Source organism: Denticeps clupeoides, chromosome 10 (genome assembly GCF_900700375.1).
Source record: "Denticeps clupeoides chromosome 10, fDenClu1.1, whole genome shotgun sequence".
NCBI lineage: Eukaryota > Metazoa > Chordata > Actinopteri > Clupeiformes > Denticipitidae > Denticeps > Denticeps clupeoides.
Window position 1 is genome coordinate 248,813 of NC_041716.1, and position 68,146 is coordinate 316,958.

The 68,146-nt window shown below is 47.4% G+C and overlaps 4 protein-coding genes across 10 annotated transcripts; 2 read left to right on the plus strand and 2 right to left on the minus strand.

The window, feature by feature from the left end:
• Positions 1-7,445: 7,445 nt before the first annotated feature.
• On the minus strand, positions 7,446-18,198 carry znf217 (zinc finger protein 217). Of its 2 annotated transcripts, XM_028993723.1 has the most exons (6): positions 18,073-18,198; positions 12,447-13,820; positions 11,779-11,904; positions 9,972-11,036; positions 8,934-9,060; positions 7,446-8,809 (listed from the first exon to the last, which is right to left on the minus strand). In XM_028993723.1, exons 2-5 carry the CDS (start codon positions 13,711-13,713, stop codon positions 8,945-8,947), a joined length of 2,574 nt encoding a protein of 857 aa, XP_028849556.1. In that variant the 5' UTR covers positions 13,714-13,820; positions 18,073-18,198; the 3' UTR covers positions 7,446-8,809; positions 8,934-8,944. The 2 variants fall into 2 exon arrangements, with proteins under 2 accessions (XP_028849556.1, XP_028849557.1); XM_028993724.1 differs by lacking the exon at positions 18,073-18,198 and having other exon boundaries at positions 12,447-15,011.
• Positions 18,199-24,159: 5,961 nt separating this feature from the next.
• On the minus strand, positions 24,160-40,909 carry bcas1 (brain enriched myelin associated protein 1). Of its 6 annotated transcripts, none has more exons than XM_028994101.1 (19): positions 40,229-40,909; positions 40,086-40,144; positions 39,750-39,864; positions 38,908-39,152; positions 38,475-38,720; positions 38,144-38,383; positions 37,910-38,071; positions 37,548-37,718; positions 35,728-35,973; positions 35,403-35,636; positions 33,839-33,973; positions 33,006-33,065; positions 32,600-32,635; positions 32,301-32,474; positions 32,140-32,220; positions 29,133-29,264; positions 28,966-29,049; positions 27,815-28,027; positions 24,160-24,843 (listed from the first exon to the last, which is right to left on the minus strand). In XM_028994101.1, the coding sequence occupies exons 2-19, from the start codon at positions 40,125-40,127 to the stop codon at positions 24,766-24,768; spliced, it is 2,694 nt and encodes an 897-aa protein (XP_028849934.1). In that variant the 5' UTR covers positions 40,128-40,144; positions 40,229-40,909; the 3' UTR covers positions 24,160-24,765. The 6 variants fall into 6 exon arrangements, with proteins under 6 accessions (XP_028849934.1, XP_028849936.1, XP_028849935.1 ...); XM_028994103.1 differs by lacking the exon at positions 32,140-32,220 and adding an exon at positions 31,426-31,461 and having other exon boundaries at positions 32,301-32,480; positions 40,229-40,908; XM_028994102.1 differs by lacking the exon at positions 32,140-32,220 and adding an exon at positions 31,426-31,464 and having other exon boundaries at positions 32,301-32,480; positions 40,229-40,908.
• Positions 40,910-44,646: 3,737 nt separating this feature from the next.
• On the plus strand, positions 44,647-46,312 carry pfdn4 (prefoldin subunit 4). Its single transcript, XM_028994369.1, has 4 exons — positions 44,647-44,683; positions 45,569-45,676; positions 45,801-45,941; positions 46,030-46,312. Exons 1-4 carry the CDS (start codon positions 44,657-44,659, stop codon positions 46,159-46,161), a joined length of 408 nt encoding a protein of 135 aa, XP_028850202.1. The 5' UTR covers positions 44,647-44,656; the 3' UTR covers positions 46,162-46,312.
• Positions 46,313-62,776: 16,464 nt separating this feature from the next.
• Positions 62,777-64,193, plus strand: LOC114797985 (N-acetylaspartate synthetase). Its single transcript, XM_074933645.1, is given in 3 exon segments — positions 62,777-62,789; positions 63,169-63,293; positions 63,295-64,193. Coding segments are annotated over 3 exon segments (756 nt in total). The 3' UTR covers positions 63,913-64,193.
• Positions 64,194-68,146: the final 3,953 nt, after the last annotated feature.

Below are 68,146 nucleotides of genomic sequence, written 5' to 3' on the forward strand. Positions count from 1 at the left end.
TGAAGCTCGTTAACCACATGCCCCGCCTCCGAGTCCGGCTGACGCCATTCCTTGACAAGGACGCAGCTGGGTCAAAACATATAAAAACGTCATAATAGTCACGGTTTTTATTACTCGGTTTTATGGTATTATTAACTGATTATTAATTACTGTTACAAGGAGAGGATGGTGGCGGGTTTTATTAAACTCGTTATTACGGTATTATTAACTGATTAGTAAACAACATTACAGCGAGAGGATGGGGTGGGTTTTATTAAACTCGTTATTACGGTATTATTAACTGATTATTAAATAATGTTACAGCGAGAGGATGGGGCGGGTTTTATTAAACTCGTTATTACGCTATTATTAACTGATTAGTAAACAACATTACAGCGAGAGGATGGGGTGGGTTTTATTAAACTCGTTATTACGGTATTATTAACTGATTATTAAATAACATAACAGCAAGAGGATAGGGCGGCTTTTATTAAACTCGTTATTACGCTATTATTAACTGATTATTAAATAACGTTACAGCAAGAGGATGGGGCGGGTTTTATTAAACTCGTTATTACGCTATTATTAACTGATTAGTAAACAACATTACAGCGAGAGGATGGGGTGGGTTTTATTAAACTCGTTATTACGGTATTATTAACTGATTATTAAATAACGTTAGAGCGAGAGGATGGGCCGGGTTTTATTAAACTCGTTATTACGCTATTATTAACTGATTAGTAAACAACATTACAGCGAGAGGATGGGGTGGGTTTTATTAAGCTCGTTATTACGGTATTATTAACTGATTAGTAAATGACGTTACAGCGAGAGGATGGGCCGGGTTTTATTAAACTCGTTATTATGGTATTATTAAATGATTAGTAAATAATTCTACAGCTAGAGGATGGGCCGGGTTTTATTAAACTCGTTATTACGGTGTTATTACCGTATTATTCAATATTTACATTTACAGCATTTATCAGACGCCCTGATCCAGAGCGACTTACAATCAGTAGTTACAGGGACAGTCTCCCTGGAGCAACTTAGGGTTAAGTGTCTTGCTCAGGGACACAATGGTAGTAAGTGGGATTTGAACCCGGGTCTTCTGGTTCATAGGCGAGTGTGTTACCCACTAGGCTACTACCACGCTAAATAATGTTACATCGAGAGGATGGTGGCGGGTTTTGTTACACTCATTATTACAGTATTATTAACTGATTATTAAATAACGTTACAGAAAGAGGATGGTGGCGGGTTTTGTTACACTCGTTATTATAGTATTATTAACTGATTATGAATTAATGTTACAGTAAGATAAGACGCCGCAGGGCCATGGCGTTTCTGTGCTTTTGTTTTGCACGAAGGTTCGACACCTCCGTTTTACATGTCTTTGTCAGACGGCATTGCAACATTTGGTGGCCCTCCCCCGAGCCAAAGGTGTGAGGCGCTGGCCGTCGGGACCGCCTGCTCTCTTTGTCTTCCCCAGACTGAAGACACCGGGGGCGTGACGTCAGAAACAACAGGTTCTGATTGGTCTGTGACAGCTTCCTGTAGGTCAGGTGAATAAAGGATTGTTCACATGTGGTAGCGGGTCACATATTTTTTTCTCAGCTGCTTTTCCATCGGAACCAAGTCTTCCGCTTCTCGAGTCTTCTCTCTCCTCCCATTTTTCTCCTGGATCAGGTGATGTCTCTGAAGCTTGGTTCAGGCTGTGCTTTTTTCTATCTTTTCCTCCTGTCTTTCAATTTGGTTTTCTCCATAACTTTGGTACCTTTTTTACATAAAATATTCACATGTAACAGTAATAATAATCTACGTAATAAATTAATAAATTAGAAACGGTTCATCCTTTTAACCTCTATTGTGCCTTCATGCCTTTTTCTGCCAGGTAACACCAAGTTGGTTTGAATACAGTACTTCTGTATCTAGAGAGAGAGTTTACAGATGTTACAGCGTGAGCATGGAGGCAGGTTTTGTTACACTCGTCATCATGGTATTATTAACTGATTATTAATTATTGTTACATTTTTACAATTATTGTTAGCATATTTTTTAGATTCATTATTACAGTATAAATCAGTATTATCCACCTTTTTTTATACCTGCTGCATAAGGCATCTTCTCACCTGCACAAGACGAAACATGATGCTCTTTTTATCACTTCTCCAGTACTTTTAACACCTCACCACTTGGATTAGTTTAGAGGGTCGGTGGACAGTGAAAGTGACGTGATTGTCATTGTGAGACACTGCAGCACACGGTGACACAGTGAAACGTGTCCTCTGTATTTAACCGTCACCGTTGTTGATAGTGGGCACCATAACAGGCGCCCGGGGAGCAGCGTGTGGGGACGGGACCTTCATCAAGGGGACCTCAGTGGCACCTTGGTGGATCGGGATTCGAACCGGCAACCAACCTTCTGATTATGGGGTCGCTTCCTTAATGACTCCCTTAAAGTCATTTTGGTGACTTTACAACCAGAAGACCAAAATGTCCCAGGTTGAAACCCCACATACTACCATCATGTCCAACAGTCTTACTTTCAGTTGATCTTACTTCACCCACCACATCCTGTTACCAACAAAGTTGTGAAAGTGAAAGTTTGTGAAAGCCTGTTTTTACATCTGTACATTTTTAAAAAAAATCCCACCGATGTTCCTCTACTTTCTGGACTTTATGTTGGTTGCAACTACAGCTTTTTGGCTTCTGCTCTGTTTCTATATTGTTGCACTGGGCATATAGATGGCAAAATAATTTCTCTGGGAAATAATGGTTTATTTGTAATATTATGACAGTATCATTAATTGATTATTAGTTAACCAGCCACTAGGGACGTGCGTTTCTTGGTGACGGGCCCCATTCCCTGGTAAATGGACAAGGAAATCTTTCTGATCCTCAATACATTTATATGAATGAACATTACAGTGATAAGGCAATGGCATATAACACAATATACAGATTATTAGAGTATTATTAGTATTATTAAGTCATTATTAATTAACATACAGTAAGAGAACACAGGAAATGGCCGCCAGGTTGCCGGTTGGCGTCTGTCCCTCCTCAGGCACAGTGGCGTGTCGGATCTATCACTGGATCATTATTTTGCAGAATGCATTTTTTGGGGTCAAATGTCACTACTCCCATCATGTCATGATTACGAGTAAAGTCCATTATTTGAATCTGTTGCGGGACGCCGTGACACCGCGTCCGAGTTTCGGGGGCTGTTAGCGAGTGTCGCGCGAACAGACGGGCGCCATTTCAGAGGAGGTGCCATGTCCTACCCATCATGCTCCCCGTGTGTGAGGTAGGATGGCACCTGAGGGGGCGTCTCATGGCTGCAATCCCAGAAAGCTGCGGCTCCGACTGCAGTCGGCCATCTGCTCCCCATATGAGCGGAAAATGAGCGATTGTCTCCAGAAAAACGCCATCACACGTTCAGAAACAACAGACCGGGGTTAGTTCCGCCGCGGAACATGCCGGCATATCGAATTGTTCCTAAACTTGCCGCGCCAGATACACACTTCCCGTAAATAACCTCAATGCACCTTTTGTTTCATGGTCGCAGGAAAATGACAGGAAATAGCGTTTTTTACGACGCGGAGATGAAATGAGGCGTCGGGGGAGGAGAAGGTCCTTGAGGGAAAGCAGCGTAAATGAACTTCCAGGAATGACACGGGCGGGCAATGAGGCGTGGATAGCCGATGTGTGCCGCACATCATGGCACAGCGATGGCGGCGGAGATGGCTTCATTGAAGTGTCACCACTCATCCATCAATCAATCACCCGCGAGAAACAATAACGCGCCGCCGGCGCCCGCGCTTTTACCGGGCTTACTCAGGGGCATCGGATGCAGCACTTAAGAGTAGTTGTGAGGCGTGTGTGCAGGTGGGAGACGGAAGACAGTAATGCAGGATAAAACTGGAGCGAGGGAGGGCGGGCGGGCGGGTGGAGGAGGAGCCACTTAGCAGCCATGTGCTCCGTGCCCCGGGCTAAAACAATAAAATGGCCTCCCTGCTTCACCCACATCATCCGTCCGCCTCCCACTGCCCCCGTCAGACGTAAAAAAAGAAAAAGTGCACAAAAACGGACCAATCACAGACCAAAAGCAAAAAAAAGACAAAGAAGAAAGAAGAAGAAGAACGATCCGGAATGTCCTAGCATTGGTGGACGTGAGTCCGTCTCACACGCTCCCTGCACGTTAGCTGCTGTAATAAAACGTTTTATAGTAAAATGCTGTCACTTCTTCAAGTTTATCATCTAACTCCTTGGTTCTCAAACTGTGGTATCCAGGCTCCCTCTAGTGGTACGTGCAGTTCACGTCCTCAGCTGCTGAGAGTCTGAACAGTCAATATTGAACAATATTCACATTGCTGTGTATAATCTGTTTAATGGTGGTACGTTATAAAGTGTTAATAACGCAGTATAAATCTCTCTGTATCTGTGCAGCGCTTGACAGTTGGTACTAATCCCACGATGGCTGGTTTTTTGGAGGTAATGGGCTCAGAACGGGCGGAGAAACAGAGGAACGCCGCGGCAGGCTGCTGGTAACGTCGTTTGATTTCCTTCAGTCGGGTCTCCTGACGACTTCTCTGCAACATGAAACATGACACATCATCCATTATTCTCCAAGCGGCGCCGCTCTTCCTCATCCTGCTCCATATGGTCCAGCCCGTCTCCTGTGGCCGGGGATCTGCAGCCCGTCCTCAGAGGGGTTTGGTGATGTGACGAGGCGCAGGGCGACCCCGACAGGCGGAGGAAGAGGAACACGCCACCGTTCCGAGCTCGTGAGCATTCACGTACGTTCCACTTGGCCCCATTGCTAATTCATGCAGAGCCGGCGATCCGGAGGCGACAATAACGAAGCTCGGCGCAGGGGGACAGGGACAGAGGATCAGCGTGGACCTCGCTGAAGCTCCGCTCTCGTGAATGCGGTGGACTGAGGCTCTGAAGCTGTGGCTGAAGATGAGAGCGCTGCGGGGAACGTCTGGAGAAACTCATGAACGTGGGCAGCAAGCGACTGTCCAGCGTCCCAGACACTCAGACATACGTAGAGAGGTCAGGGGTCATGCGGGGTGGACAACTACAGCAGTTGCTGCCTGTTTAATGCAGAAATGCCAACAAATTCCAGTTTTAATATGTTATAGAAAGAAAAAATGATCCCGGCTGAGAATAAAACATGTATGTGAATGTACAAATATGTCTCGTATGTATATGAAAGATGACACAGAATGATTTCCTTTAAAAATATCACATTTCTCATGGTGTTGATGCAGAAGCATTTTATAGATGTGTTTACCACCCTGTTATTCTGCCCCGACCCTGAGAGAGCCATTTTTTGTTTAGTGCGTTAATAAGTTCATTTCACATCTCTGCTCGGATTGGATCAGATTCAATGGGACTTAACGTGGATCTATAAAGTCTCCAAGAAACCAGACTAGTTAGCCAACACTTTTCTGATCAAATAAAATCTTACATTTACATTTAAACTGCAGTTTTATATGACATATCAAATCATTATTTTGAATTGGACGGTTGGGAAATTAAATGAATTTCTAGCTACTCTGAACCTGCTGAGCCAACTCTTTCACTTCAAGCTGATCAAATAAATCAAGTTACCGGTGGTGGTCGAGATGTTCATCAAGTTGAAGCTGGTCCACAATGTCCAGGATGGAGATTGCTGATTAATCAAAAGTGGGCGGGGTTTACACATGGTTTGGAGGCGTGGTCAAAAGTGTTCTTTAAAAAAACAACTCCAACATTTCCCACACACACACACACAGCATCACACCACATCAAGCATTAGGTTGGGATTAGTTATTATTTATTTATGAGAAAAATAATTCTGTTGAGATGATCACAAAGTCGATTTTAATGAGGTGGAGGGGAACCCGATCCGGTAGCATGAAGAACGAGCCTAAAAGGAAACAACTGAAGATGTTAAACCAAATCAATTAGAGAAACAGGACAGAAGTGCGTTTTTCAATTATCTTCCGCTTTCACACGTCACTCACCAGTCCCGACTGTATCGAATGGATTTAAAGCGCCTCAAATGAGACGTCTGGGTTGTCTTTTTAACCACAAGTGACAGCCATGTGACCGATTCGTCTCTCGTGCCAAATTCATCCGAAACGGCACGCATATTAATCTGCAAATTTGTTTAGTTTGCGGCGTCCATGTGAAGGCGTGGGGAAGACCTGCAGACAATCGCGGCCATTTCCAGAAGCTCCAAGGCCAGACCGAGGCTCGTTACGCTCAGAACTTCTGACAGAGGAGCCGTGAGCGGGTTCCTGAAGGCGGAAAATGTTCCAGGGGCGTCGTCCCGAGCCGCTCCGTGCCCGCCTGTGAGGGTGATGCTAAGTGAAATGCTCGTTTTGTGTTTCGTGATTATCAAGGCCCATGGGCAATATGCACTAATGTGAGCTAATGCAATAGATTACACTGTAAAGGCCCTGGGGAGAAGACAGAAAACAGATGTGCTGCTGAGAGAGGAGGGAGGAGGAGGAGACTGAAGAAGGAGGAAGGAAGTGTTTCATGTGGGGACGCTGCTGCTGCTGCTGCTGCTGCAGTTGACAGGAAGCTGGGTGACCGTGACCACGCCCACATGCCAATGAAAGGGCACAAACCAGCAGAGATGCATCTTCCATCTCATTAATTAAAGATGATTTACATCAATAAAGAGGCTTCGAACGTCTGGAGACCCTCGGCTGAAATAAACGGAAAAAAAAAACGGGCGGTGATCCTCTTCCAGGACAGGTTTACATGGGGCTCCTGGTTCAGATGGTCTAAAAGAGGACGAACAGCGCCCTCCACTGGACGCTGGGGCACACAGGCTTCCACAGGATCGAAGGGAGCGTAGGATGATTTTTATTGTATGTTATTTCCATTTACCAGACGCCCTTATCCAAAGGGACTTACAATCAGTAGTTCCAGGGACAGTCCCCCCCTGGAGACACTCAAGGTTAAGTGTCCTGCTCAGGGACACGATGGTAGTAAGTGGGGTTTGAACCTGGGTCTTCTGGTTCATAGACGAGTGTGTTACCCACTAGGCTACTACCACCACATATGTAATATATTACTGCAATTAATTTTTAAAAAAGGAAGCGTAGTAAAACAAGGTTTGATTTGCCCTGTTGTTCATAATCATTTAAACATAAACAATGTATTTGTATAATATTCAGGTAGTTATGAATTTATGCTGAAGTTGCTGTTAGTTCATTCAGTTTTCAAATCACTGTTGAGTAAAATTATTCCTGACGAACATTTGATCATAATAATACATTAGAAATGCAAATAGAGCCTTTTTAGCCTGTTTATTACAGAGTGGTGATGACGTTATTTTATATAAATCTATAAACTGCCCATTTTTATTTAAAATATATTCCACTTTATGACTGTGCCATGTGAGCTTGAAGCGGATCTCTGGGAACCAGTGAAACCCACCCAAGAACCACACGAGACCAGGCTGCAAAACTGTACTTTATATTTACACAAGAATACAGTGACATTTTCAAGAACAGCAGTTGAAACGCACGAGTGTCCATTCACCAAAAACATCTCATGCTGGAGTGATAAATAAGGAACAGTCATGTCGTGTACCCTGACAACCAAGAAACTGCAGACACGAAAGAAATTCTCTCCTTTCTCCACGCAAAACAACTTTATTTCTGTGGGGGAAGGAACACGGGGGACAGGGACAACGTCAGCGTGGAACTCTTCAGCGAACTTTCACCTCAAATGCAGGGGAGAAAAAAAAAAAAAAAAAAAAAACCTCAAAGTGCAGAAGTACACAAATAAAGAGGATGTGAAGCAGGGGGCTCAGGTCCAGGTCAGTAGGCGAAGGGGGGCGTGCACCTCTCATTAATACAGTTATATAGAGCAAAAAGGAAGTAACCTGATGAGGTCTCACACACACACACACACACACACACACACTTACACACACCGATTCAGAAAAATCTCATTGGAAAAAGTACACAAATCACAGATATAAAAAATAAAATAAATAGTGACATACTTTGACCTTTGCAAAAATGACAATAATAAAAAAAAAACATTGGAAACAGTAGAGCGGAGCAGTAAACAAAGTTGTAAATACTACAGTGTTGAAAGTGCTGATCCAGAATCAGCCCCTTGGCCGATTTTCAGAAGATCAGGACCTGAGAAACACACACCGGCCCAGAAGAGGGCGCCACAGACTCCCATCATGCAAACGTAAAGTACCACACACTTCACAAGTAGGTCCCACCGTACCTGAGGGTCTTCGTACTTCGTACACACACACACACACACACACACACACACACACACACGCACACACGCCTTGTGTCTCCACGACTCGTATAAACGCGGATTGGTCCAAATGAAGGAGGAGGGGGGCGAAGGTGCGGAGAGGCACGTCCAGTGTTGGTTTTATGAGGATGTGTCAGCATTCACAAGCTGAAAATATCCCTAATTAACGTTGGTCCGCAGTTAATACACACACAAAAAAATGAAAAAATAAAAATAAAATAATAATAATAATAATAATTCACAAAAATGGAGGCAAATAAACGTTGCTCATTAAGAGCAGAAATCTCCAAAAATGAAGACAAGACGCTGCAACATCTTTCAGCAGCAGAAACCAAAAATTCCAGGAAAACTGACTAATAACCAGGCTTGGCATTCAAACACACACTCTCTCACACACACACACACACTCATTAAACAGCAATTACTACTTCTCAAGTAGTGTTTCACACACACACACACACACACACACACACACACACACGTCACAGCTTGTACTGGATGCTTTCTTCCAGGTGAGGTTATCAGCAGATGTTGCCACCTGGAGGGAGAAGAGGACATGGACACTAGGGCTTTATAACAAGATGGAAGTTTAGCATGAAAATGAAGAAGGTCCTGCTGGACGAATGTGGGCGTGGGTGAGTTTTGATTGGTTGCATACGGACCGCGTGAAGCATTAGGAGCTTTTCTCGGACGCGCTGCAGCGGTTGGACTCGGGCTTGAGGGGGCGTGGCTGCTCCGCCCGGTGCAGCAGGCCACTGGAGTACTGGGGATACAGCAGGTGTCTGTTCACTGTGGAGGGAGAGAGAAGTTCAGGGTTCTACCCGTGGCGGGGTGGCGCCCTCTACCTGCAGAGTGGGACATTTTAAATGCTGAATGTGTTGAGATCAGAGTACAACTCAAAACAGGATGTGGTGTTAGTAGCCTAGCGGGTAACACACTCGCCTATGAACCAGAAGACCCGGGTTCGAACCCCACTTACTACAGTGGTGGCCTAGCGGTGGGCAGTGGTGGCCTAGCGGTTAAGGAAGCGGCCCCGTAATCAGAAGGTTGCTGGTTCGAATCCCGATCCGCCAAGGTGCCACTGAGGTGTTACTGAGCAAAGCACCGTCCCCACACACTGCTCCCCGGGCACCTCTCATGGCTGCCCACTGCTCACTCAGGGTGATGGTTAAATGTAGAGGACAAATTTCACTGTGTGCACCGTGTGCTGTGTTGCTGTGTATCACATGTGACAATCACTTCACTTTTCCTTATTATCGTGTCCCTGAGCAAGACACTTAACCCCGAGTGTCTCCAGGGTGGGACTGTCCCTGTAACTACTGATTGTAAGTCGCTCTAGATAAGGGCGTCTGGTAAATGCTGTAATGTAGGAAGTGAAGTAAAAATGAAAACCAGCGAGAAGGTGAGGAGCTACCAGCTCATTTCCAGAGAGAACATGGCTGCTGAGAACACCATTGGAGTTTTACCCGAAGCCCCAGTGTCTGTGTAAACATCTCTGGTGTATTAACGGTTCCTTTTACTCTGAAATTGCTGCGAAATTAGTTAGAGATCAGATGAAAATGTGCTTTAAAACACGCAGTACCAGCTGTCCCCCCACGGAGGCCACGTGACTTCATTTGTAAAGGTGTTTAACGCTGTCTGGTGGCTAAAGGCAGAGCGAAACGGGAAATGTGAGACGTGTCGCTGTACACGTGTAGTACCTGCGGAGTGGGCGGAGCCAGAAGCCTGCCCCGCCCCGGAGGACGTGCTGTGGCAGAGGGACGCCAGGTCGCTGGGCTGGTAGGACCTCAGCAGGTTGATGACGCTCCAGTCGGGCTCCAGACTGCTGACGGTCACGGACGGGGTCACCGACGGGGTCACAGGGGCCGGCAGGAGCGGTCTGACGCCACCGCGCCCGGATAGCAGCAGACGGGTGTAGTCCTCGGACCGCCTGGAAGGGGGCGGGTCCACAACTTCATGTTTCGGACGCTTGTTTGAAGGCTCAGAAAAGCCCCTCTGCACCAGTCCAGCAAAGCGGTTGGACAGGCGGAGCCTTGCGGCATCGGACGACCACACCCCTCCATTCTCAGCGACGCCCCTCGAAGGCGCGGCACCGTCGCGGCTGGCCACCGTCCCCGGCTTGCGGTGTGGATCGGGAGTGACCGCGGTGACCCCGGCTCCGGGTTTCGGGGGCTGCGTTGGAGCTGGAGGGGGTGATCTGGTCCTCCGCGGCAGCTTGCGGTTCGGGTTGGGCAGGGGAGCCACGTCTTTCCCGTCCAGCGCCGGGGGACAGCCGGTGTGCCGCCTGTTCTTCAGGAGCCGCGGGGCCCGTCTGGGCGGCTCCAGCTTCTCCCGGTGGACCAGGCGCTGGTGGATGAGCAGCACCTCTGGGTAGAGCGTGCAGAAGGAGCAGGAGGAGCAGGAGCTGACCGGCAGCTCGGAGGAGGCGGGCAGAGACACGGACACCTTCACCGAGAGGTCCAGAGGCCCCTCCCACACCTCCTCCTGCAGGCTGACGGGCAGGGGACGTACCAGGCAGGCGCCGGCCGCCGCCGACTTCACCAGTACCAGCGGGCTGGCAGGTTCTGGAGCGGTCGAGGTTAAGGCAGCAGGGCTCGGGGGACGGTCCTGCTCCTTCAGGCTGAAAGGAGACGGAGCAGAGGACACGGGGATGCTGGGAATCTCGGTGTAGGGCTTGTCTTTGTGGCGGCGGTCCAGGTGATAGCGAAGAGACGTCTTCTGGGCAGCAGCGTAGTCACAGTATTCACATTTATATGGCTTCTCACCTGCAGAACAAAGCCGGCAGCATTACTACACGTTCCTCGAAGACGGAACCAGGCAAATCCGCATCATTCTGCAGGTTCAGCGAGCCGGGGAGGCGGAGTTATACCCTTAAATAAATCAATGGAAGATCACGGCAAGCACAGGAATCTTTTGAAAAATGTGACTTTGTGAGATGATTTAACATTAATACGAGTTCCCCAGCCTGTCTGTGAAATGGCGGTCGGTGTAAAGAGTGTTTTGGTCGTTCTGCTTCACCGTTCAGAGAGCGGCAGCTCAGACCTGGAATTTGTCCCCTTATGACGTCATTAGGGGAAAGGTCACCTCCCGTTTCTCATGCTTGTTCCACCCAGAGAATTTCCCGCCCCGCCCCTGAAACATGATCTCCACCGACCGTCATGGCGTCATCATAGTCGCTCGGTTATTGGATGTAAAAATGAGCACAATTTTATTTTTTGTCCCTTTGTTGTGTAATTCTGCAGAATTTTGGAAATGGACTTCAGATACAGTATTAGGGCACCAACAAGACCGAAATAAAAGTTAAAAATGAATAATAAGCAGCTGGGTCAAAGTTGAGGTCCACAGGGTCCCATAAAAACACTTGCGTTGCCAGATTTTGCTGTTTGGCATTCGTAAGCGGACGTTAAAATCTGGGTGGATTTGGACTTCAACACTCTGGTCTGTGATTCTCTGAGGACCTGATGATGTTCCATTTAAAAGCTGGACCTGGTGAAACCAGCAGCTCACCTGTGTGCGTCCTGAGGTGGATGTTGAGGTAGTAGTTGGAGCGGAAGGTCTTGCCGCAGTAGGTGCACTGTCGCGACGGAGCCAGGGTCTTCAGCTTGGCCTTGCCGTAGGCGTCCTCGCTTTTATCTTTGTGGAGAAAAGGGCAGAGAGCGGGGAACAGATTACGCCGGGCGGCTCACTATCAGCGCTGCTCAGGAGAAACGGCCCTCAGATAACCTGCATCAGGACAGTCCAACATGGGACACGTCCTACACAAATCTAGTCATTAGAAAGCACATATTTAAGGGTGTAAATGCTAAACATGCTAAAATAAAACGTCTGGCCGGACGTTCAACTTCACGTATTTCTAAATCACACTTGACGCGGTTGTAAAAGAAGTGATTGTCACATGTGATACACAGCAGCACAGCACACGGTGCACACAGTGAAATGTGTCCTCTGTATTTACCCTTGGTGAGCAGTGGGCACCATGACAGGCGCCCGGCGAGCAGTGTGTGGGGACGGTGCTTTGCTCAGTGGTATCTCGGCGGATCGAGATTCGAACCGGCAACCTTCCGATTACGGGGCCGCTTCTTTAACCGCTAGGCCACCGCTGCCCCGCCACCTCGGGTACTAATAACGAGTGAGGAGAACCGCGGAGTAATATGGACGATTGAAGAGCACGGTACCTGACGTAAACGCCTCATTCACGGCCCCTTCTTCTGAGCCCTCCTCTGATAGGTCGTCTGCCTTGTCCAGCGCCGGGTTGGGGGCCTTCCCGTCCACAGAGGGGGTGGGGCTTTCGTCTCCGGCGCGGTCCCGCTTGTGGACGCGCGAGTGCAGCACCAGCTGGTGGTAGGTCCGGAAGGTCTTGCCACAGTCGAAGCAGTGTGTGGGCTTGTCCTTCCTCAGGAGACTCTTCTGGTTGGGCTCCGGGGACGGCGTCTCGGCCTCGGCGGCTTTGGGCTTGGGCTCGCCGTCTTTCCCGGACTTGTCGACGCCCCAGATCCCGCCCAGCTCCTCCTTGTCCGAGCAGAAGTCCTCGTTGTCGGACGTGGAGTCCAGGCTGAGCTCCTTGGCCACGTTGGGACCGGCGGCGATCTTGCCCTTGGTGGCCAGCTGCCAGGCCTGGTACGTGTTGAAGGGGTCCAGCTGGCGGATGCCGCGGCCAGGACCCCGCCCCACGGCGCCACCTTCAGCCGACGCGGGGCGCAGACGGAACAGCCGCAGGAACGAGTCCTGGGAGGGCGGAGTCTCTGCCGCGTGGGCCGCGGGACGCCCCTCCGGTTCCTCTGGGGGTTCCGGATCTCGGCAGTGGACCTTGCCGTGCTCCAGCAGAGCCTGCACGTCTCTGAAGAAGAAGCCGCAGACCATGCAGATCCTGTAGGCCGTGGACACGGGCGTGGCGGGGCCGTCCTGCGCCACCTCGTTGATGGTGGCGGGGCTGTCCGTGTCCTGCTGCGCTCGAACCCGGGCCTTCCCCCCGTGCGTTCTCATGTGGTTCTTGAGGAACCAGGGTTCTTTGAAGCGGCGGCCGCACAGCGAGCAGCTGTAGATGAAACAGTCTTTGTGGCGCTTGACGTGGATCTCCATCTCGGCCGCGTCCGCCACCACCTGTCCACACGCCACGCAGCTGGGCGTCCCGTCCGGGCCGGGCGGGGCGCAGGGCTTGGGGCGCGCCCGCTCGCCGGCGGGACGGAACTCCGCCTCCACGCGCAGCACCGCCGGCTCGAACAGGGTGGTGGGGTGCTGGGACAGGACGTGCGGCCCCAGGTCCTCCTGGTGCTGGAAGGTCTGCTCGCAGAACATGCAGTCCACCGGCGGGGCGGGGCCGGCCTTCTGTCCCAGGCTGGAGCCGGAGCCGGCGCCGGGCATGTTGGCGCCGCTGCTGCTGACCAGGTCCTGGCCCAGCCCATCGGGGCTCTCCACGAACGGGATGAGGGGGTGGGTGGGCATTTCTCCACAAACTTTAAAAAAAACACTCGCGCCCTAAATCACCATGGAAACCATGGAAGGCGGTGGACGGGCGGGGCTCTGATCCGGGGAGTCTCGACACGCACAACCTGTAGCGACACACACGCACAAAAACACACAATGAGAAGGCGAGGTGTGACGAGAATGATGGAATGTGAAAGTGTTCCAACCACCGAGGAACCACCAGGAGGTGACGGAGTCAGGGGGTTCCTTCTGGATTTCTCGCGTAAAGAACCGACAAAACGACACACAAATTAGAACCAAGACGGAAATTCCATCCGCAATAAGAATATAAATTACTATTAAAATACGGGCTGGGCTGGACCGGCCACATTCTTCACCGAAGACCGGTAGCCTTCATCATCAATTCATTAGCACGTACAAACCAGCGCTTTTCATATTCCAGACAGGACTACTACTCAGCCATCAGAACAACTCCGGGTTCCGTGTCTTCCTCGGGGGATTAGAACCTGGGAGAGTTCTGGTTCTTTCACGGTGTAATAAAGTTCCGCTCGGTAACGAGTAGCAGCTCAGAACTAAAAACACTTCCTTCAATTTCCTGCCAATAACCACAGTTTAATTTCGGACACAATTTACTGGCTTTTATCAGTTTCCTGTCTTTCCAGATGAAATATTGGATCTGTGATCCAGCAACATTCACAACATTAAATCTACGTCTGTTAAAACCACCACTACTACAGGAGTAAAACCAGTAGTGCTGGTTCTACTAGTACAACGTTCATCACTTCTTTTATCTACACCCGAGCGGCCCGATTTAATACCGGTACACGGCCGAAATTTACACCACATTTACCCACAGCCTGTTTTAATACTGATACACGATCAAAAATGATACCACATTTACTCACACGTGTCCGAGCGGCCTGCTTTAATACAGGTACATGATCAAAAATTTACACCACATTTACTCAAAGCCTGTTTTAATACTGATACACGGGCAAAAAATAGACCACATTTAATCAAAAGCGCCCAAGCACCCTGTTTTAATATAGATACACGATCAAAAACTACACCACATTTACTCACAGCCTGTTTTAATACTGATACACGATCAAAAATTACACCACATTTACTCACACGCGTCCGAGCGACGTGTTTTAATACTGATACGCAGGCAAAATTTACACTACATTTACCCACAGCCTGTTTTAATACAGATACACGGGCGAAATTTACACCATATTTAATCAAACCCGCCTGAGCGACCTGTTTTAATACTGATACACGATCAAAAATTACACCACATTTACTCACACGCACTCGAGCGGCCTGTTTTAATTAGGGCTGCACAATTCGGGGAAAAAGACATATTGCAATTATTGAGATCAATATTGCGATATGCGATTGCGATATGATAAAGGGCACTTGCTTGTATATCCATGAAAAGTCGCATACAAATTACTAATAGTGAAATGTTTAATTTCAAAGTGAAACATACAAACTACTTATAACAACTTGAAATGCCCAGTGCTTTCAAAATACAATATTCTACAAAATTAAATAATCACAAAAACGCTTTACATTACTGTCGAACGAGAAGCCCTGGTAAGGCTAAACATTTGTTTTGATTATATTTGGCTAGTGCTGCACGATTAATCTAATCGCAATCGTAATCGCGATGTCAGTCTGTGCGATTACATGAACGCAAAAAGCTGCGATTTAAATGATTAGTACATGCCAACATATCCGATCCATTCTCTCATCCTCAAAGTTTGCGAGCTGACTGAAGTCTCACTTCAGTCGGATGTGACGTGTTTGGTCACATGACTTTCGATTTGGAGACATATGGGTAGACGCCGCATGATGCGCTGCATCGTACGTCAACGTCGCCACCATATTGCGATAGGCTCTGTTGTGGCGTGAAGCATGTACATGTCGATGGAGAGAAGTGTATAAAAATGCCTCACTCTTGTGCTGCTTGGGGCTGTACAGACCGCTGTACGCTCCAAACCAGATCCCGGGGGATTACATTTCATAGGTAAGGCTGGACAATTGTTTTGAATATATTTGGCCATTATAAAATCCCATTTTATAAGTCTTAACCTTAGCTAAGCTAGGCTAAGATAACGAAGCTATGCATTCCTGTGTTCAAGTCAGCCTCCAAACAACGTTTTGGCTAAACGTAGGCATTAACTATTTAGACTGTTCTTAGCTGTTTAGTTAACTTTTCTCAAACTTTGAAGGTTTCCTAAAGAAATTCACCTCAGCTTACAAATCTTAACCTTAGCTAAGCTAGCAAAGCTATGCATCCCTGTGTTAAAGTCAGCCTCCAAACAACATTTTGGTTAAACGTAAGAACTAAAATTCCGGATTTTATAATGGCCAAATATAATCAAAACAGTTGTTTAGCCTTACCAGGGTTTGTGATTTATTTAATTTTGTAGAATATTGCATTTTGAAAGCACTGGGCATTTCAGGTTGTTATAAGTAGTTTGTATGTTTCACTCTGAAAATAAACATTTCACTATTAGTATGCGACTTTTCATTGATATACAAGCAAGTGTCCTTTATCATATCGCAATCGCATATCGCAATATTGATCTCAATAATCGCAATATGTCTTTTTCCCCCAAATCGTGCAGCCCTTTATTTGGCCATTATAAAATCCCGTATTATAGTTCTTACGTTTAACCAAAACGTTGTTTGGAGGCTGACTTGAACACAGGAATGCATAGCTTCGCTAGCTTAGCCTAGCTTAGCTAAGGTTAAGACTTAAAACGGGATTTTATAATGGCCAAATATATTCAAAACAATTGTCCAGCCTTACCTATGAAATGTAATCCCCCGGGATCTGGTTTGGAGCGTACAGCGGTTTGTACAGCCCCAAGCAGCACAAGAGTGAGGCATTTTTATGCACGTCTCTCCAGAGACATGTATATGCTTCACGCCACAACAGAGCCTATCGCAATATGGCGGCGACGTTGACGTACGATACAGCTCGTCATGCGCCGTCTACCCATATGTCTTCGAATCGAAAGTCATTTGACCAAACACGTCACATCCGACTGAAGTGAAATTTAAGTCAGCTCGCAAACTTTGAGAGAATGAGAGAATGGATCGGATATGTTGGCATGTACTAATCATTTAAATCGCAGCTTTTTGCGTTCATGTAATCGCACAGACTGACATCGCGATTACGATTAGATTATTCGTGCAACACTAGTTTTAATACAGAAACACGATCAAAAATTACACCACATTTACTCACACGCATCCAAGCATTGGATGTGATTGTTACATGTGATACACAGCAGCACAGCACACGGTACACACAGTGAAATTTGTCCTCTGCATTTAACCATCACCCTGAGTGGGCAGTGGGCACCATGACAGGAGCCCGGGGAGCAGTGTGTGGGGACGGTGCTTTGCTCAGTGGCACCTCAGTGGTACCTTGGCAGATCAGGATTCAAACCGGCAACCTTCTGATTACAGGGCCGCTTCCTTAACCGCTAGGCCACCACTGCCCTGGTGGCCTAATACAGGTACACAATCAAAAATTACACCACATTTACTCAAAGGTGCCTGAGTGGCCTGTTTTAATACAGGTACATGGGCGAAGTTTACACCACATTTACTCACACGCGCCTGAGGGACCTGGTTTAATACAGATACACAGACTAAATTTACAACTGTGTACAGGATTTACACCCCATTTACTTACACATGCCTGAGCAGCCTAATGTAAATACAGATACACAGAATAAATGTACAACTGTGTACAGGATTTACACCACATTTACTCACACGAACCTGAGCGGCCTGTTTTAATAGATATACGGCTGGTTTTTACACCATATTTACACACAAGCAGAGAAATAATGAAACGTGGTTCACTTTAAACTGACAGAGTAAAAGTTTACACCACTTCCTAATCATGGTTCAAGTTACACAAGTGGTGAAACAAGACGAGGGTTCGAATAAAAGATCTCGGCGTGGGGGGACAGGGGAGAATGGAAGGAGGACATGCTAATGAAGTCTGCAGACATCTTTGTTCCTCGCAGATCGCCACTTTGACTTCATGCCCCGAGTTACTAGCAGCGGGGCAGAAAAAGCAGAAGGAAAAGCCGCAAAGCGCAGCCGGCGGAGCAGGCGGAGCTCCGACCTTTTATTTCCTGACACGTGTTTAAAAGCAAGAAAGTTCTACTGTAAAAAAACAACAACAAAAGCCCAGACTCGGCCACAGCGGCCGTTATAACGTGTTAAAACGCATTATAAGCTCCACGACAGCATCCCCCGAAGCGCGGCGCCTCCACCATTACTAGGAAGGTTGGCTTTCGCTCCGCGGCCGCGGCGGAGACGCTGGAGCTTTGCAACACTCACCCGGTCCCGGCGGTACCTGCTCTCCGCGGCCGGAGTAAAGTACGAGTAAAGTGCGAGTTAGCCCAGTTAGCCCAGTTAGCTCAACTTTAGCCAATTGTTGTGGCGCGCGCGCGCGCGCCCGCTTCTGCTGCAGCTGTTGCGCTCGGGGGCGCGCGCGCGCGCGGTCACGTGGGGACAACTTTTGTGGGTTTTTTGAATAAATTTGCCAGGAGTCGTCAATAAAGTCGCGGTGATCAACACTCCATTTCTTCCAAGATGCACTTTTTACTTCACTTTACAGTCAATCATAACCGAATAATAATAGTTATTAGCGAAAGTGGCGTTACGCGACAGTTTGAAGTCATGTGACGTTATGTTACTTTACGTAACGTTGGGCCAGTGGTGCCAGTGGTGGCCTAGCTGGTTTGGAAGCGGACCTGTAATCAGAAGGCTGCGGGTTCAAATCCTGAACCATCAAGGTGCCACTGAGGTCCATCCTGGTGATGGTTCAATACAGAGGAGACATTTCACTGTGTCACCGTGTGCTGTGCTCAATCATTTCACTGGTGTGGTGTTGCGGGAAAGGGGGGGCTGATAGTGATTACATTTACATTTAAGGCGTTTGGCAGACGTCCTTATCCAGAGTGACTTACAACGTGCTTCCATGTTACCATGGATGAAGAGGTCAGTTCTGGTTCACTAGGACCCCAACTATGAATACAATCTTTTATACACTCTGTTCTAGTTTCTATACAGAAGTCAGACAAGAAGAAGGTTACAAGTTCATCTAAATATTCTCTAAAGAGGAAGGTGTTGAGCTGCCGTGTGAAGGTGCTCAGTGACTGAGCTGGAAGTTCATTCCACCACCGAGGGGCCAAGACGGAGAAGAGTCTAGATGAGCGTCTTCCTTTTACCTTCAGAGATGGAGGGACCAGGCGAGCAGTACTGGAGGTGTTATATTGTTATATTCTGATGTGCTATGTTATATTGCTGTGTTAAATTATGTTGCGTTGTGTAATGTTGTGTTGTGTTATTATGCTGTGTTGTGTTATGTTGCTGTGTTATATTGTGTTGTGTTATCATGTGTTGTGTTATGTTGCTGTGTTATGCTGCGTTGTGTTATGTTGCTGTGTTATGTTGTGTTATGTTGTGTTGCTGTGTTATATTGTGTTGTGTTATGTTGCTGTGTTATATTGTGTTGTGTTATCATGTGTTGTGTTATGTTGCTGTGTTATGCTGCGTTGTGTTATGTTGCTGTGTTATGTTGTGTTATGTTGTGTTGCTGTGTTATATTGTGTTGTGTTATGTTGCTGTGTTATATTGTGTTGTGTTATCATGTGTTGTGTTATGTTGCTGTGTTATATTGTGTTGTGTTATGTTGCTGTGTTATATTGTGTTGTGTTATCATGTGTTGTGTTATGTTGCTGTGTTATGTTGTGTTATGTTGTGTTGCTGTGTTATATTGTGTTGTGTTATCATGTGCTGTGTTATGTTGTGTTATGTTGTGTTATGCTGCGTTGTGTTACACAGACTTGAAACAGCATGGTGGTTGGTGGTGCTGACTGTTGGAGATTGACTGATGCCTTCAGCATGCAGGTCCCCAGATAGCGGCACTTCCCACAATGCAGCGCTGGGACTGGGGGAGGGGCCGAGGGGCCCTGCTTCACAGCTTCATGCGAGGGTCGGACTTCAGGCCCGCAGCAGGTCACACTGTCTGTCTGATCAATCTGCGTTTACAAAGAAAACAGGGCAGCAGGAGAACTCTACTTGTATTGAGTGAAGATGAGTGACGGATGAACGTTGCGTAAACGCTCCTGTTGCGTTTTCAGAACGTTCAGCAGTTTGGAAGTGAAATTCCGTCTCGATGAACTGTGTTTCCTGTGGGAGTCTGCATGTGGGGTTGGGAAGGGCTGATCACCGGACCCTCCCCCACGAGAGACCCGCGGCCTGTCCTGGACCCATCATGTCTCGTCGCTCCAGATCAGCAGAACTCCTCGCTGGGAGATGATGGGCAAGGACACCTGAGTAAACGTCTCATCAACGCCGCTTCGTTAAGAACTGATCTGATGAACAAACTGCTGCTCATTAGCATAGATAAACGTCACCGTGGTGACAGAGCTGCTTCATTTACCGCTTCTCCATAAGGTCCCATGGTCGTCATGAATAATGGACCAATTGCATTTATTTTGTACACGAACACAAAATAATGAACCTGGCATGATGTTTTAATAATTGTTCAAGCCCAATATATGATAATTAAACGATAATGCTGTACTGCCATGCATCAAATGCGGCAAATTGGAAGCATTTTAAGATAAGATCAGATCAACCTTTATTAGTCCCATTGCATTGTCACGGCAGAAAGTGGATAGAACGAAGGGAAGAGCAGCAATAAAAAAATCTGTCTATCTATGTTTATCTACACAATATACAATGTTTTTTATTTTCTACACCGCACAGAGTGTAAAAGGCAGAATAATTACAGATAATACTGTACTGATGCAGTGTAATAAAGCTCTGAAATGGAGGACGTGACCCGGGCCTGCGTGTGGATTCTGGATCATATTTCGATTTTTATGGCTGAACCTGTCTACAGATCTGTCATGCTGAGACTCAGATGAAGGGAGGAGGAGGAGGAGGAGGAGGAGGAGGAAGAGGAGGCACCACAATCCCGCCTTTCAGGGAGACGCCGCGGCCCGGCGTCACGTTTTGTCAGCATTCATGGTGCCGTGAATAACGGCTGAAAGAGGCATCGCCGGCGAGAGAGACTCTCAGTTCCTGTCCCCAGCTGTCGGGCCGAGAGGAACAGTGAACAGAACCCGGCCAGAGCGCTGTCAACAGGCATCTGCCACCCGGCCACACACACACACACACACATACTCACAAACACACCACAAACACACACACACCACACACACACAGACGCACACACACTCACAAACACACACACACACACAGACGCACACACACACACCACACACACAGACGCACAAACACACACACACACAGACGCGCACACACGCACAAACAAACACACACAGACGCACACACACACACGCACAAACACACAGACGCACACCACGCACACACACACACACACACAGACGCAAACACACACACACAGACGCACACACACGCACAAAACACACACACACACAGACGCACACACAGACACACACACACAGACGCAAACACACACGCACACACACACACAGACGCAAACCACACACACACAGACGCACACACAAGCACAAAACACCACACACACACACAGACGCAAACACACACACACAGACGCACACACACGCACAAACACACACACACCAGACGCACACACACACACGCACCACACGCACAACACACGCACACACAACACACACGCACACACACACACAGACGCAAACACACACACACACAGACGCACACACACGCACAAACACACACACCAGCAGACGCACACACGCACACACAGCACAGACGCACACAACAGCACACACACAACGTACACACACACACACACACGCACAAAAACACCACCACACAGACGCACACACAGACGCACACACACACACGCACACACACGCACATACACACACATACACACACAGACGACACACACACACTCACAAACACACACACACACATACTCACACGCACATACACACACACGCAAAAACACACACACTCACACACACATACTCACACACACACACTCACAAACACACACACACACACTCACACACAACTCACACACACACACAAACACACACAAACACACACACACACACACACATACTCACAAACACACACACATACTCACACACACTCACAAACACACCACACACACACCACATACACACACTCACAAACACACACACACACATACTCACACACGCACACACGTGCCACAGCAGCTTGCACCGTCCCTGAGCAGGAGACTGGCTGCCTCCACTCGGAATATATTACAGGTGACAGCGGGGACACGAACAGCGGTGTGATCTGCGGAATCCTAAAACGCTGACACGCCGATGCGACGTGGGTCACCTGCCGCGGTCGGAACCACGACTACGCGCGATACGGCGAGCATGGACACATGGACACTGGTGGACTTTCAGCAGTCTGCCGCTTTAATGAGTTACGAATGGATAAAAATATCAAAGTTGAGGATACGATTGAGGCGAACCTGGGTCTTCTGGTTCATATTGAGTGTGTTACACACTAGGCTACTACCACCCCGTTATCTTGTGTGTTGTATTATTTAGTGTCTTTCTAGACGTGAGTGTGTCGCAGCATCAGGCTGCTGTTAATTATTCTCAAACGCGGATCTCAGAGGCCAAAATGCAGCGTCTGACAGGCAGCCATGATGAATAACTTCTACACACCAGCAATCGGGGGAAAATAAGGGCACAATCATGCAGGCCAATTTTAATGCCAAACCTGCACTAGAAGGCATTTAAGAAGCAGTCTGGGCTCCAAAGGATGGAGATGAGATGATGCCCCTGAAGTGAAGCTGAATGCGGGGCAGGTCGGAGGGGGCGGAGCTCGGCCCTATTGTCCTGCAAATCCGCCACTGACCCCCGAGCTCGCGCCCCAAACGCCACCCTTTCACATGGAAACAGCGGAGGGCTTCCACCTAACACACACTCATTGTGTGGGAGCAGCAGCAGCTCCCGACACACACACACACACACACCACCGCTTACAATGAAAACTTTCACTCTCCCAACTGAGTATAAATCAACTTTGTTATTGGCTTGCATAGTAAAGCGGTACGCTGTCTGTTCAGTACTCTTCTGCTATATACCAGGGAGTATCTGCATTCATAGCTTGTAGGATTTAAAAAGGTTCAACGTAGTAAACTTGGAGTATAATACATTACGAATGTATTTGTTTAAAGCACATGTACTTGTGCAAAATGTATTTGTCCATAAAGGCCAAGCATAATTTAATATTTCTCTGATAAAGTGAAAGCATGTTCACTTGTTTGAGTTAAAAGCTTCACATTAACAGTATTTCCTCATAGAGGCGCATGCACAAGCATTATTCATTGTTGAATACACCAGTATTCAAATGAAGTGAACATGTGGAATATGCCAGTGCTTTCAACCGTAAATATAAATGTGTTTTACGTCGAGGCGCCTTGTGGCGAAGCTCCTCCGCAAAGAGAAACAAAAAACCCCAGAAGCGCTTCCTGCTGCTGCTCTCTTCCTCTTTTCCTCAGTTAACTGATTGGTTAGAACGTCCAGGGAAACACACACACGTGCAGATATCGATACCGACAAAACATGACATCAGGGATGAAGATCCTGCACGTAACGTTTCATGCGATTTTAGGCATTGCAGTTAATGAGGGGAGGTTTCTGCGAGACACACACAGAAGACACAGAGCAGCTGCAACGACAGCAAAAAAAGAAACACACATCTACACACGTCCCACAATCAGACCTGCCTCCTCACCCAATCTCAAATACAGTCAGGAGTGACAGTCCCCCTGGGGACACTGCTCAGGGACACCATGGTAGTAGGTGGGGATTGAATCTGGGACTTTGTGTCTTCTGGTGGTTGCTTTAGTCAAACTGCAAAAAGTAATGCAAGAGGTCCATAATACACACAATATTATCAAAATGTTACTGATATTTAGTACCACAAGTAAACGTTTTGGTAAAAACAGAATGATGAAGGTTCTAGAAGGAGGAGGTGAAATGTCGAAATGAGTGACGCAGTGGAGAGCGGATATGGTGTGATGAAGATCAAGAGGTAAACCACAGAGACACTCTCATCACATCCAAACCGGCAACACTTCATGCATCTTCACAGTTTATTGTGCTATAAAGGAATATGGAATAAGAGCTTCAGTCGTGTAAAAACCACGCCCCTTTCTAATGCCGTCATTAGAAGATTGGAATATTTATGCCGCATACGATGGATGTATTGATCAGTTATGTCCTTGGAAATCTGGGGAACAAATCTACTAATATTCCGATATCGTACCAGAGTTTATTAACTGTCCATCATTCCACAAGGCCGGGCATCTGAACATAAATCACTTTCACATATATATATATATATATATATTCAGTCATAAAAAAAGACAAACGAACCACAGCGTGAAGAAAAAAGGTGAAGAACAAGTTTATTAAATCTGAGCATCAGTTAGCGCAAAAGCACATCTCATCCACGAGCGCAGATATGAAGGACGTCATCATCATCATCGTCATCATCACCAAAACAACGATTAAAAACTCAGAGCCCTTCCACAGACATACAATAATAATAATAATAATAATACTAATAAAATAATAATAGCTGCAGAAATGTCCTGGACCTGTCTGGAAACTGCGTGATCAGCGATTAATACATTTAATTGTTTATTAAGCAGCACAAAATAAATCATCCACAGTGATCTGAAAAGAAATGAAAAGCAGTTTGTAATGTGACAAAAACAACAACAGTAATAATAATAATAATAATGATGATGATGATGATTGCAGAGACTGTTGAGAGGATGCTTCAGGATCTGTGTGGACCGACTGCCGTGAGAATAAAGGCGTTAATAGACGTTAAAAATGTCGTGCCTCGTGTCTGCCACGCCCCTAGAGTCACGCCTCTGGCCCCGCCCAGGAGCCAGTGTGCGCATGCGTCTCAGACACGCCAACGTCCGCGACACGGAGCCGACGGGAAGGGGAGAAGGGGCGAAGCGGGGCAGATGAAGGTTTATTTGCCCCTTTCCACCGTGGAGCCCGCAGCCGGGGCTTCCGTCTGCACCCCCGCGTCCGAATGCCGCTTCTGGCCCTGATTGGAGGAAACAGAAGTGGGCGGGGATTAGCGCACTGCCAGCCAATCAGGGCGTGCGGCGTGCAGGTCATCGGAACCGGTTCTACCAGCAAATAACGTTCATAAATTCGGATCCTGCTCCAACACGCCGCCGTCATCTGATTTACACAGAATATTAATATATTACAGGGTTTTTTTTGGATTGCTTACGCACTAAAATTAAAAGTAGTTCACCATTAGCAAAAAAGGTGGTAGTAGCCTAGTGGGTAAGACACTCGCCTGTGAACCAGAAGACCCGGGTTCAAATCCCACTTACTACCATTGTGTCCCTGAGCAAGACACTTAACCTTAAGTTGCTCCAGGGAGACTGTCCCTGTAAATACTGATTGTAAGTCGCTCTGGATAAGGGCGTCTGATAAATGCTGTAAATGTAAATGTAAATGTAAATTAGCAAAACCTTAAGAAGTAAAACACAAGCCCATATTTGCACAACTATAAGCACATTGTCAACCTCACACTTGTTGCAAAACTCTACACACACTTAACATACAACAACAACATTTATTTCTTATATAGCCCAAAATCACATACAGTGTGTCTCAATGGGCTTTGACAGGCCCTACAGTTGACACCCCCCACACTTGACCCTTCTGCACACAAGGAAAAACTCCACACAAAAAAACTCTAGGAGAGAGAAAAAAAGAAAGGAAGAAACGTTGGGAAGGAGTGATACAGAGAGGGACCCCCTTCCAGGGTAGAGTGAGCCTGCAAATGGTGTCAGTGCAGGGTTGGATATGATATAATAATAAGTCCTACGGTTGTAGGGTTGGAGAAGTCCAGGATGTATTAAGTGTCATGGTCTAGATAAGGTGTCCGTAATGATGTTACTGGTTACATTACATTAACCTTGCAACCGCTTAACCGCTTCACCCATCAGGCGGTCAGGAAACTCAACTCCCTCCCGGCTCTGCCCCCACTCCCCTCACTCCCCTCTTCTGCTCCACAAACTTTTTGAACTCTAAATCACACAAACTGACCATGCACCAGTCACTCTGTGCAGCTCTGGTCTGCCATCTACCTCACTTTCACTTCGTCACTTTAAACTTAAAACCCTGTTGCACTATTGGTTTTTGCACTCTCCTGATGTTGCACTCTCCACCATGTGCCCTTATTTGTATATGGTGTTTTTAAAATTGTATATTGTGCCTTTCTTTTTAAATTGTATTTATACTCTGTATTCGTTACTGTTACTGTTTTTGTATTTAATGTTACTTTTATGGGTCAGAGAGTAACGTAATTTCAATTCTCTGCATGTCCTGTACATGTGGCAGAATTGACAATAAAGTTGACTTGACTTGACTTGACTTGAACACCACAGCACTGACTGTCAAAGTACCGCACCGTCCAACCAATCTGTTCCACACAGTCATCAGGCGTGCAACACTCGCTCAATTCTAGACACACCAGTCAGGTGTGTAAGCAGTGTAAAAAGCAGCAGGCGAGTTCATGGAAGGAGTCAGAGAAAGAGTAAGACGAGGAGGAGGAGGAGGAATCAACAGAGGAAGAGATGGAGGCCATGCTGGAGGTAGACCAAGAGGAAGACGAAGACAAGAGGGTGCTCAAAGAGGACCGAATCTGACAAATGAGATTCGCAACCATGTTGTCAACCGCGGCCTGAGGGACGCTGGACTGCGAGGACAGCCAAATCTAAGCCGATACACAGTGGCAAGTGTGATAAGAACATATCGGCTGGAAAACAGGTATTGTAGAAACATCTGCACGGGTTCAGTAACTGCTTACAGTAGTGTGTTCTGTTACCCGTGAAATTACTGTACTGTTGATTACTGTCATTTTTCTACGTAGGGTTGAGGTAGCAGCAATACAAGGATGGATTCATCACTCAAAACGTTTCTTTCCAAGGTGTCTTGCTAAAGGTGTCTTGCTATGTCTTGATGAAATTCTCTGGCCAGATCCAGCTAGGCAAATTATTATTATTATTATTATTTTTTGTACAATACGTAAAGTGACATACAGTACAATGAATGTCCATGTCAACATTTTGGGCATGTTGAGAAAGTGTGCAACATTGGTCTTGTGTAGTGTTTGGTGGATTTACTTTATATTTGTACTTTGTTGATGGCAGGGAAGTAAAGTAATAAAAGTGTTTTAGATTTATCACAGCAGAGTGTAACTCGTGCAAACAGAGTATGGTAAATGTGAAACGTGTGATTCTTATGGTAAAAAAGTGTGTTTTTTAAACAGAAGTGTATAGTTTTTACAAGAGTGTTTCATTATGCAAATGATCTGTAGTGTTTTGCTAATTGTTTGTACTGTTTTGAAAAGACGGGCCCTATTTTTAAATTCGTGCTTAAGCGATCCAAAAAACTGCAATACACACTTAACCTGAGCGTCAGGATATCAGCACCCAAAAACAGAGCATTCATATCATATAATGCTCTCATATTTTATACTTTTACATTTACAGCATTTATTATCATATCTTCTGACCAGTGAGGAAGAATGAAGAGAGAGTGGAAGTGCTGCGTTGTACTGTATAATGAGGGCATGATGTGTGTGTGTGTATGTATGTAGATGTATGTGTGTGCATGTGTTTGTGTGTGTGTGTGTGTGTGAGGAGGTAGAATGAAGCGCTGCCGCCCCCTTCTGGATGTTAGTGTGTATGTGTGTGTGTGTGTGTGTGTGTGTGTGAGGAGGTAGAATGAAGCGCTGTCGCCCCTGCTGGATGTTAGTGTGTATGTGTGTGTGTGTGTGTGTGTGTGTGTGTGAGGAGGTAGAATGAAGCGCTGCCGCCCCCTTCTGGATGTTAGTGTGTATGTGTGTGTGTGTGTGTGTGTGTGTGAGGAGGTACAATGAAGCGCTGTCGCCCCCTGCTGGACGTTACCTGCTCCGTAGTTAGTTTAGTGTGCGTGTGTGTGTGTGTGTACGTACGTATGTGTGTGTGTGTGTGGTTCTAGTTCTAGTTTGATACCAGGTTCCTGAAGAACAGCTGGATGGAGTTCCGCTTCTCCCTGCGGGCGGTGCTGGGCGAGGCGTTCTCTGCGCTCTCCGCCGGCTTGCTGTCGGGGACCGGAGGGGTCGCAGGGGGCGCGCTTTTGGGATCCTCTTTGGCCCTCGCACCCTGGGGGGCTTCTGGGGGTGGGGCAGCAGCGGTGACGGGCGTGTCTTTTTTCTGCTCTGGGGCCTGTGGCGAAGGAAGCGCAGCGTCTCACAGCAGAACAGATTCTTTACTTTACTTTACTTTACTTGGCAGATGCTTTTATCCAAAGCTACTAACTAGAGGACAACACCAGCACGTCCCAGAATATGGGACAAGCACATGAAGACTCCACACAAGGTTAGCGCTAAACAAAAGATGGAGAACACAGCACACGGCACAGGGTGGTAATAGCCTAGTGGGTAACACACTCGCTTATGAACCAGAAGACCCAGGTTCAAATCCCACTCACTACCATCGTGTCCCTGAGCAAGACACTTAACCCTGAGTGTCTCCAGGGGGGGACTGTCCCTGTCACTACTGGGTGGTAGTAGCCTGGCGGGTAACACACTCGCCTATGAACCAGGGGGGGAACTGTCCCTGTAACTACTGACTGTAAGTGTCTTCCTCTTGTAAGTCGCTTTGGATAAAAGCATCTGCTAAATAAAGTAAAGTAAAGTAAAGTAAGTCCCTCTGGATCAGGACGTCTGGTAAATTCTGTAAATGTAAAAGTAAGCACACGAGTGGAGTTGACTGGAGTGGATTTGTGAGGTTCTACAGCTCCGTCAGGAACAGCTCCGCCATTGTTGGGGTTTTGTGTGATGCGTGTGGGGTCATAGGTCAGGTTGGAGGTTGGGACAATACGTCAGCGTTTTCTGTCCAACCCATTTTAAAAAATGAACGTGTTGTGTCCCCTAAGACACCAGTTCTGTTTTAAATAAAAATGTCCTCATGTGTCCACACCCCAGTAGCAGCTTAGCATGTAGCGTTAGAACGTTGTGAAATGGACTCGTCCCTGGACCGAGGAAGGACCGTTAATGAGCGGCAGTAACGCAACACACAACGTTAAAACCGAGTCAGTACTGGAACACACACACAAACCACGCCTTAATTCTGGTCAGTTGTGTTACGGAGGCCGCGTTTACCGCTGCGGACGACTTGGCGGGGCGGCCGATGCGAGTGCTGATGCCCACAGCCTGCATCCTGGAGGCCACCTGGTCCAGCAGGACCTCGAATTCACACCAGACCGTTACTCGCCGGTTCAGCCGCGTTACAACGTGAGGCCGCGCTGCAGGGCAACGGCGCCGCTTACTTTGGGTTTGAAGAAGGAGGCGAAGGGCGAGGCCCGTTTCTCCGACTTCTTCTCCTCTTCTCTGGGCGCGGGGAGGGCGGGGGCCTCCGGTTTGGCGGCGGCCTCCAGCGTCGCCGTCTTGGACGCGTCGACCTTCATGGTCAGAGGAGACAGAGGCGTGAGGAGCGGCAGACCGAGCACGATGGCCGGTGGCAGCACGGAGGAGAGACCAAGCCGCTTTTTAAAGGAGGAATTCCATTCGTATACAGAAGAGTCGCATGGATGCGGCTAAAGCCCACCGTGACCGTACCTGACTGTCATAAAACAGGTCATGTGATTACTAGTAATGAATAAAACAGGTCATGTGGCTACTAGTTATTAATAAAAACAGGTCATGTGGTTACTAGTAATGAATAAAATAGGTAATGTGGCTACTAGTTTTGAATAAAAACAGGTCATGTGGTTACTAGTAATGAATAAAACAGGTCATGTGGCTACTAGTTATTAATAAAAACAGGTCATGTGGCTACTAGTTATTAATAAAAACAGGTCGTGTGGCTACTAGTTATTAATAAAAACAGGTCATGTGGTTACTAGTAATGAATAAAATAGGTAATGTGGCTACTAGTTATGAATAAAAACAGGTCATGTGGCTACTAGTAATTAATAAAATAGGTAATGTGGCTACTAGTTTTGAATAAAAACAGGTCATGTGGCTACTAGTAATTAATAAAATAGGTAATGTGGCTACTAGTTTTGAATAAAAACAGGTCATGTGGTTACTAGTAATGAATAAAACAGGTCATGTGGCTACTAGTTATTAATAAAAACAGGTCATGTGGTTACTAGTAATGAATAAAACAGGTCGTGTGGCTACTAGTTATGAATAAAAACAGGTCGTGTGACTACTAGTTATTAATAAAAACAGGTCATGTGGTTACTAGTAATGAATAAAATAGGTAATGTGGCTACTAGTTATGAATAAAAACAGGTCATGTGGCTACTAGTAATTAATAAAATAGGTAATGTGGCTACTAGTTTTGAATAAAAACAGGTCATGTGGCTACTAGTTATTAATAAAAACAGGTCATGTGGCTACTAGTTATGAATAAAACAGGTCGTGTGACTACTAGTTATTAATAAAAACAGGTCATGTGGTTACTAGTAATGAATAAAATAGGTAATGTGGCTACTAGTTATGAATAAAAACAGGTCATGTGGCTACTAGTTATTAATAAAAACAGGTAATGTGGCTACTAGTAATTAATAAAATAGGTAATGTGGCTACTAGTTTTGAATAAAAACAGGTCATGTGGCTACTAGTTATTAATAAAAACAGGTAATGTGGCTACTAGTAATTAATAAAACAGGTAATGTGGCTACTAGTTCTGAATAAAAACAGGTCATGTGGTTACTAGTAATGAATAAAACAAGTCATGTGGCTACTAGTAATTAATAAAACAGGTCATATGGTCACTAGTTATGACTAAAAACAGGTCATGTGGCTACTAGTAATGAATAAAAACAGGTCATGTGGTTACTAGTAATGAATAAAACAGGTCATGTGGCTACTAGTAATTAATAAATTAGGTAATGTGGCTACTAGTTATGAATAAAAACAGGTCATGTGGCTACTAGTTATTAATAAAAACAGGTAATGTGGCTACTAGTAATTAATAAAATAGGTAATGTGGCTACTAGTTTTGAATAAAAACAGGTCATGTGGTTACTAGTAATAATTAAAACAGGTCATGTGGCTACTAGTAATTAATAAAACAGGTCATATGGTCACTAGTTATGACTAGAAACAGGTCATGTGGCTACTAGTAATGAATAAAAACAGGTCATGTGGTTACTAGTAATGAATAAAACAGGTCATGTGGCTACTAGTTATGACTAAAAACAGGTCATGTGGCTACTAGTCATGAATAAAAACAGGTTGTGTGGCTACTAGTTATGAATAAAAACAGGTCATGTGGCTACTAGTAATGAATAAAACAGGTCATGTGGTTACTGGTAATTAATAAAATAGGTAATGTGGCTACTAGTTATGAATCTGTTCTTATGTTGATGAAAAGTACTCCTTTAAATATAATGAGTTTCCGCATCTCAGACCAAACTGGCTAAAAGCCCTCATGCCATCTAAGCCCCAAATAAGCAGCTAATTGAGGTCTAATCAGCCAATCATGAAGGTGGAAGCCCACGTCCCCCAGCCCACGTCCCACAGCCCACGTCCCGCAGCCCACGTCCCGCAGCCCACGTCCCCATGCAGCGGAAACCAGGAAACAGGGGGAGGGGCCAGATTCGTGGTTACCTGCACTTCCTCCTGCGCCTCAGGCTCCTCCCCTAACTGCTGAGAGGCACAACTGGGTTAAATTCACACACACACACAAACACACACACATAATGAAGATGAAGTGACCCTGAATAAAGTGAGCTGAGATGTTTTCAAATGTTCCTAAGCTGCTCACAGCTCACATCTTTCACTAAGAACCCTAAATGGTGGAGACAGGCCAGGAGAGCATTAGAGAACTGAAGGAGCTTGTTGATGTGGACGTTGGACCTTCCCGAGAGCTCAGCAGCTACAGAACAAGAAATCACTTTTCCAGCGACTGAACCCTGCAGCTTTACAAGAAAGCAGAAAGGAGAACAATCACAACCACATCAATCAATCTTGTTCTCCTGACCCCCAACATCTATTCCAGACTCCTCCTGGAGACTCATCAACTGGTCCATGAGCTGGGCATGGAAGTTAGTCCACCTGCCCGTGTTCCTCAGAAGTTTGGGTCCAATCAGAGCTCATGTAGAACCTGGGAAGGTTCAAATCCATTCTGGGTTTGGACTGGAATTGGATTTGAAGGTTTAGTTGGTGTTCATGACGGTGACAGTGTGGTCTAGTGGTCATGGGGACGTTGATGAGGTTTTAGAGATGCTCATCATGATTTTGATGGTGATCTACTGGCACGTCATCATTGAGCAGGTGAGTATGGTTAAGTTGTATTGATTTCGTTTTTTTGTTCACATTTACCGCGCTAGCTGCTGCTGATGGCGCCGTGGCTCCACCGGGGGCAGGATTAGGTTTCTTAGAGGCCTTCCAGCCTGCCAAGACCTCAAATTCACACCGGTGTTACCACCTCTTACTGAGCACCACGCCGCATGAGAAGGTCGCCAGATGTTCACCAGTCTTACCTTCGGGCGGAATATCTTGTTGAAGGGGCTCTCTTTCGCAGCCTTGGGTTTAGCAGCAGGCTCCGCCTGCTTGGGCGTGTCCTTCACGTCCTCCTTCCTTGCCGCCGGCTCCGCCATCTTGGGAGGCTCTGGGGGAGGAGGAGGAGGCACCTTCGCTTTCGCCGCGTCTACTTCCTGTCCCTGCCGGCGAGAGACGGCCCATAAAATAGACACGTTTAGCGAAAGCGTCCTCCGTACAGTAGATGGTGGGCACGTTACATCTACTCTGTACATGAACGTGCATGTCGACGGATACTCACGGCCGACTGCGCGGCTGCCGCCGGCTCCTTCTGGGGCTGCGGGACGGAACAAACAGACGAACATCAGCCGTACGGACAGGCCGATTTACGAACGAATGCAAGCCCACCAGCCAATGCTGCGCCAATATTTCCTTTTTGGGGTCAGTGTCATGGCAATAGGGTGGTAGTAGCCTAGTGGGTACCACACTCGCCTATGAACCAGAAGACCCAGGTTCAAATCCCACTTACTACCATCGTGTCCCTGAGCAAGACACTTAACCCTGAGTGTCTCCGGGGGGGGGACTGTCCCTGTAACTATTGACTGTAAGTCGCTCTGGATACGGGCGTCTGGTAAATGCAGTAAATGTAAATATTTACTACCTACGATGCCAAAAACACACGCGACGATGAAACCTCCAGCCTTTACCTGCTCTCTGGAACCATCAGGACCTGCTGCTGCCTCTTTAGGGGTTCTGGTCGGACTCACCTGCGAGCGAAACAGAGAGCGCATGGAAATTTTAGACTGTTGGCGTACAAACGTCAGCGCTGGATTGCTGAGGACATATTTCTCCTTCAGATATTCCATAGAGGATTCCCGAACGCCAGGGGCAGAGAGGATTCGGAGGAAATATGGTCATGCGGCGGTTATGGGCTTTGTTTTATTGCTCCGGGGAAGATTAATGTGCTTCTGTCTGAGTTGGGGCTTTAAACGTGGCCACACAAAGGCCCCCATGCAGGACCGTCACGCACCGCGCTGGCCGCTGACTCGACCTTTGTCTTGTGGAGATGGCGTAGGCCTGCCCGGCTCTATCTGCACTTCCACGCGCAACAGGGCTCCCTTGTGAGCTCAGCGCACGGGCCGGACAAAGGGCCGCCACATCCCGCCGTGGCGCGCGGGGGCTGTTTAAAGAGCTGGACTTCGGGCTAGGACTTCACCAGGGGCAGAAAAGCCCGACCGCTTGCCGCTTTTTTTGGTACGCGTCCATCCTCTGACCCCCCGAAGACAACAATCGCTGGCCGTCCATTCACTGCCCGTCCTGTGACATCACACACAGTGCACTGAATTCAAGTCCGCTGGCCGCATGGCCGTCGTATTGCATGTAATTATGTCATAAATCACGCAGAGGCCAAAATTATTATCCCCACGGAGCCCCAGTGTCTACCAGGTTCTCTACCCGGAGCTGCATTCCAACTGGACAGGTCAGCCGTACTAAAATGACATTAAAGGTCCAACGTGGGACACGTTAACGGGGTACTTACAAGCGTTTTGAAGAAGTTCATAACTGGATGCTCCTGTGGCTGCGGCGCGAGCTGGGCGGCGGCGGGGACGAGGTCCAGAGACTCCCGGTCTGGGTCCTGCTGCGGCTCTGTTCCCTCCTTTATGTCCCCAGGCTCCTATAGGCGAAAGGCGAGAATTGCTCCGCCGGTTAGCGCGTTAAAGCCCCTCAGCCGATGTGCGGCGGCTGTTAATCGCAGCATTGAGGCTCAAGCACAATTCCAGCCATGCTTCAGCCTACTCGAGCCGGCCGGCAACAATAATCCTTTTATTAATGCCGCTTTTTTCCCCACTCACTCATTGATATTCAGCAATGTCCAGGACTCACAGGCTGGACGTGTGTGACCCATGCTGAGAAGAATGTCAGGACTTTTACACGCTTTACACGTCGACTGCAAAAAGGTCTGAACGTTTCAAATAAAATAGGTTTTCATCCACATGTCAACCTGCATTTAAAAGCTCCGCATGTTCCCACGCCAGAATCTGGGTCACCTTCTGTCAGTCTTCATCTGGTCAAAAGGACAATGAGCTCGATAACAACCACAAAGAAGACAACTGTGGATAAAAAGCAGGAGAGATCTGTAGACAGATTTTCAATGGAAGCTTCTGAAGGAACATCTGGATGATGGACATCCTATTCCTTGGATGGATTCTCTATGCCAGAAACTGCTTTCACGGGTCTCAGTTGGACACGGGCAACACAGATGCCATCCTCTAAGCCTCCAAGTTTCACCCAGTTTCACCCAGGTCTGATCTCTGGCTTCATTTCAGGGAGAAGCCAAGAAGACAATTTATATTTAGAGAACTTTGGTAATCTGTTCAAGCTGTGCTTGATTCTGGCCTGGAGGACATTTACAGCTTCACTCTTCATTCTCTTCTGTCAGATTAAAGGCATCTCAGTGGACAAGTTTCATGTGACATTTCTGCACTTCACATCCCATCACTGCCAGCTGCTTATGAACATATGAAATTGTATACACACTTCTGGAGATGGAACCAGGAACAGATCGAATGAACACAGATCAGTAAATACACAGGGAAGAATTCCAGGGAAGAAATTCTAATAAACATGCATGGAAGGGGGAAAGAATGAAGAACATGGTGTTTCCTCTGATATAAAGTCAGGACTGAAACATGACTATCTTCTCAGTTGGACCCTCAGCCTTGACCACTGTTCTGTTCTAGCATCTTCCGATATTTTCTACTTGGATGGACCTTCATTGTCAGACTTGGGTTCACTGGCCTATTTCACAACTATTTCAGAACCTACAATTAAACCTACACCAACTAGTTCAGAGCCACAAATGACCTGTTCGATTCGTCCTGAGAGATCAACAACTTTCAAAAAACAGGGCGTGGACCCACAGTGTCAAGAGATTCAACACGGCAACGCCTGCAGGCTGATCACATGACCTCAGTAACAAACATTTACTGAGCGACGTTCTCAGTTCAACTCAGAAGTTCAAACACCAATAGTTCAATACAGCATAATAAACACTTCACTTCACTTCAACCATCCAGATTAACGGATCGATAAGATCCACTTACGGCCTGCAGGTGTACATCTACAGCGGGCGTCTGGTCAGGCGAGATCTCCACCTCCACTGCAGGTGTGTTTCCACTCTTCTTCATGAAAAGTTTTCCGAAGCGCTTTGGCTTTTCATCTCCATCTTTCGGTGCTGATCCAGGGTCGTCTTTGGTAACCACAGCTGCAGCATTTACCTGCTTCTCTGACGGTCTCATTCCACTGGAATCTGCGATGGGATGCTTCTCCTCACTGGACTGTTTGAAGGAGGTTTTACAGACCGTGAGCTGGTCACGTGAAGCTCTGACAGCAGGTGAGGTGTAATTTTGTCATGAGATGAGAACTCACACGTGGCTGCTCATTGGCCGCAGCTGGTGTCTCAGTCCCCCCTGGTGGTCCGCCAGGCTCTGCTGCAGGTGGGCTCTCAGGCTTCTTCTTGAAGAGGCCGCTGAACCGCTTTTTCTGTTCGGGGGGCGGCTTCGCTGCTGCTTCTGCAGGAGCTTCTGCAGGATCTGGACCAGCACCATTACTCATCTGTTGCTCAGGCTGTTTCTCAGCACCAACATCAGGAGCTGCGTCCTCCCGCTTGGGGCTCTTTTAAACACAGACGCAGTGTAGAATCATAATTCAGTAAAAGTATCATTTCCATACATCCAGTGTCCTGAACAATGTTTTAAGGATTTGCTGGATTGATGACATATTTTTGTAACCCATGAATGACTTTGTGTTTAAATGGATCAATAGAAGTAGTAACCTAGCAGGTACCCAGAAGACCCAGGTTCAAATCCCACTTACTACCATCGTGTCCCTGAGCAAGACACTTAACCCTGAGTGTCTCCAGGGGGGACTCTCCCTGTAACTACTGATTGTAAGTCGCTCTGGATAAGGGTGTCTGGTAAATGCTGTAAATGTAAATGTGAGCCATGCAACCCTGTAAATGCTTGACAGAGAAGACCTCCGGCTGTTACTACAGTAAATAGCTGATTATTTTCACAGTGTACACAGAGATCATGGAGCACATGATGCAATCACATTAAATATATATGTTTACTGATATTTACAATTCTTAAATAATATAATATATAACATATATATATATAAAATTTTATGCATGGCAATATTATATTACATTAACATCTTACAATTTTTACCAGATGCCCTTACCCAGAGTGTCTTACAGTCAGTAGTTACAGGGACAGTCCCCCCCTGGAGCAACTTAGGTTCAAGTGTCTTGCTCAGGGACATGATGGTATTAGGTGGGGTTTGAACCTGGGACTCTGTCTTACCCTCTAGGCTACTGCCAGTCTTTATTATGAGAGTTATGTAACAATCATACAAGTATTATATATGTGATATTTAGTCACCTGTAGTGAATATTCAGAGACATTGGTAACTTATGGATTGACGCCTTGTATGGAGTTGACGGGATGGCGGTGGAGAAGAACTCCCAGTTGGGGCTCCCAGACATTTGGCACAGACCTGTGGACTGGGGGTTCGATGACCCAGTATAATTTCCTACTGTGCAAATGTTTATCAGAGAAATTCGAGAATTCCCCCGCAACATTCCTCACTACCAATCACAGCGGTGTGGGAGGGATATTGTTCTAATAGCCCAACACTCGCAATGAGTAATCTGTAAAACAGTGTTGAGTGTGATGATCCTAAAAATCCTAAATGCTCAGTCGTTAGTTGATCCCTACAGTCTGCCCCTGGAACCTACATACTGCTGGGCATCAGTCCTCATCCTCCTCATACCCCAACTTGAGTCCCTCAGGGCTCTGTGCTGGGTCCTCTCCTGTTCTCCCTCATTGAGGTCATTTTCTTACACGGATCCTCATATCAGAGCCTCAAGGTAACCATGGACCATCACCTCGCATCTTCCTCTCATATTATTCATCTTTCTCTTTCATTTCAATTCCTCCACTTCAGAATCTGAAGGAATTAGCCATTTCCTACCACACAGGTCACTCACATTCTCATTCTGTCCCTTGCCATTTCATTTTGGCCTTTTTTTCAACCACGCCAAACTCTCCCACCTCCTTCATTGTACAGTCGTATCGAATAAAAAATTCTTCATTCTTGGGTTCAAGGGAAAGTTTGAATCAATCAATTTCTTCATGATCAAGAATATGGGGGCTTATGAAAGTTGTGTTCTAAGGGGGACTTACAGGTTGATGATCTTTTGTCCCAAGCAACTCAGTCTGAACTTGCAAATTGTCAACCTCAACCACTATGGGGCTGATGGGTTTCTTCTTGAACAGCGATCCAAACGTTGATTTCTTCTCTGGTTCTACAGGTGTCAGTGTCGCATCCTTCAGCTGAACATCAGCTTCTGGTTTCTGTAAAAAAAAATAAACAGCATGACAACACGGCTGGTCACACGATAAAGATCTTCCTCAACAGACATATCTGTAGGGTTCGAACTTAATTTATCCACTTGAACAAGATGGATTATATTATAAATATGCAAATGTGACTGAGTTATGGCTCAGACATTTACTCATTAATCTCTCAAGGCCTATTTACTCACAGGCAGTTGGCTGGGTGTCTCGACTACTGCCTTGGTCTGGACAGGTGGGCTTTCTGCAGGTGGGCTTTCAGACTTCTTGAACAGGTTGCTGAATGGTTTCTTCTCCGATGCAGAAACTGCTTGTAGCTCTGGCTCCTTCTCAGGAACTGTCTCCTCCGGCATCTTAAAAGATAAAGGACTCAATATCATGGTCCAGAGATGGTCCAGCTGGGCATGGTGACTGCTAACACTTACGGCCTGCAGGTGTACATCTACAGCGGGCGTCTGGTCAGGCGAGATCTCCACCTCCACTGCAGGTGTGTTTCCACTCTTCTTCATGAAAAGTTTTCCGAAGCGCTTTGGCTTTTCATCTCCATCTTTCGGTGCTGATCCAGGGTCGTCTTTGGTAACCACAGCTGCAGCATTTACCTGCTTCTCTGACGGTCTCATTCCACTGGAATCTGCGATGGGATGCTTGGATTTCTCCTCACTGGACTGTTTGAAGGAGGTTTTACAGACCGTGAGCTGGTCACGTGACACTCTGACAGCAGGTGAGGTGTAATTTTGTCATGAGATGAGAACTCACACGTGGCTGCTCATTGGCCGCAGCTGGTGTCTCAGTCCCCCCTGGTGGTCCGCCAGGCTCTGCTGCAGGTGGGCTCTCAGGCTTCTTCTTGAAGAGGCCGCTGAACCGCTTTTTCTGTTCGGGGGGCGGCTTCGCTGCTGCTTCTGCAGGAGCTTCTGCAGGATCTGGACCAGCACCATTACTCATCTGTTGCTCAGGCTGTTTCTCAGCACCAACATCAGGAGCTGCGTCCTCCCGCTTGGGGCTCTTTTAAACACAGACAGCAGTGTAGAATCATGAGGCTTTCTACCAAGTAGCAGAGAAGCTACTTTCACAATCATGTCTTGCAGATTCAGTCCAACCTAAAGAGGCGTATTTATATCTATCTACTCTCCCTGTGGTGTACAAGTCAGAAAGAAGAACCAGGAGCTGCTGCAGCATGTTAATGACTCACAGTTTGCTGGTCCGCCGGTGTCACCAGATCCTCCACCTTCTCAGGTGGGACCGGCGGGGCGTCAGGCTTCTTCTTGAACATTTTGCCGAAGAGGTTGACTTTCTCTTCTCCCAACAGTTTCGGGGCAGCTGCCGCGTCTTGAGGGGCTCGTGGCTCGCTGCTCTCCGGCTGCTCCGGCAACTGGTGTCCGTTGGTCTGTACCAGGGCGGGGTCCTTACCTGGCAGGGCGGGGCTTGTTTCTGGTGCTAGAGATGAAAACCTGCGTTAGACAGGTTCACGTACAGATGACGTACACTCTGGACTTCTCGACCTCTACAACTGTGGGACTTTTTTTTCTTATTGGACAATCACCAGCCCGGCACTGACACCACCTGCAGGCTCCCTTTACCCTGGAAGGGGGTCCCTCTCTCTATCACTCCTTCCCAACGTTTCTTCCTTTCTTTTTTTCTCTCTCCTAGAGTTTTTTTTGTGTGGAGTTTTTCCTTGTGTGCAGAAGGGTCAAGTGTGTTGGGTGTCAACTGTAGGGCCTGTCAAAGCCCATTGAGACGTACTGTACGTGATTATGGGCTATATAAGAAATACATGTTGTTGTTGATGTTGGTGTCCACTTTATTAGAAAACATGCCATGTGCATCAAAATTCAAATGCAAAAACTTGAATAAAATGTTAAATAGTCCAATTATCGTTGCACTCAGTAGGAGATGATACAGAAGATCAATATTTTCCTGCACAAAGCCGCACTAATCCTGTACATGGCTGCTCACACGGACCGAGTGCAGCAGATTAAACAGGCGGCCGACGCCCTGAGTTCACACGGCTCCACCAAAGACGGAATTACTGACCCGAGATCAGCGGGACACACCCGTCGGGTAACAGGTGCTTATCAACGTGCGGGCCCGTGCCGGCGTCGGTGACGGCCACCGCGTGGCCGTTCAGGCCTCCGTTCTGGTCCTTCGCCTGCGAACGGAAGCAGACCGGTCAGCGTGGAGACCGCGTCACCCTGTCACTTCCCGCCACCGCACTTAAACAAACAGCCGGGGTGTGATAGCACGCGGCAGACTGCCAGCAAACATGGGCAGGGGAAGAAATAAAAAGGTGAGGGTGTGCGTGTGTGTGTGTGTGTGCGTTACTTCTGAAGAGAAACGCTACTAAAATGACCAGTAAAAAGAAGGATTCACCTCAGCCTGAAGTGGCTCCTGGTTTGATGGTAAATTGCCCATCTTTACTGAACTCGGCGCTGGTGAAAGATCCACATCCATTAAAAAAGTCTTCTGTACAGTAGACGTTACTTATTTAACACGTTAACATTTCAGATGTTTACCTCCTGCAGACGCCTCCTCAGATCTCCGGATTTAAAGCTGACCTGGGTTTTTCCTGGTTCCGTCCTGGTACTGTTCTGGTTCCGTCCTGCTTCCGTCCTGGGTCTGTCCTTGTTTTGTCCTGATTTTGTCCTGGTTCTGTCCAAGTTTTGGCCTGGTTTTGTCCTAGATCTGTCTTGGTCTAGTCCTGGTTCTGTCCTAGTTTCGGCCTGGTTTTGTCCTGGGACTGTCCTGGTTCTGTCTTGGTTTTGTCCTGGTTCTGTCCTGGTTCTCTCCTGGGTCTGTCTTGGTTTTGTCTTGGTTCTGTCCTGGTTTTCTCCTGGGTCTGGCCTAGTTCTGTTTTGGTTATGTCCTGGTTCTGTCCTGGATCCGTCCTGGTTCTGTTTTGGTTTTGTCCTGGGTCCGTCCTGGTTCTGTCCTGGTTTTCTCTTGGATCAGACCTGGTTCTCTTTTGGTTATGTCCTGGGTTCGTCCTGGTTCTGTCTTGATGCTACATGCGTTGCAGTGTGTATGAGTGTATATACAGGTGAGACGGGGTGTGGCTGCTACTTGATCCAGGTGCTTGCGTCGTCTGTCGCTGGTCCACCTCTGGTCCACCTCTGGTCCACCTCGGTCTCCGCTGTCACCTTCTGTCTCAGCAGCAGTGAGACGCTCGGGGCTGCACACCTACAGAGGAGGGCGTGGCTGAGTTCTGAACAGGATGTGGCTGGAGGATACGCCTGCTGCAGGACACCCTCTCTAAAGGTGGCCATAATTCCGACAAAAAATGTTTTTCATTTCAAATTGCATTTTTATAAATTAAACAAAACAATATAGACACAAAAAGTTCACATCAATAACCAGTTCACTGACGAGGAAGTTTGAGTTCAGTAAATATGTTGACACCACAGTCACATGAACATTAGCATGATGGGTCTACAGTATCGGATCCTTCAAAATGTTAAAATAAAGATGGGACATTTCTGGATTGTGATTACATGTAAAATAATCTGAGAATCTTGATGCATAAACGTCATGATTTATCAGCCATGATCATCAACTAAACCCTCAAAATATTAATAATTTTTAAAAAGTCCTTATTCTCCTCACCTGGGTGCCAGACATGCTCTCGACACCATCTGGACAGAACAAGCTGATCCTTTTCCGATGACTGACAGGTTGACCTCCGACCCCTTCAACCTCCGCAGCATTGCTGGTAGCAGTCATACGTTTGGACCAACGTCTTTAGTAGACCACGGCAAAGCCTGTTCTGAGTGGAACTTGTCCTGTTAAAGCTCTGTATGGTCAGTTCTTATTCTCCTCGACCTATCTGCTGCATTTGACACCGTTAAACACAAGACTCTCTTGTCAATCCTGAAGAGGCTTGGAATTCGGGGCTCAGCATGGCAGTGGTTTGCTTCCTACCTTGATGAGCGATCTTACCAAGTGACTTGGAAAGGATCCACCTCTACCTCACGTAGACTCTCCACTGGTGTCCCTCAAGGCTCGGTGCTAGGTCCTCTCCTTTTCTCCCTCTACACGAGATCACTTGGTGAGGTCATTTCCTCACATGGATTATCCTACCACTGCTATGCTGACGACACACAACTCCTCTTCTCCTTTCCTCCTTCTGATCTACATGCTGCTTCCAAAATCTCTGCATGTCTAACCGACATCTCGTCTTGGATGGCAGCCCATCACCTCCAACTCAATGCCACCAAAACTGAACTAATATTCATTCCAGCAGATTCTTCACCACATCAGGATCTTGCTATTTACCTAGACAACTTGCAGCTCTCTCCTTCTGCAACAGCCCGCAACCTTGGAGCAACAATAGACAACCAACTCTCCTTCTCAACTCACATCAGCAATCTTTCCCGCTCATGTAGATTCCTTCTCTACAATATCAAAGAATCCGCCCTTATCTGTCAACCCAGGCCACCCAACTACTGGTTCAGTCCTTAGTACTCACGACTGGACTACTGTAACTCCCTTCTAGCTGGTCTACCACTATGTACCAGCCGACCTCTACAACTCATACAAAATGCAGCAGCACGACTAATCTTCAACCTTCCCAAGTTCTCCCACACCACCCCTCTGCTACGTTCCCTCCACTGGCTCCCAGTAGCTGCACGCATCAGGTTCAAAATACTGATGCTGGCCTACAAAGCCAAACATGGAGTAGCACCATCCTACCTCACAGCCCTTATTACACCTCGCACTGCACCTGGTATACTCCGAGCCTCCAGTACTGCTCGCCTGGTCCCTCCATCTCTGAAGGTAAAAGGAAGACGCTCATCTAGACTCTTCTCCGTCTTGGCCCCTCGGTGGTGGAATGAACTTCCCCTTGAGGTCAGAACAGCTCAGTCACTGAGCACCTTCACACGGCAGCTCAAGACCTTCCTCTTTAAAGAATATTTAGATTAAATTGTAATTTTCTTGTTGTCGAACTTTGTGTACAGAATCTACAACAGAGTGAATAAAATAGATGTATTCATAGTTGGGGTCCTAGTGAACCGGAATTGATCTCTTCATCGATGGTAACTTGGTGACCAGTATCAGAGACTGTGAGACACTGGGGACAATTTGGACATTTTCACTCCTGTTGTCAGTAGTTTAGACATTAATGTCTGTGTGAGGGTACAGTAAATTTACATTAAAAGTTACTCAAAGTACTTTACATTTGCACTAACATTGTGTCACGTCTTCAGTGTTTTCCCAAGAAAATATAATAGTATAATTATAATAAAGTATAATAAAGTATAATAAAATTAACTAAAAATATACTCACTTTTGTGAGATTCTGTACATATTTACATTTACAGCATTTACCAGACGTCCTTATCCAGAGGGCCTTACAGTCAGTAGTTACAGGGACAGTCCCCCCTGGAGACACTCAGGGTTCAGTGTCCTGCTCAGGGACACGATGGTAGTGGGTGGGACTTTGTGGTCTTCTGGTTCAGAGGTCAGTGTGTTACCACTAAACTACTACCAACCCAAAATCTATCAAATCTGAACTCTTATGCTGCAGAATACACTTCATATCACGCTGGTCCTCACTGGGTCTCATCTCGAAGCTCCCTGGCCGCTTCCAGCTGTCCATGTGTCACTTGGGCCCTGAAGCTCTGAGCTGCTCACTGGTCTGTCCCACCGGGCGTCACCAGCATCAACAGGTGGCACCAGCGGCACCAATGGAGACGTGGACACAGTGAGACATTGTCCGAACGTGCACGGCGGGGGCGGGGGCCACATTCCTGCCCTTCTGCCTTGGGAATTCTGGGAACACGCAAGCCCCCTCACTCCTAAATCCCAACAGGGATCTCAGCGCAAACAGCATTCCTGCAGAGAGAGGAACGTCATGAATAAGGATCCCGTCCCGCTGAGCTGCTTCGAGGACGATGTTCCCGAACAGATGTTTGCCGTGAGCAGTTTCAGTATCATCACAGCACTTCTCAATTTGGCCAATATTTGCCGAAGGGCGCAGTGTTGTTTAAATGTGAGAGTATATTTGCTGAAGCTCAGGCTGCAGATCGGTCCCCACCGTGCAGCTTTCATCATCTTCATCACACTCTGCTCTGCCACGCCCATCTTCACACCCATCACATTCAAATTACTGATCATCAATATCATTTCAAACTAGAACGTTCCTGCCTTGGAACCTGATCCACACCTCTGTTGCACTACATGGTTTTGCACTCTCCACCATGTGCCCTTATTTGTATATGGTGTAAAATTGTATATTGTGTTTTTTTAAATTGTATTTATACCTTTTGTATTCAATGTTACGGTTTTGTAATTAATGTTACTTGTAAGCACCATGGGTCTGAGAGTAACGTAATTTCAATTCTCTGTATGTCCTGTACATGTGGCAGAATTGACAATAAAGCTGACTTTGACTTTTGACTTTGACTTATGAAAATAGATTTGGTGGACTGTAATTACGCATTATTAGACCCAGTTATTGTGTAGTAGTTTCAGATATTAGATATTCAGGTTAATTCATGGTTCAAATTCATCTCCGAATGCAGAGTTTAAATCTGGTTTTCATGAGGCCAACAGGATCAGGTGGTAAGAATGCTTAGCTGCATTGGTCAGATAGATAGATAGATAGATAGATAGATAGATAGATAGATAGATAGATAGATAGATAGATAGATAGATAGATAGATAGATAGATAGATAGTGAAAGTGAAGTGATTGTCATTGTGAAACATTGCAGCACATCACACGGTGACCCCATGTCACCTTTGGTGAGCAGTGGGCACCATGTCACCACTGCCCAAGATAGATAGCTAGATAGATAGATAGATAGATATATGCACAAAAAAAGCGGATAACCATATTTCATAGAGCACTAGTATTAGTACTAATATCGATTTTTAGTAATTAGTAGTAATTTGGTGGCCGTGTCGCTTTAAGAACACGCCCCTTTCCTCCACGCCTTTTCTAAGATGGCGGCCACCATGAAGAAGACGGTTGTAAGTATTCGGATGAATTCCGTCTTTTGGCCGCTGTAAAGCAGCTATAAAGCCGCCGTAAAGCCGCCGCTTGGGGTCTGGGGCTCGTCTCGGTTCTGTCTCGGTCCTGTCTGACGGCGGGTTTTCTCAGCTTTTCCCCGGAACAGCGTCTGCGGGCTTCGGCCGCCGCACGATGCTGCTCGCCTGGTGAAGCTGACGGGCGCAGAAACGGGAATTTCTACACGATCTACAACTTCTTCTCCTAATAATTCTGCTCCTGGAAATATGTGTTATACGGCAGTCACGTCGTTAAACAGTCCGTTTACGAGCGACTAATTACATAAAAAAAGCTGCTTTTACTCCGCGGTTAGCGGTTAGCTGAGCTAATAATTCTATTTTATTAGAAAAGAGAATTAACCGAGTTTCTGGATACCGCAGCTCGTCTTTATATTAATAACACGACATGAAGGATAAACGGTACGATGATGCAATTACTGCGAATTTGGTATAAGAATATTGGGTGTGCTGTGTAGTGTATTGTGTGTGTATGATTAGTGTAGGGTGGTAGTAGCCTAGTGGTCCCAGGTTCAAACCCCACTTACTACCATCGTGTCCCTGAGCAGGACACTTAACAACTGAGTGTCTCCAGGGGGCGACTGTCTAATCAGTAGTTACAGGGACAGTCCCCCCCTGGAGACACTCAGGGTTAAGTGTCTTGCTCAGGGACACGATGGTAGTAAGTGGGGTTTGAACCCGGGTGTTCTGGCTCAAAGGCGAGTGTGTTACCCACTAGGCTACTAACACGTGTGTGTGTGTGGGTGTGGGTGTGGGTGTGGGTGTGTGGACCCAGCGTCCGCCCTGGTCGGCTCCATCATTAACCCTCGTCCTCATCTCTCTCATCTCCAGGCGGTGGAGGACGTCAACGTGACGTTTGAGGATCAGCAGAAAATAAACAAGTTTGCGAGGAACACGAGTCGGATGGGTGAACTTAAGGATGAGATCGAGGCTAAGAAGGTACGTGCCTCTGGAATCAGGTTTTCCAGGGAAAAACACACACAGCTGTGCCTTCGTTTCTGGAACCTTCTCGTGCTTTTCTGAGAATCGGGTAAGCAGGTGATTACTCGGTGGTTCTGTGCAGAAATCTCTGCAGAATTTGGAGGACGCCGGCGATGACCTCATGATGTGTGAGGACGACTCGCAGTTCATCCCCTATCAGATCGGAGAGGTGTTCATCAGCCACTCTCAGGAGGAAACGCAGGAGATGCTGGAGGCAGCGAAGGTACGGCGAAGGCAGCCAGCAGCTTTCTAGAATCTTTATCTTCACGTGCGGAGGTTCTCAGTCGGTTATGGTCCTTGTCTCTGTGCAGGAAGCTCTTCAGCAGGAGATCAAGGCTCTAGAGGACCGTGTGGCGTCCATACAGGAAGTGCTGGGTGACCTGAAGGTTCAGCTCTATGCGAAGTTCGGCAACAACATCAACCTGGAGGCTGATGAGAGCTGAGCGCCGTGGGCGGAGCTGCAGTTATGGACTGTTCTGTGTTTTGGCGTCATTACTGTGTCTCTGATTTCCTGGGAGGGGCGTGTCCCTGTGGTGCAAGGGGAGGAGCACCGACTGGGATCTCAATAAACTTCACACTTACACACACACACAACTTCGTTTCATGATTGGTTCTTATTTACCTTTTTTACCAGCACAATCCATGAAGGATTGTGGTCCAACCAGATGAACAGTTTGGTCCAGACTAAAACCAAGCTGCCAGTGTGAAGAACTGTTGTGGCCTAGCGGTTAAGGAAGTGGCCCCATAATCAGAAGGTTGCAGGTTCGAATCCCGGTCCGCTGAGGTGCCACTGAGCAAAGCACCGTCCCCACACACTGCTACCCGGGCATCTGTCATGGTGCCCACTGCTCACTCAGGGTGAGGGTTAAATACAGAGGACAAATTTCACTGTGTGCTGTGCTGCTGTGTATCACAAGTGACAATAACTTTAAGAAAAATATTTTATTTATAAATTTTATTTATTTTGCAGGCTGAATCTGTGAAAATTGTAGGACTGAATGCTGCTTCTGAGTGCGAGTCGCTAATACTGAGAACTGATGCGATTTTCATCTACTGCCTACAATATAATTGTTTTGGGTGATCATTATATCATATAACGGCTTGAATTGTATAATATAATAATCACTTAAATCTATTTTGACCTGTTAATGCAGCACATAAAATACGAACCTCACTGAAACTCCAGAATCTGCGTTCATGCTGCAAAATGAAAAAGACGCCATGATACGGACACGTTTTTGAAAACTAACTTATAATCTGGAGGTAAAAAAATTAGGCATCCATAAAAACCCACCTTTTCTCCACTGCTTGTGAGAGGGGGGGGACTGTCCCTGTAACTACTGACTGTAAGTCGCTCTGGACACGGGCGTCTGGTAAACGCCGTAAATGGAAGTGGTTGTGAAACACTGCAGCACACAGCAAACAATGACCTCAGCGGCACCATGGTGGTTTGGGATTCGAACCCACAACCTTCCAATTACGGGTCCGCCTCCTTACCCGCTAGGCCGCCACTGCCCCTTTACCTGCTTTCCGGGTGACTTGTCGAGGTTATTTAACATTAATACGAGTTCCTGCAGTGGCTGGAAATGGCGACAGTGCTCCTGGTCATTCTGCTTCACTGGTCAAAGAATCTGGAATTTTGACCTTTTATGTCATCACAGGGGGGAATTTTTTTATTCTGGAAAAACACAACACGACTTCCTGTCTTCGCCACACATCGTGGTTGGAGGATGGTGTTGGTGATGGATGGTGTTGTCCCGCCTCTCTCCTCCTCATTAGCATTTAAAGCTACAGACACAGAAATGGTACGTCCTGGGAAATCTCACTGTGGGACTGGATCAAAGTGGCTGGAATTCTGCACCACGGCTGAATTTTGGAGACTTCAGATACAGAATTAGGGCACAAACAAGACCGACCTAAAAGCAACAAAAAATTAATGTCAGGGGACCTTTCACCCACGGCCACACTGAACATGTTTCGGTGCTGCTGAGCACCGACTCATGTGGGATCGGTCTTAATAATCTGGAAATCTGGATAATATATTATGAATTAATGAATTAAAAATGTACTAAATTAAAACCAGGACCAGGGTCCTGCTGCAGCAACTCTTCCACAGGATCTGACCAGGATGCTCTTCCGTTCTTCAATCCTCACGTCCATCAAGTCTTGGCCCCCAGCAGCAACATCTGGTTCTTGTTGCTCAGATACACCCTTCCTACTCACACTTCCAGAAGTAGCTGTCCTCAGGTGTCCTCAGTGTTCTTCACATCCAACATTTAACCCAGTCTTAGTTCTGATCGACCACACCCAGGGTCCTTCACAGTCCCGCTCATCCCATCAAACCGTACATCCTGGACCACGGCATTAATATTAACCATCTGCTGCATCTGTGTAGAACAAAGAGAAAACCAGCAGAGGTTGGGGCCTGAGGGTCTAAAAGTCCTGTGTCTATGGAAAGGAAAGAAATGACTTCTTCAGTTTGAGGATGTGACAACTTCAGTGGGACTCAAAGTGGGACAAGATCCCAAATTCATCAAGTGTTTCATATTCATAAGCAGTGGACGAAGAAAGGTTTTGAATTATTCCAAAACGCCTTCAGAACTTGGCCTGCACACAAAGCCCTTAACAGATGGGTTTTAAAATGAGCAGATTTAGCCTCTCCTGAATCGTGTTCTGATGTTTAATTCGGAGTCGTGAGACTGCAGGCCTGCTGCTCTACAGAGAGCTTAACGTTGGGGATTAGAGATGGAGAAACCTTCAAGACAATAAAAACCAGCAGCTCAGTGCATGGGAGGAGGAGGAGGAGGAGGATGAAGGAGTGGGAGGACTGACATTATTATTTATAATAAATAAAAGCAGCGGAGAAACGGACTGGTTGGACTCAGATGGGTTCAGATCTCAGCTGGAATTTCTTAATGAACTGAGCAAAGTCAGTCGGACGTGCTCTTAACGAACGGATCTGACAGGTGGGGGACAGTGGCGTCCCAGCGTCCCGTCTCCATCACCACTCCGTCCCTCCGTCTTTAATTGGACTTTTGAAACAGGCCGCCTGCGAAGTGCCTCCACTTCAAAGCTCATGCTCCTCAGATAAGAAGGTAAACAGTGGAGAGCTGCGGTGCGTCTCTTCCTTCTGTAGCTCCTGTGCTGCCGTGCAAACGAGATCTCAGGCTAGTTAATGCCGCTCGACAGCCGCAAACTTCACTCTGCTTTTATACAACATCATCATAATGTAATTGGTTATTTTGATCCCACGGCGGCTTCAGAACATCAAACTGGTGCCGTCTTTAGCTCATGTGCATAAAAATGGTTTACATGAACGAGTTTGGTGTGTTGGTGTGTTGGTGTGTGTGTGTGTGTGTGTGCTCTGTATATTTAGACCTTGACCTAACATGGTTGGATTTGAACTGGTATTTCGGAATAATCCTCTAAGACCTTCACAATCAGGCTGTTTGTGTGGGATCATTTTATTTCAGGATCACTTTATGGCATTTACAAGATGCACTTATCCAGAAGGGACAGTCCCCCTGGAGACACTCAGGGTTAAGCGTCCTGCTCAGGGACACCATGGTAGGCAGTGGGGTTTGAACCCGGGACTTTGTGGTCGTCTGAGTGTTTTAACCACACAGTTTATTACCAGGCGCTCAGATGGAATCTTATTAAATATGATTTATAGGAGAATCAACGCTAAAAGAACAAAAGAGGCGTATAGAGAGGAATCCATAAAATCCGCCGCCAGGGGTCGCCGTTTCTCCGCGAATCCCGCCCAGCGCGGGAACCATTTCCCGCCAGCGCGCGCGCGTGCGTCTCCGTTCGCGCCATCAATTAAGGACATTAAAAAGAAATATTAATACATAAATGTAGAGGAGGCAGCGTGTCGGGGATTTGGGGGTTTTAATGTTCACCATCTCCTCCTCCTCCTTCCATCCATCCCTCCCTCCATCCCTCCCTCCTTTCCATCCATTTCTTGCACATTCCTTTTCTTGGCAAATTCGCAGATATTCACAGCAGTCAGAAAGCTGCAAGTTTTCTGAAAATCCATATTTTTCTGCATTATTGAGCTCCGGGTGAAGCTGATTCTGTTCTGGATGCTGGTGTCTTCTCCTGATCTCCACGGCCACTGGAACGCCTGATGCGTTCTCCATGTGCTGGCTTCTCTTGATGCTCCCACCTCAGCGAGGATGGTTTAGTGAAGGGTCCTTCACATCCAGGCCTTGTTTTCTGTCAGAATAATGGCTGACTCACCGGGAACGGGAAGGTGGAAAATCACCAGAAGAGCCCCGACTCGCTGTTTCCCAGTACAGCTCTTCACGGCTCTCACTCACCCACTTAAAGGTACAACCCTGGCGAGTTGTGGGTTCGTCACCTGGGCCCCGCCCTCGCCGAGCCGCTCAGAAAAATCCAGACATGCCGCTCTTAACCCGGGATGAACTTCGCTCCTTCACGATTCATCAATAAAAGAAACGCTGGAGGTTCACAGGCTGAAGGGCCACCATGCCCGAGACCAGATAGAAAGAGAGCCCATCATCACTCTTTAGGTGCTTTAATGAGGTGCCAGCGCACCGCACCCTTCCGTGGAGGACGGTCGGCCATTACCAGGCCTCCCTCTGCCATAATTGGGTCTGCAGAGAGGCGGGTGATGAAGGGCGTCTGTGGGGTCGGCATTAAAATCCCCCAAACGGCACCACCCGGCTCTCCGTACGCGGCGGAGCCGAAGTTCTGCAGCTTTATGAGAATCAGCGAAGGGCCGAGGCCTAATAGATCTGCACGGAGAAATTCCCTCCTTCACGTGTCCACCTACAGCTTGCCAACGCAGCACGCTCCACCGATCCCCCAACACACCAAGGCCGATTGTTTCCATGAATAACATTAGCAACAGCTTGGTGGCAATTACACTCGGCAAAAAAAGCGTAATAAACGCAACTTTCAGGAGGATGAAGCTGCCTCTGGATCAGTTTAAATGGAAAAAGGGAATGAAGTGTTGGTGAACGGTCCCCAGATTTCGAAGGTGGTGAGAAGTGGTAGGTGGGGTGGTAGTAGCCTAGTGGGTAACACACTCGCCTACGAACCAGAAGACCCAGGTTCAAACCCCACTTACTACCATCGTGTCCCTGAGCAAGACACTTAACCCTGAGTGTCTCCAGTAGTAACGACTGACTGTAAGTCACGTCTGATAAATGGCGTAAATGTAAGCTGTGCGATGGAGTCACAAGCAGAATTGTAAGTGTGGTGCGAGGTATCGCGGCGTTAACACGTCACATCTCCAGAATTAACATTCCCGTTTGTATGTGTCATGTCTCCCTGGGTTTGGAGTTCTAGAATGTGAATGTGTCATGTTGCTTTCTTCCAACATAGAACTTGTCAATATTGGTCATGAATGTCTGTATCAGAACATTAATTTTTGAGTTGTGAGTTACTTTGAAATTGAAATACTTTCAATTTCATGCAGTAAAATTATCAAAATATATATATTTATGTGCAGCGTTCATCAGTGTTCATCAGAGTTTGTAGAACGATGGAACTCAAGACTGGACCGATGGAAAGGTTCAGATTAGCGCGTGATTATCAGCCAGTTGGGCTCCATGTGTTGGGGGGGAGATCCATCTCCATTAGCAGCTGAGGAGGAGGAGGAGGAGTCCGGGACCGACTTCCCTGCCTGGAAAAGGAGATGAAGTGCGGTGGGGACCGAGGGAACAGGCATTTGTCTTCTGTGGATAAGTGCGCTAAGTTCTTTATTCCCTGGACACGGCCAACCTGCTTGTCTGGATGTTCTATGTGTGCAACGCATAACATGGATAATAAGACTCAAATGAAAAAAGCTGCTCACCACACCTTCTAATTACGGGGGAAATTCTGCTATATCACCATGTTCAAGTTCTCCAGAATGGACCAGAATTCATGTAAAAACCTTCTGAGTGTTGACTGGAGGTAATGAGCTGAAGCTGAAGCTTGTGCACACCCACCCGCCAACACCCCGGTAACCCCGGCAACACCCCGGTAACCCCGCCAAAACCCCGGTAACCCTGCTAACACCCCGCTAACACCATGGTAACCCCACCAACGTGAAGGTGAAGTGATGCACAGCACACGGTGACACGTGTCCTCTGTATTTAACCATCACCCTTTGGTGAGCAGTGGGTGCCTGTCGGAGCAGCGTGTGGGGACGGGACCTTCATCAAGGGGACCTCAGTGGCACCTTGGCGGTCCGGATTCGCCCACATTTCCCCATGACACCATTGTCAGACACCATATTGTGGAGATATCAGATACGGTGATTATATACTATAGTAGTAGACCAGTGGTGATATGATACAGAATAAGTCTCCTCCAGGTCTTTTGTTCACTAAACCTGGACACTTTGGACCTTGTAACAGAGAGAAGATGTCCCCTCATCATCTTCCACCTCTCAGAGACACTTGTAGACTGAACGTCCATTCAGTAAGGAGATAAGCGTACTTCACCATGCCCTCATTGTGACCCCAGGAGACAGTCGCATGGTGCAGGTCCTTCATCTTTCTACTCCCCGGCGGGTGAAGCAGATACACTTGTCCACACACACACACACACACACCTGATGTAGATTTACGGCATGCCGTGTGTTTTAAAATGCCACAGAATGCTGGAATTCTTCACCGCCACCATTAACAGTGACTCAGACATTCATTATAGCAGAGAGGGGAACAGAGAAGAACCTGAACTTGAGGAGCACGTACCTGTCTGCCTTGTGCCACCAAGGCCGTTGTGTCTCAGAGGGTTTCATTATCATGAAGGCCAAGGGGAAAAATACATCCTCTCACAGACAGACAGAGAAATCAGGTGACAGAAGCAGTTTCTATATGTGGAACTTTAAACAGGACTGTGTCACCTACAGCACAGAATCATTGTTTTATTAATCATTAACACAATTATAAAAGTGCACTTTCCTCGACGGATGCACAGTATATAAATACAGACACGTGAAATAACTCTATTTACAACCCTGGTGGGTGAGACAGTCGGATATGAACCAGAGGACGCAGGTTCGAACCCCACTTGGCGTCCCTGAGCAGGACACTTAACCCTGAGTGTCTCCAGGGGGGACTGTCCCTGTAACTACTGACTGTAAGGGTGGTAGGGTACTGAAACCCCACTTACTACCATCGTGTCCCTGAGCAAGACACTTAACCCTGAGTGTCTCCAGGGGGGGACTGTCCCTGTAACTACTGATTGTAAGTCGCTCTGGATAAGGGCGTAAATGCTGTAAATGTAAATATGTGGGCCAGTGGTGGCCTAGTTGGTAAGATAGTGGCCCCATAATCAGAAGGTTGCTGGTTCGAATCCCAAACTGCCAAGGTGCCACTGAGGTCCCCTTGATGAAGGTACCGTCCCCACACACTGCTCCCCGGGCGCCTGATAAATACAGTGGACACATTTCACCGCAGTGTCTCACAATGACAATCACTTCACTTTCATCTCTCCATATTTCAAATTATTTTTTGGTGCTGATTTATTACACCGTACCCTCAAAGCAACATAGTTGGTGGTAAAGATGTGTTAGAACTGGAATAATTATTTGCTTCGGCACAGAACGGAATGTTTTTTCTTTAAACCGCATCACATGACCTTGGTGGAAATGAAGAAGAAAAGAAGAAACGCATCATTGTGAGTGGTGATGATTTCGGTTCCATTTTTGCTCATTTGGAATGTCGGGGTCACACGTGTGTTGTGTTGGAGTGGGTCTCGTCACCTCGATATCACGCAGCATCTGCTTCGTCGTCTGCCGTCGTTTTAATTAGGGCTTCCGCTTCGCGCAGTGACGCCGCTTTAATCGGTTCTAATGAAGTCTGAGGCTCCGGATTTACGGGCCAGGAGAACTTCGCGCGGAACCCACTTCTCCCCTCCATCAGAGCTCCGCCTCAGAGTGCGCCCCAGACGTTAATGGGGAAATAAATAACTCCCATCCGGCCCACGAGGTGCGAGTCTCGGCCTGATAGCAGCTGAAAAGCAAGGCGGCGCCCGCACTTGTGCCGAATTAGGAGATAAGAGGCCAATGAAGCAGCAATCTCAGATGGAAATGAGGATGTGCATCTCAAGCAGCTCCTCGCAGTCCATCAGGGCGGGTGGGGTGGAGGCGGTGGCGTGCGGTAAACAACAATGGCCGAATCAAACCACAATTCGCCCAGGCAATTTAGGGCCTGTTGATGAATTCCACATTTCGACGAGGGATCTATTATGGGTCAATTTAACTCAAAAATCCCTCCATCAAAAGTTCTCCTCTGGAGTTTCCAGCAGGAACTCTTTACTTCTCCGTCTTTTCTCCTTGTCCTTTGACACATTTTCTCTGTTCTTTTCTCTTTTATTTCTTTTTATTTCATTTCTGTTTTATGTGCTTATGTCCTGTCCGTCCGTAGTGCTCTACAAATAAAGCTGGACTGGATCATGTGGCTTCACTACGGTAAATACATCTGGACTCAAGCAAATGAGTTCATTAAACTTCTTACTTTGGTTTGAAAACATCTATAAAGCAGCTGAGATGCTCCTTGGAGTCTTTGGGCTTCTGACATTTTGCTTTAAATTATGTCTTGTATTCTGAGGTCATGTAGTCCAGGAAAGACATCCAGGGGACCTTCATCTGAAGATCCACATGACTTTACCTGCCCATGTTTTTTCAACAGTTTATACTTCCAGAATATGATGGAACTGGGACCAAACCCTTGACTGCTCCACTGCTGTCCTGCTGCAGACGCTCAAATTCGACCAGAACGAACGTAAAAACGAGGCTAAGAACTGGGGTGGAGAAGAACATCTCGGCGTCTCATGGAAGGTCTCCCAGAAGGCATTGCGTTGGTATTCTTCTGCAGCCTGGTCTTCTCAGGGCACGTTGATATTCAGGGCTGGACGACCCGGCCAGTGTGGAACAGCGAGCGAACGTGAAAAACGGTGACGTGTTTTATGACATTTTCTTCAGATGTAGGAGACAAGCGGAGAATTGGTCCTGGGCTGTAAATTGAAATGCGAGCAGCGGGGGGACAACTGTTCGTAATTTGCTCCGAATCGCAGCGCAGGTAATAAAACTGGTTGATAGGGATGCCCTTGAGAGGAGTGTTTACAGAGAGCTTCAATGAATGACTAAATGGCAGCCTCGGTAGCGCGGCGCCAAGAGGACCACCGCTCGTGATTTGCATTCGTTACGTGATGTTGCGTACGGGAGTCGTGTGAAGTCCCCCCCCCCCGGTCTTCCTATAGAATAAACACGCCCAGATATTACTGCCGCATCAGACTGTAACCAATCAGCAACAATCTGCAAGGCTGCAACTGTTCACTTCATGTAGCCTGGGTGGCAGTGGCCTGGCGGGTCACACACTCACTCGCCAGAAGACCCAGGTTCCAACCCCATCTAAGAGGTCATGACGTGGTCTGAACAGATCCATACGGAGGGCGATCCGTGCAGTGGGATGCTGCTGCAGGACATTTGTGGCAGCGGTGGCCGGGCGGTTAAGGAAGCGGCCTCGTAATCAGAAGGTTCGAACAAACACACCCCAACCCCTCAGGCCATGAGGAAATGCAGCAGACCTCACCACGCCCCCCATCCCGACCGCCCCTGCGGCCTGGTTATCCGTACACCGTGCACTTCCGTAGTAAATTTCTCCAGAGCCAAGCCGATGACGTCTGATGTCGTACGTTCAACATGAATATCTTGCTTGCATTATAGCTTGTCTACTTTTTTAAAATACTTTTTACTGTCCTTATTCTTTATTCGATTTATTTGAATTCTATGACTATTTCTTTAACTGTGCGTTTCACGGCGCATGAGACACATCTTGAACGTTGCTTTGTAAGATACGCATGTACGTTTCTCCATCAGAACACTGTTAATGTTAAAAGTGCGTTGGGAGTGGGCGTGGCCCCATGTTTGAGTATTAGGAGTGTAGAGAACGGAGGGAAATGGAGGTGAAAGGGGGGATGTGGACGCTGTGCTGCGTCTGGGCGTGTCACGTACTGACGGGGGGGTTAAATCGTCCAGAAGGAGTAAGTAGGCTGTGTGAGGGAATCAGAATCAGAATATCTTTCTTGTACAACGACATGAGATGCCGGAGAGGCGTCTTAAATACTGTGTGTGAGAGCTGTCAATCATGCCGACAGGCTCCTCCCCTTTTAAATCTTCTGGATGTCGGAATCGTGCGACAGTAGTGAACATGGATTTAAACGGAAGGACGTGAGGTGAAGAGCAGGGCCCCGTGCAGCTGGAACCTTGTTCCTTTTACAGACTGCGACTGGAAACAAAGTGAAGATCCGATCCCTCCGTTATTAATACCGCGCCCCTCTCGTCCCAGTCCCCACCGGGGACCCCAGCAGTAATTAGGCCTCGACCAGCACCGGCTCCGGCTCTAATGAAAAACAGGTGAGTTGCTCCCTGCGTCCCTGCGTCCCGCGTCTCCGCCCTCACGCATCACAGACAATCGCTCTCCAGCGACGGCCCCGCCGAGCCTACCCATGATCCTCTGCCTGTCTCCGGCCGCCACTGGGCAGGCTGTTTAAGTGTGATGGATGGAGTTTAGTTGTGGACGCCACCGGCGTCTCGTCCTCCTCTCGAGGGGAGCCGCGGTCGGGGCGGCGGCGCGGGTTCAAAAGCTTTTATTTTCCCGGGCTGACGCGCCTCTTTTATTGCTTTCTGACTCCTGTCCTCCCCCCGGCAGCACAGACGTCTCCTTCCACCCAGCAGGCAACCAGGGTCCCATCCCATCACTGAGTCTGAGGGAGGGGACCACATGGGTGGGGACACACTTTTAAGGAGAATTTTCTTTTGTAGGTTTGGGGTTTCATCTGATCTCAAAATGGTGTTAGTAGCCTAGCAGGTAACAAACTTGCCTATAAACAAGAAGGCCACAAATTCCCAGGTTCGAACCTCGCTTCCTACCATGGTGTCCCTGAGCAGGGGGGGACAGTCCCTGTAAATACTGATTGTAAGGCTGGATGAGGGCGGTTGGTAAATGCCGTAAATGAGATGGGAGTGGAACCTTTCACCATGACAAAGTGCCACACGATGCAATAAGGATCGGGGTCTTCTCACTTGTGGAACAGTTGCTAGTTTTGACCATCACGTGTCGCATCATATTTTTTTGCAATTGCTGAAACAAATAAACAATTTTACACACGATGATTGTGAATGACGTACAAGAGCGAGCTCCGCCCACATTTTACCTTGCATGCATGTGCTGTGCACTTTGCATTACGGGACATCAGAGTGTCAGAGGGACATCTTGTCTCTTGTAAAGACAGCAGTGATGACTGGGTCTTCGCCGTGACAGTGGACTAAGCCTCTCAGCGTCGTCCCATCTGTCTCACACCACCACCGTCTGAAGATTAGAGCAGAGCGGAGAGGGATGCGTTTTACAACATGTCTCCTTATGTCTCCTTTGGTGAATACTGTTAGGGAGACTCTGATGAATGTAGCCTGAACACAGCAAATCCCCTGGAATGTGGAAATGGGGAGAGTTCTACTAGCAGTTGGGTTCCAAGTAAAGTAAAAGAGAGACACAGAGCAGTTTAAAGAAAACCACAGTTTTCATACATACTATGGTGGTAGTAGCCTACAAACCAGAAGTGTCTCCAAGGGGGACTGTCCCTGTAACTACTGATTGTAAGTTGCTCTGGATAAGGACGTCTGGTAACTGGTATACTAAATAAAGTAAAGTAAATAAAGTAAAAAGTATACAGCTGACATGTGTTGAGACCAAATTCAAATGTGGTCCAAATTAAGACATCTTATCTTATCTCACGAGGAATCACCAGTAGATGACGAATCACCATGAATGTGTAATGCTGTTTTTGTCTCTTCTGCTCGGTACTTGTACTATATTGACTGTGTTAAATAGAATTGCATTACTAAAAAAAAAAGACTAAAACGCATTTTCCATTGACTAAAACTAGACTAAAATGTCATCAGTTCTCATTGACTGAAACTAGACTAAAATATTAATTGATAAATCTGACTAGAATAAGACTGAAATGCTCAGACTTTTAGTCGACTGAAACTTGACTAGATTAAAACGAGTCTGGATGTGACTAAGACAACTAAAGACTAAAAAGACAGCAGGACACAAAGACTCGACTAAAACTTTAGACAGGCCGCCAAATCCAGCTATTGTAAACATTTCAGATGATCAAGGTAACTTAGTATTTTCTCTAGATTTTAAACTGCTCTCTTATGGTGTCATAGAGATATTACAGATTTGAATTGGAAAGCATGTCTTTAAATCACAGATCATTGGGGCAGTGGTGGCCTAGCGGTTAAGGAAGGGGCCCCGTAAACAGAAGGTTGCCGGTTCGATTCCCAATCCGCCAAGGTGCCACCGAGCAAAGCACCGTCCCCACACACTGCTCCCCGGGCGCCTGTCATGGTGCCCACTACTCACTCAGGGTGATGGGTTCAATGCAGAGGACAAATTTCACTGTGTGCACCGTTTTATTATTTTACGACATTCCAGCAATTTATTGTCTAAAACCTTTTCTGTGTGTGAGAGAAATGGTTTGGGGTCACGGTACCTTATTTTTCCAGTTAGGATGATATTGTCCCATCACTGCTATTTGACCGAGGTCAGAGGCAACGTCTCGGATGGGACCGGGGACCATTCCAGGGGAAATGGGAAAGATCTGAAAACTTTCTGAAGTCGCAGTGTAAATGCACAACTTCCTGTCTTCTGTCTGGTCCGCGGCGTCAATCACGGCGAGAATAGATTTCCCATCTCCACCGTGGGACGGCGGGACGGGAAATATGGGCCTTAATAAAGTCTGCAGGTGAAATATTCAATACCTCAGCTTAATGTAATCTGACTTGAGCCACAGCCTCTGGAAACACACCGGGAAGAAAATTCAGACGTAAGAAACGGGGGAGAGAGTGAAAATTCTCCCGATGCTTCTGCCAAATGGGAGGGAGCGGCTGACTGTTGGGCCAATGTATAATGCAGTTATTAAAAGACGTTTGCTGAATTATTCATAGTCACTTGCAGTTTTGCTCAATGACAAGGTCGCCTCGGAAAAGTGATATTAAATTTTAATATTAGTACATTTCCAGGATCGAGTAAAGTTTCAAAGAATCGATTATCCTCTTACCCGAGAACAGAGGCCTCTGCTGAACCCGCCCCCCCCCACAATCCTTTTCGTCCACACGCTTGCGAGCGTCCAAGAAAAATGTGTTTCTGACGCCAGAAAGTCTTTGTAATGAGTTCCGACGCGTTCTCCTGTCATTCCCCAACGTTTAGGATGCATCATCGCTAGCGGCGTGACCCCGGGCGAGCGCGTGTCGCGCCGAGCGGCCGCATCAGCACGCCGGACGAGATTTTGCCCTTTCGATACGATTAAAAGGTAGAGAAGTGGTCAGGTTGGGTTCAGTGGAGCGGCATTTGCAATTCGCCGCTGCACTTTAAACGAATTTGGAAAGTTCCCCGAGTTCCTCGACCTTGGGTGGCTGCGCAATTCATGAGGCCCGGCTATTGATTTAAACAGGTGTAGGGCCGCTCATCGTCACGGCGACCCGGGGTTATTGCACAAGACAATGTCAGAGGGGCCAGAGATGCGCCCGCGTCAAGGGGAACAGCATTATTCATCACACCCTCTCAACTCCCACTCGCTCACACACTCACCTCGCACCCACACACCGGACCGTCTGAAAACGCTCGCCTAACACTCACTACGTACCAGGAACGTTCACTCAACCCACAGTTCGCTGGTCCACATCGACCACGGGTGTCGTTTTTCATATGAACCTGAAGTAAACAGGGTGTTACAGTTCCAAATCAAATCAGATTGTAAATTTCCCAATTGAAGATATTGTAAAAATTTCACTTCAAACTGCAGGTATAAACCAGGAGAAGGAAGGTGCAGTTACCGAACGTCCAGCAGGGGCCGCCAGAGCGCAGATCGGAATGTGACAGTAACCTGTACATAGGTACACTACGTACCAGGAACGTTCACTCAACCCACAGTTTGCTGGTCCACATCGACCACGGGTGTCGTGTTTCATATGAACCTGAAGTAAACAGGGTGTTACAGTTCCAAATCAAATCAGATTGTAAATTTCCCAATTGAAGATATTGTAAAAATTTCACTTCAAACTGCAGGTATAAAGGTGAGCAGGTATAAACCAGGAGAAGGAAGGTGCAGTTACCGAACGTCCAGCAGGGGCCGCCAGAGCGCAGATCGGAATGTGACAGTAACCTGTACATAGCTGCATTCATCACAGCGTCAACATGTGTATCTACACTACATTTTTACATTTACAGCATTTATCAGACGCCCTTATCCAGAGCGACTTACAGTCAGTAGTTACAGGGACAGTCCCCCCACTGGAGACACTCAGGGTTAAGTGTCTTGCTCAGGGACACAATGGTAGTAAGTGGGATTTGAACCTGGGTCTTCTGGTTCATAGGCGAGTGTGTTACCCACTAGGCTACTACCACCATGTTAGTTACAACACTAGTTGTAATGAGTTTACATATACTGGCCTCAGTCAACGTGTTTTCTTTATTTTCATGACCATTTACGTTTCCATTTACATGACCATTTGGAGAAGCATTTCAGGTGACGACCACTTGAAGCTCATCGAGAGAATGCCAAGAGTGTGCAAAGCAGTAATCAGAGCAAAGAAACTAGAATATAAAACATGTTTTCACTTCTTTCACCTTTTTTTGCTAAGTAATATATATATATATAATGTTGGCGTTTTATTTGTGACGTGTGTGGACTCGTACATTCAGTTACAGAAACTGTCCTCATTAATAGTCATAATCCTCAATGCAAATTCACTCTTTGTGTGTGTGTGTGTGTGTGTGTGAGAGAGAGAGAGAGCTCTTAGAGTGAGAAGTTGTCATTTTTTTCCGTGCCTGACAGCACGACTTGTCTTTTTTTCCCCACCGGCACATCAACAAAAGAACGGGTTTGAAGAGTTATGAAAGGTACAGTGAAAAGCTTTTCATAAGACATAAAAATAATAAAAAAATCAGCACTAATTGTGAAACTCTTTAAGAATAAAAAGCAGCAGGAAGTTGAAAAGTGCAGCCGCTCCCAGCAGCTTTTACGCTAAATGGCCTGTAGAAGTCGTACACGAGAGAGTGCAGCGCTGCTTATGAAAATGAACGTTTCCATTCTGAAATATTAAATGCACGTATGGACATCAAACCACGGTGGTTTAAGTTTGTGCAAGAGTCAGGATTATTTCAACATTTCTGCCATCTTTTCCAACTATGCATCTCTCTTCATGATTCATGAGGTGACTAGTTGTCTTAATTAGTGAAATAGAACCTGCTGATATGGATCAGATGTCTGTGGATCCCGGCATGGGGGCTTTTTTGGGCTCTTTGTTGTTTTTCGCTGCTTATTCCATCACTTCTGATGGGAGGAGATGGGATGAGAACGTGGCTGGCTGGGGGCAGACACATCTGTAAATACTCCATCTGCTGCTGCTCTCCTCGCACCACACTTCGCCCTCGCGTGATTGGACCGTGAGCGCGTAAGGCCAATTTAATTCCAAATCACCATCGCTCATTTGCATTTATTTTGCAGTGAAGTGCCTGCGGTGGTTTTCGAACAATCCAAAAATCCACACATTAAATTAGTTTTGGCATGGCGCTCTTTTGAGGAAACGGCTCTGCCAAATAAAGCCGGAATATCAGCGCATTAGGGCGCTACGTCAGCCAAAAACAGCCCTAACGCTCCGTTTGGTTTTATTGTTATAAATTACAGACGTTTATTACATTTCGTCCATTTATTCGCACACCGTAATCCCCTGGAACGAAGTAAAGCTCGGTGTAGCTGCTGTTCGGCCTCCAACCCTGCGCCGTATGGGCTGAATTATGCATGCAGGTCGTATGCATGTAGACGTACGTGTGTAAGATTTACAGACTGAATGTTGGAATACACCCTGAGTGTGTACCTGTGTGTGTAAGTGTGTGTTTCTCTCATTTCTGTATGTGCTTGTAATGTAAACTAAACTCTTTTCAAAGACTCTACCAAAAATTCCTTCTTTTTACCTTGAATGGACATGTTTTTAAAGTATAAAGTATAAAGTGAAGTGATTGTCATATGTGATACACAACAGCACAGCACACAGTGCATACAGTGAAATTTGTCCTCTGCATTTAACCATCACCCTGAGTGAGCAGTGGGCAGCCATGACAGGCGCCCGGGGAGCAGTGTGTGGGGACGGTGCTTTGCTAAGTGGCACCTCAGTGGCACCTTTTACAGGCAGGGGCGGGGCCAACTGCAGTATGAATATCATCAGCGTCCCTTGTTTGTGATTTAGTAGATTAATCACAGCTGTCCCCAGTGTCACATGACACATTTTTCCCAAAGACAAATCTTTCATTGGCTGCAGCGAATTTAGCTTGAAGAAATTCCACCCCCGGCTCATATTAAAATTGATCTTAACTTTTTGCAGCGTCTATCACGCCACGGTGCCCCCTTGTGGTGTGGCGCCGCTGGCTGGCGTCTAGAATCAGCACGGAGGGGCGATCTGATAGCAGCTCTGTAGATTTTTGAGCTGAAAAACGCGGGACCGTAATACAACATCATACAGCCGAGACGGTAAAACAGCACCGTGATTTCTCAGAGACACAGACAGTGTGTGTGTGTATGTGTGTGTGTGTGATATGTATGAGAACAGGAGAGTTTAGGTAAGTATGTAATGAGTGTGTGTGTGTGTGTGTGTGTGTGTAATATGCATGAGAGCAGGAGCATTTGTGTAAGTGTGTAATGAGAGTGTGTGTGTGTGTGTTTGTGTGTAATATGTATTAAAGGAGGAGCGTTTGTGTAAGTATGTAATCAGAGAGTGTGTGTGTGTAATATGTATTAAAGCAGGAGTGATTGTGTAAGTATGTAATGAGAGAGTGTGTGTGTGTATGTGTGTCTGTAATATGCATGAGAGCAGGAGCGTTTGTGTAAGTATGTAATCAGAGAGTGTGAGTGTGTGTGTGTGTGTGTGTGTGTGTGTATACTCACACTCTAATCAGGCCACTCAGTAAGTATCCGTGACCTCACACTGGGAGCAGCAGTCGCTGGGGACCGGGGTGAAGTGTTGGAATCAGGATGGATCAGAAAGGTACCAGTACATTTAAAAAGGACACCGTGTGTGTGTGTGTGTGTGTGTGTGTGTGTGTGTGTGTGTGTGTGCGTGTGTGTGCGTGTGTGTGTACGCGTGTGTGTACGTGTGTGTGTGTGTGCGATAATTAAATTCTTGTGATCTTGTAACATTTGCTTGTGATCTAGTCTTCATTTATTTCCATGCTTTCTGCTTCTTGCATTATAATCTGGGTGATTATGGTGGGAATATTATGTTTTGATAATAATAATAATAATAACGGCTCGCTGCACGATTACATTTAATATCGTCCCTGTGGTACAATCCGTGTTGTATTGGTGGCTCGTTCGTGCTCAGCGTGGCTTCACGCTCCTGAGCTCTTTGTTTGTTCCTCCTCCAGCGCCGTGCTCCATCCGGCCCTACAGACCCTCGGACCGGACCTCGGTGGCCTCGCTCTTCCGCGTCGGTGTCCTGGAGCACATCTACCCAGCCTTCTTCAAGGCCGTGGGCCACCCGGACCACCTCGGGCGTGACCCTGAGCGTGTCGGTGGCCGGGTACGTGCTGGGCGGCAGCTCCTACTTCCAGGCCCTGCTGTTCGGGGCCACCTGGGCGGGCGTGGTCTACTACTGCTGCCGTGAGATCTACCGGGGCTACCTGGAGAGGAAGCTGGGCAGAGAGATGGCCGACGTGGAAACGCTCTTCCTGGAAAATCCTGATAACAACTTGTGGGTTGCTGAGGTGGAGGTCAGTGGGAGGTCAAAGGTCACAGGGGTGGTGGCGGTGTTGGCTCAGAGGGTCAGCGGCGAGGAGGGGGCAGAGAATGGGTGGGCCGATGCTGACGGCCTGATTGCCGGGGAGGAGGAGGAGGACGGTGGTTACGGCGAGGTCTTCTTCATCGTGGTCTCCTACCATCAGCGGCGGAGGGGCGTCGGCCGCCAGCTGGTCCAGACCGCCATGGACTTCTGCAAAGAGCAGCGGCTGCCCCGCCTCGTCCTGGACGTCAGCTCCCCACAGACCGCCGCCCTCGCCCTCTGCAGGAAGCTGGGCTTCGTCCAGACGTGCAGCCACGGCAACACACACGCCAACCGCTGGGTGACCAGGCTGGCGCGCGTCAGCGTGTTACGTATGGAGAAGCTGGTCTGACCGGTAAAACCGGACCTCGTGGTCGCTCCAGAAGGTTCGACCTGTTCACTAGTCGTCCATCAGAAGTCCTGGAGGAGGCTGCAGCAGAACGAGGAAGAGCTGTCAATCATGCCGACAGGCTCCTCCCCTTTTAGAAGAAATAATTACAGCCGGGCCTGGGCGGGTAGCTAGTCAGATTACCAGCGACTAGCTGACACTTCCTGTTTCTACCCGGTTATTTCCATAACTGTTAATAACTGAGGTTAATAACTGGACTGGATATGGAATATAATAAAACACAGAAAGGCAGTCGGTGTCTGTTTCTTCCACGTAGCCTCAGCAGCGCAGGAAAGCCGATTCCGAGTTTACCGACGTGCAGTTCTGCGTTAAGCTCCTTTACGGTTATAATTCAGCCGCGGCCATCCGCGGTTTAACATTCCAACGTTTCCAATAAAGAACCTCCTGTTCTCCAGGCCAGATTTGACTGGCGGGTGACAGCATGTCATGAGGTCACCACGGGGTCACGAGGGGCTGGACTCACAGCACCTCCACCGGCAGGCGAGGGACGGAGGAGCTCGGGGGTTCGGTGAAGGTATTTCATACAGGTGCAAATGAAAGAACCAGAAAAGGTTCTATTAGTTATTAAAAAGGAACGTTCCTTCATGGTTCCTTCATGGTCTGTTACAGAGGAAAGTGAAAGTGATACACAGCACAGCACACGGTGAAACGTGTCCTCTGTATTTAACCACCACCCTTGGTGAGCAGTAGGCACCATGACAGGAGCCCGGGGAGCAGCGTGTGAAAGTGAAGTGAAGTGATTGTCACATGTGATACACAGCAGCACAGCACACGGTGCACACAGTGAAATGTGTCCTCTGCATTTAACCCATCACCCTGAGTGAGCAGTGGGCGGCCATGACAGGCGCCCAGGGAGCAGTGTGTGAAAGTGAAGTGAAGTGATTGTCACATGTGATACACAGCAGCACAGCACACAGTGCACACAGTGAAACGTGTCCTCTGCATTTAACCCATCACCCTGAGTGAGCAGTGGGCGGCCATGACAGGCGTCCAGGGAGCAGTGTGTGGGGACGGTGCTTTGCTCAGTGGCACCTTGGCAGATCTGGTTTCGAACAGCAACCTTCTGAATACGGAGCCGCTTCCGTCACCGCGAGGCCACCATGCAGTTCGTACAGGTGCTGCTCCTGCCATCGGGACCGTCAGACTCAACGGCGCCTTTATTGCGGGAAAACTCATTTCCTAAACGGCCCATGACGGTTCTCAGCAGATAATGAATTTTGGTGAAATTAGCATAGGGTAATAATTGTGAATAATGGCAACAAATTAAGCTGCGTAGCTGCGAACAGTTCCAGGGACCTGCGTGGATTAAAGCTGCAGGCGAGTTGCGATGAGAGTAAAAGCGGAGAGGCTGACGGCCCATCCAGCCGCGTCACTCAGCAGAGATTAAACCCGCCGCTGGGTGACGACGGCGCTCAACTCCACACTCGCAGGAGTAAAAATGGCAATTCAAACAGACCAATCTACTTCAAAAGCCGGAAGAACAACAGACAGCGTTTAGTTTTTCCGGGAAAAGTGAAATACACTCTTCAAAATGATGTCATTATTGCATAAAAGCCTTTTTCAGTTTAATTTCAGGACTTTTGTGATTAAAAGCCGAGAATCTGGAAATGACGCCGGTATCTGATGCGGCAGCATTAAAAATGCATGCCGGAGAAAACTAAATCTCAACACGCAAACTCCTACTTTTCCCGGGACGATTTCATTATCGCGGCCTTCCGAGAGCCGTGCCTGGAATATGGAAATTAAATATTTCATGTCCCGTAATTACCCGCAGTAAAGCGCAATTTGCGGATGACTGTTCATAATCTGTGTTGGTTTTTGGTGCCGGATCGGCATTCGTCACTGAGAACCGTGTCCTAAACGTGGCGGGGTCGTGCACTTCTTCACCTGCAGCTTCCCCATGCGGACCGCGTCCACAGCGCCTCGCTCCCGAAGCTCAGCTGTTCCGTTAATGATTGTTTACTCGTAATGAGTTTTAACTCGTAATGGACGACCTGTCTCTCCCTGATTGATTGACAGGCGCTTGGCCTGGTGCAGGTTTCTGCTTTTTTTACCGAACTTGTTGGAGGCGAGGTTCACGGTGGCTGCCCTCTGTTGAATATGCATGTCTGCGGCATCTGATGAATGCCGGATGAGCACGCCGGCGCCAAGCGGCCTGGGACCGGAGCCGAGCAGCCCGCGTTGTGCCAGAAAAACGGCGTCTGCCCACTAATATCCTGCTTAGCCCCACATAAGCCCTGCGGGGTGTTCAATATGCACAGATCACAGCGAAGAAGGCGCAACCCTGATCCGTCGGGGTGGGCGTGGCACTTTATTCGTCCAGTAACAGAATTTAGTCTCCACAACTTTTTACGAAATACATCAAACTGTACCTACAACATATTTCACATGTGATGCTTATAATCAATAAATCATGGATTTATTAATTATGTCTGAACCACGTGGTGACCAGCTGTCCTTGCAGTGGATGAATGAACGTGTGGTTAACGTACGCATGGTGACATGATGCATGTGTTGGACTCGTTATTATAACTCATTTATCTTCATAAATGGGTCCAAGACCAACAGAACATGCCGTAAAGTTCCTTCATTTATAGTGAGGTCATCTCTTCACAGTGGACCGGTGGACGGTGCTAAACAGCAGCCTGCTGCAGTGGCACCGGCACACACGCAAGCCTCTCATTTCACCCGCCAGTGAAGTGCATCACCCCTGGAGCCGAGCGGGCGCAGTTGTCATGGTTTCGGCGGCGTAGGCCCTACCTGCGTCTTCCTCTGCAGACGCGGCGCGCAGGTAGACGTTTCTACGCGCCTCCGCCGTCAGGTGCATCGCATCCATAATGCAGAACCGCACTCACAGCACAATCAAATCAGCAAAACACTTCAGCTTTGTGCATAATTTGGCATCAGTGTTTTTATATAAATATCCCCGCTGTCAGCTTTCATCGCGCCCCTCCAGGATTTCGCCATGTTGCCACTAGAGCTGTAATTGGGAATAAAAAGTTGGGCTCGAACTGGACCCAACCTGAGATGTACAAGCTTTTTAAAAGCCCAGCTTTTTCACACGCGCTGAAATGTGGGGAAATTATCAGGGTAAAGATATAATATGGCCTCCGTTTCACCTCTTCAGCATCCATTTTCACATCTCTCTCGCAAACAGATCACCTGGAAGTTGAGGGTGACCCCGACCCAACCCAACCCGACCCGACCCGAGATGTACAAGCTCTTTAAAAGCCCAGCTTTTTCACACACGCTGAAATGTGGGGAAATTATCAGGGTAAAGATATAATATGGCCTCCGTTTCACCTCTTCAGCATCCATTTTCAAACAGATCACCTGGAAGTTGAGGGTGACCCCGACCCGACCCCACCTGACCCCACCTGAGGGTTGAGTTTGGGCTCAAGATTTACACCAAGAGACTGACTCTCCCTTCAATACGCGTTAAAATTCGCACGCTGTCCCTGATCTGTACACGTGATTAATGAGACACCCGCGCTCCCGGCTCATTTGCAGCCTTTTAATTGATGAATGGATGCAACACGCGCTGCATTTATTATTATTCATCCCTGGGCAAATTAATTACCGTTTATTACTGAATAAACGCTTCATCTGAGGGTGACACTGGGCCGAAGGGGGCACAGTAAATTAATCTGATTCAATGGCACAACTTTCCACTTCTTTATCATTAAAGTTATTACTGGTTTACTGTCTTATTTCTCTATTATACTGTATACTAGTCTAATGTGTCTTTCTGGTTTACTGTTTATTAAGCTGTATACTGGTTTTCTGTATTAATTATTATACTGTATATCTCAAGATCTAGGAAAAGGGCAGCGAAAATCATCTCAGAGACTGCTGGTCACAGACTGCGGCCCTCTGGCAGACATTATGGAAGCCTGCAGACCAGGACCAGCTGACACAGGACCAGAGGACAGAGGATTTTGCCATTCATTTAGATCTTACTGTTGATCAGTATTCATGGTGACATTAAGCCCCGCCCCATACTGGGAGGTTGTGGTGAAGACACATGGCGGGGACGCATAATAAAACGAACCAACTTCTCCATTGTAACATACGCACATGGGGAGTGTTGGGCAGTGTGCGGTTTGCGTGTGTTCTGAGTTGCGGGTGTTGCTGAAAGGCATCGTGGGTACACGGAAATAAAGAAAGAAAGAAGAGT

What these genes read in the sequence shown, in the direction of transcription:
- pfdn4 (XM_028994369.1), top strand. Translation starts at nt 44,657, where the DNA reads ATGGCGGCCACCATGAAGAAGACGGTT. An exon ending in CCACCATGAAGAAGACGGTT is followed by an intron (nt 44,684 to 45,568) that starts GTAAGTATTCGG and finishes TCTCATCTCCAG; the next exon opens with GCGGTGGAGGACGTCAACGT. An exon ending in AGATGCTGGAGGCAGCGAAG is followed by an intron (nt 45,942 to 46,029) that starts GTACGGCGAAGG and finishes GTCTCTGTGCAG; the next exon opens with GAAGCTCTTCAGCAGGAGAT.
- bcas1 (XM_028994100.1), bottom strand. Translation starts at nt 40,127, where the DNA reads ATGGGCAATTTACCATCAAACCAGGAGCCACTTCAGGCTGAG. An exon ending in AGGAGCCACTTCAGGCTGAG is followed by an intron (nt 39,865 to 40,085) that starts GTGAATCCTTCT and finishes TTCCGTTCGCAG; the next exon opens with GCGAAGGACCAGAACGGAGG. An exon ending in TAGATGTACACCTGCAGGCC is followed by an intron (nt 38,072 to 38,143) that starts GTAAGTGTTAGC and finishes TTATCTTTTAAG; the next exon opens with ATGCCGGAGGAGACAGTTCC.
- znf217 (XM_028993723.1), bottom strand. Translation starts at nt 13,713, where the DNA reads ATGCCCACCCACCCCCTCATCCCGTTCGTGGAGAGCCCCGATGGGCTG. An exon ending in CCACCTCAGGACGCACACAG is followed by an intron (nt 11,037 to 11,778) that starts GTGAGCTGCTGG and finishes TTTGTTCTGCAG; the next exon opens with GTGAGAAGCCATATAAATGT. An exon ending in TGGCTCCGCCCACTCCGCAG is followed by an intron (nt 9,061 to 9,971) that starts GTACTACACGTG and finishes CTCCCTCCACAG; the next exon opens with TGAACAGACACCTGCTGTAT.